General features: G+C 63.5%; 3 protein-coding genes across 3 annotated transcripts; 2 read left to right on the top strand and 1 right to left on the bottom strand.

The window, feature by feature from the left end:
• Window positions 1-2073: 2073 nt before the first annotated feature.
• On the top strand, window positions 2074-23470 carry ADSS1 (adenylosuccinate synthase 1). The gene is made up of 13 exons (XM_066276056.1): window positions 2074-2370; window positions 8607-8709; window positions 13488-13550; window positions 14021-14071; window positions 14631-14697; window positions 15490-15597; window positions 15695-15776; window positions 16912-17038; window positions 17650-17804; window positions 18538-18662; window positions 20482-20579; window positions 22854-23003; window positions 23077-23470. Exons 1-13 carry the CDS (start codon window positions 2179-2181, stop codon window positions 23127-23129), a joined length of 1374 nt encoding a protein of 457 aa, XP_066132153.1. The 5' UTR covers window positions 2074-2178; the 3' UTR covers window positions 23130-23470.
• A 4835-nt stretch (window positions 23471-28305) lies between these two features.
• On the top strand, window positions 28306-33345 carry SIVA1 (SIVA1 apoptosis inducing factor). Its single transcript, XM_066273974.1, has 4 exons — window positions 28306-28644; window positions 30562-30756; window positions 31367-31523; window positions 33152-33345. Exons 1-4 carry the CDS (start codon window positions 28527-28529, stop codon window positions 33207-33209), a joined length of 528 nt encoding a protein of 175 aa, XP_066130071.1. The 5' UTR covers window positions 28306-28526; the 3' UTR covers window positions 33210-33345.
• Window positions 33346-34182: 837 nt separating this feature from the next.
• AKT1 (AKT serine/threonine kinase 1) lies at window positions 34183-58759 on the bottom strand. The gene is made up of 14 exons (XM_066274554.1): window positions 58511-58759; window positions 55397-55512; window positions 42930-43058; window positions 40571-40682; window positions 40213-40360; window positions 39729-39860; window positions 39580-39645; window positions 38664-38732; window positions 38344-38469; window positions 38087-38215; window positions 37791-38005; window positions 36985-37072; window positions 35264-35366; window positions 34183-35119 (listed from the first exon to the last, which is right to left on the bottom strand). The coding sequence occupies exons 2-14, from the start codon at window positions 55440-55442 to the stop codon at window positions 35040-35042; spliced, it is 1443 nt and encodes a 480-aa protein (XP_066130651.1). The 5' UTR covers window positions 55443-55512; window positions 58511-58759; the 3' UTR covers window positions 34183-35039.
• Window positions 58760-60751: the final 1992 nt, after the last annotated feature.

The raw sequence follows: 60751 nt of genomic DNA, 5'->3' as shown, positions 1-60751 counted from the left end.
AAGTTTATGTTTAACTGTTAAAGAAATTACCCAACTGACTTCCCAGGTGGCCGCACCCTTTTCCAGTTCCTGCTGTGCACTGTTTTCAAGTCCCAGGGTGCAGGGGTCTGTGTCCTGGTCCCCGTATATGATGTCCCATGGCAAGGTGTGACACCCCCCCCCACTGGAAACCCTGGTGGCCCAGCCCATGTGCTCCCTGAGGGCATGTCAGAAGTTCCAGAGTTTGGTGACTTGTACTGCCACCGCCCTAGTGACAGGCTCGATGTGCACAGGGCCACTGCAAGGGGGTGGTGTGGGCGCAGGGGGAGAGGGTTCTAATTTGGGCTGGGCCGTGTGACTGGCAGGGCCTCAGCTGTTGGGCCTGGACCGGGTTGTTTATAGAAAGGCCAGACTTGCCCAAGCCTGTTATTTATAGACCTGAGCTTAGAGCACTGGGTGCCACAGCCAGCATTTGGCCCTGCAGAGCCTGTCAAACCCTGGCGGTGTCCCCTTGGTCGGCATCTGGGTCTCCCCCAGAGAGGGCTCCGAGCCAGTGCTCCCCCCGCCCCCAGGAAGAGGGAAGCACCCTCTCAGCTGCTGTGACTCCAGCAAATTCCTCTGCGTGGCTCCTGGTGGGCATTCAGATAGGCACCGAATTCCCTCCCACCCTGAACCCCCCAAGCTCTTGGCACAGCCTTTCCTGCACACCCCTCCTTGTCCTTCTCAGCCTCCCCCACCTGGCCCTCCTGCCCCTGCTCTAGCTGGCTCCAGAGGGCTGCTCACCTGTCCATAACCCTGCTACTGTCACCACGAAGCCGTGGACATGATGCCTACACCTCACACCCTGCTTGTAACTCGCTTTAGGACGTTTACCACCCCCCCACAGCCAACAGTGCTGAAAGAAAGGAGCTACTGGTGTCCCCGTGTGAGAAGAGAGGTTGGGGCACCAGGGGGACAAGTGACCTGCCCAGGGTCAGATCTAAGGCTTCCACCTGGAAGAAAGGAGGGGAGGTAGATAGTGCAGCCCTCTGCTGGGGCTCCATGAGTAACCTTTCTGTGACAAGCCTGGGGTCTACTCCCTGCTTCTTGGGGCGTGTCTGGTCTCCCTGTATCCAAGCTGAAAGCACCGGAAGCCCCCAACCTTGTGGCTCTCTGAGTCCTGGCCAGAAGTTAGTGGGCAGGCTCTAGGTCCCTCAGCATCAAGAGTCCCCCAGAAAGGGAAGAAGGGGCCCTTGGCTCCCAGGCCTGGAGAGAAGGCCTAATAAGGCACTGCTATTCCCAGGAACCCATGGCTGGCCCTGGCTCTCAGCTAGGGAGCTAGCCATGCCCAAGCCAGAGTGTACTTGCGGGGTGTGTGTGGATGAGGTGGTCAGGCAGGGTGCCCAGCTGGGATCTCAGGAGCCCTGCTGACCATCACACAGCCTGTCGCGCACCCAGCCCCTCCACAGGCTGCAGCAGGGAAGAGGTCTGGTGTGGGACCTCCGGGAGACCCTGGCCCTGTGCATCCTCTGTACCGTCAGGTTGCCCTGCAGCACGGGTCGGCCCCTTCTTGCTGGACTCAGGACCCTGAGGACCGAGGGTAACCCGGCTCTCGGATGGAGCCCGCGTGCTTGTACCCACACGAGCAGGCACGGCCTGTCCTGTGCCAAACCCTGCGCACGATTGGGGCGGGAAAGGGGGACACGCTGCCCTCTCCGCGGCCACCAGAGGGCGCGCGCGCCGGCCCAGTGAACCCAGGCTCAAAGCCGGCACGTGCGCACCCCCAGCCCCCGGGGCGTGTGGACCCTCCAAGTGGGGCACAGAGACGAAAGTCCCCTTCTGCAAGCCGCACGCCCGCGTTGGAGGGGATCCCCGCAGTTCCTGGATGTCTGAGATCTGGGACCCGGCGGGGTGGGCTCGCAGCGCCCAGGCCTGCCAGGGGGCTGGGGTCGCGAACGCCCTCGTGACGTCCACGGGGCGTCCGGGCCAGGCCCACGGAAGGGACTCCGGAGCGCACCGTCAGTCCGTGCGCCCTATGGTGCCTGCGGCCCCACTCGGCTCCTGGCAGCGGCGGGGCGGGACCCGGGGCCGGAGGTCAAGAGCGTCATGGGGCCCGCCCCCCGCCCCGGGCCGGCGCCTTTTAATGGCCGGGGCGCGCGGGCCGGCGGGCTCTCGGGCCAGCTCTCCAGTGGCTTCAGCGCAGCGGACGAGCCAAGCAGCATGTCGGCGACCCGAGCCTCCAACGACCGGCCCCCCGGCGCAGGCGGCGTCAAGCGGGGGCGGCTGCAGCAGGAGGTGGCAACGACCGGCTCCCGGGTGACTGTGGTGCTGGGCGCGCAGTGGGGGGACGAGGGCAAAGGCAAGGTGGTGGACCTGCTGGCCACGGACGCCGACATCATCAGCCGCTGCCAGGTGCGCCGGGCCGCCCCCACCCAGCGAGCCCCCACCCCCACCCCTACCCAGACTGACACGCCTCTTGGAGCCCTTCCCTCCCGGGGACACCTTTCCAGCGGTCACCCCCACCCACTCACACATGCACACAACACCCACTCACAGGCGCTCACACTTCTCTCCCTGTACGGGACACCCCTCTCCCTCCCCCAGGGACCCCACCTCCCCCACCCCCAGCCCTGCAGTGCACCAGGAGCAGAGCTATAAATACAAGTCCTGCTGAGTTGGGGACACCCGATCCTCAGCGGGTGGGGTGTGCCATTGGGCGTGCTGCTGGGCCCTCCGGTAAGGGAGGAGGCGGGGACCCCAGCTCCCAGGTGGTTTTGGGGACCACCGGGGCACCTCCATGCCTCACTCCAGATCTGGGAAGGAGCTGGCTGACTCCGCACAGGGGTCATGCACACAGAGGGCGCCTGGACGCCCAGGAGCATAAGTGAGCAAGGCCTTTCTGGGAGGGGTGACCCTGGGGTGTCCGCCAAGAGGAGGCAGAGGTGAGGGCAGGACAGTGGGGAGGACCTGAAGAGAGGCGGAGCAAGGAGAAGGAGAGTCCTGGCCAAACAGGGAGAGGGAGGGGCCCTGGACTTCTGGCCAGGGTGACCAGCTGCTGGTGGTGCCAGGGAGAAGGCCAGATACAGACTTTGTGCCCTGCGGGCAGACTTTGTGCCTCTTCCTGATGCTGGCGCCCCCTGGAGGCCACTGCCCCGTGCTGGGGCCACTGCTAAGCAATACTCCACAGCTGTGGCTGATTGAAATCAGAGCACAAAGGGGTTGGCTTTGGGGTGTTTGCATTGGCGCTGCTGGCGTTTGGAGCACTAACAAGAATGCTGCCAAATATGGGGAAAGGGGTACCCCCTGGGCTTCTTCTCCCTGGTTCGGTGGCCTTTCCTGCCACAGAAACTGGGGCTCAGAGTCCCCCTGAGAAGGAGACAGGCCCAATGCACTTGGCTCAGGGAAACTTCAACAGCTGGACTACCTCTGCCCAAAGCTGACTGTAGACCCCTGGGGGGTGCTTACCAGGACTCAAAAGGTCCCCCACCCTTCTCTCTTGAGAGCCCCAGATTCAGAAGCAGATCTTGGAGCCCCTGCCGGGTGAGAGAGGGGCCCTTGTCCCCCTGCAGCTGGATGCGCTGTGGTCAGTGAGCTGCTCCTCCCCCGCTGACCCCTCCTGAGACACTCCCACCTCCCGCCCCCGGCTCCAGTGACACCCACGGCCCTCCACATAAACTGCCGGCTCCACTCAGCCTCCCCTGCCCATCTGTGGCTCATCTCCCCTCCTCAAAGTAACGTGGCAGTGACCCTCACTACCTCAGCCTGAGGCCACTGGCTCTCCTTCCAGCTGTGGAGCTGGTTCTGTTCTGGATTGGAGCTCTGCCAGCTGGGTCAGCAGGCCGGACGCTGCCCACTCCTGTCACTCCCCAAGAGCCTTGGACAGACCCACCAAAGGCCATGAAGGCTGGGGCTGGAGTCTGCCTGGGCAGCAGCCTGAAAGGGCCAGCAGCCGGCCAGCCCAGTGACCTGGCCTCCTGGCCTGTCACCTGGGCCCGGGCCTCCCCAGGTGGCAGCTGCGTCGCCCGCAGCTGCACTTTCTTTGTTCTCACCTGTTATTCGGGGCCTGTGGGCCAGTCTCGGTCCCTGGATTCCTCCTGCTATTTTCTTTGCCCCCGGGACCCGTTTCTGAGGCAGCCTCCCTTCTCCTCCCTGGCCCGATGTCCTGTGTCCCTGTGACCTCCTTTGTCCCAGGCCTTGCCCCAAGGCCTCATGGGAGGAGGGGAACTCTCAGTTGGGGTTGAGTGAATGCGTGGATGGATGAAACCTGCCGGTGGGCACTGAGTGAAGAGAAGCACCGCCTAGGTGGGGGACTCCTCAGCCTCGCCCAGACAGGGTCACAGTGTCTCCGCCCCGAGCGCTGGCCCTGCGTGGTGTGCGTGATCTTGGTAAAGCCTGCTGCTGCTGCCGCAGCCCAGAGATCTCCTGCTGGGCCATGGCCACGGCCACAGCCACAGCCCACTGGTGGGTTCACACCTCTGAGGAGCTGCTGGGGCCCCGCCCCTCACCCCCACCCTACACTCTCCTCTCTGCTCCCTCTGTCCACTTGTCCTGCACATGGGCCAGGGCAGGGGGCAGGCACAGAGACGGGAGAGCTGGCCCCTGTCCTGACGGAGCTGGTGCTGATGGGGAGAAGGGACTCTCACAGGCCAGGCTGGTGCCTCCCCGGAACCTGGGCTGAGTGGGCCCTGTGTGGCCAAAGTTGCCATCTTGAGCATCGAGAAGACTTAGGTGGTGGGGGTCAGAGAAGGAAGGGTAGGGGGCAGGGGGTGGCTGAGTGGTGGGGAGCCTGGCGGGTCAGAGGATGTGAGTGGAGGCTTCCAAGCAGATAGTGCAGTACATGGTGCAAGGACAGCTCCTAGAGAGCACGGCTGGGGACAAACGTGGGTGACAGGGCTTTCAGGGCATGCTTCCTCCAGGGAGCCCCCTGAGGTTGAACATGGGGATAAGGAGAGGCATGGAGAAGGGCCCCCAGCGGGAACATCAGGGTTTCATGTCAGGGCTGCACGAGCCTTGGGGTGCCAAGGAGGGTGGCAGAGGTCACATAGGGTGGGCAGGCCCTCCAGATGCAGGGTGGGGTGGGGGGAGCCCTGGGGTGTATGTTGCATGGCCCAGGGTTACCACTCACTCTCTGGGGACAGGCTGTGCATGTGACTGGGCCTGGGCCGAACGCCTTCAAGGACAGGGAAGGTCAGGCTGGTCAGATTCCTGAGTGGGCTAGCCTTGCCTTGGTCTTGTTCCCTTGTCTGAGAGTGTGATAGCCCCCCCTTCTTAGTTCCCTGACCCCAGGGAGGCAGCTGGCACCCACAGGGGCCTCTGAGTGATTGGTCAGGCCCAGCAGGGCATCGTGAGGGGTGGCTTCAGCCCCCTGGAGGTGCTGAGACTGCCTGACTCCAGACCACCACAGAGGGAAGCACTTGGAGGGGCGTAGAAGTAGGGTGAGGCAGCCCCCAGGTTGCTGTTGGTCAGACGGTGAGTCAGAGAGGTCTGGGAATGCCCCAGTTGCCCAGGTCCCAGGGACGGTCCTGGCTCACTCTCACAGATGGGGCACTGGCACACAGCCACCTAGGACAGGAAGGCCAAGAACAGCCCACAAGGCAGGAGCCCAGACAAGCCATCTCCCCTCTCTCATGGGGACCCTGGGCAAGATGCCCTCTCCAAGGGGTTTTCTAAACCAGGCTGCAGCCCGAGTGGGCCTTGGCCCGCCTCCCCTGGGGCCTGCCGACAGCAGTCGGTCCAGAGCCTGAGGGTGGCTGGTGGGTGTCCCCACCCCGGCCTCACCATCGGGCCACGTGTGGCCTGGGGGAGGACAGACAAGGGTCGGGGGCACAGTCACCCTGGGCTCTGCATCTCGGCTGGCTCATGTCCCTGGGAGCGGCCTGTGGGCTGATGCCCGGGCCCTGCAGCTGGTAGGGGTTATCTGACGCCCACTGGTCCGTAGCGACCGGTGCCTGTTCCTAGGTGCCCGTGTTTACGCCAAACAAAGGCAGGGTTTGCTCAGAGGCCATCATGCCGGCACGTGTGGGCACTGGGCACTCAGCAGGGAGGTGAGGCGGGGTGTGTGGGCTCATCTGGCGCCCGCCCAGCAGACAAGCAGGCCTCACTGTGGGGGGCGGGGGAGCGTCCAGCACAGGGGGGCAGTGTGGCCTGAGCTCCGCTGCAAACTCCCTTCAGTGGGGACCTCCGTTTCCCCATCTGTCCCTGGAGTCCACAGCCCCCCAAGCTGCCCCCCCTCTGGTGGCGAAGATGGCTGTGGCTGTGCCGAGAGCCTTGGAGGGGACTCCTGCTTGTGTGCGGGGTCCAGGGCAGAGCAGGGACCCCAGGCCTGTCAGCCAGCCACACATGGGCCTGTCCGAATTGCCCGCCGTCCACCCCTCCTGACTGACGGCGCCCGCACCCCAGGGAGGTTCTGATGGTCAAGGCCAAGCTCACCGCCCTGTCCCCCTCCCCCTCCCTGCACCTGCCTCTCCCTAACCCAGCCCGTGTCACCGTGGGAGGCTCACCTGGTTTCCCCTCCTAGCGCAGGCTCTACCCTGAGCCCTGCCTGCCCTCACTCATGGGGCACCGTCCTCAGTTCCAGGTCCCCCGGGGCCCCTCGTTCTCCATTTCCCCTGCACATGCGAGGTTCCCACAGCCAAGCACCTAGAAGTCCCAGGGACGCTCTGGGGCAGGGCAGCGGTGAGGGAGGGCAGGGCCACCAGAGGCACGCCCAGACAGCAGTGACCCCAGGACTCGGAGATGGCCCACCTGGGAGCATGGCCTCCACACCCCGGGTCAGCAGCATGGGGGACAGGCTGGAGGGGCCTCCCACACGTGTTTTTTGTTTTTTTATTTTTTTATTTTTCTGAAGTTGGAAACGGGGAGGCAGAGAGACAGACTCTGGCATGCGTCCAAACGGGATCCACCCGGCCTGCCCACCAGGGGGCGATGCTCTGCCCATCTGGGGCGTTGCTCTGTTGCAACCGGAGCCACTCTAGCGCCAGAGGCAGAGGCCACGGAGCCATCCTCAGTGCCTGGGCCATCTTTGCTCCAATGGAGCCTCGGCTGCAGGAGGGGAAGAGAGAGACAGAAAGGAAGGAGAAGGGGAGGGGTGAAGAAGCAGATGGGCGCCTCTCCTGTGTGCCCTGGCCAGGAATCGAACCTGGGACTCCTGCTCGCCAGGCCGACGCTCTACCACTGAGCCAACCGGCCAGGGCCCCACACGTGTTTTGTGAGCGGAATGCCCGGTGTTCGGGACCCCTGGGGGGATGGGTTTCCAGCAGGGCCCTTGAGGGCAGCCCGCAGCAGTGGGGGGCAGAGTGGGCTGCAGGGGGAGCGGGGTGGTGGGCTAGGGCTCTAAGTTCCACTCCATTTAGCAGTTCAGGGGCTGAGGCCTCCTGCATCTGCCCCTTGCCGGCCCCAGTCGTCCCTCCCTGGCTGTTTCAGGGAGGGACTGGGAGACTGGCCATCTGTCCAGACACAACGTGAGGAGCAGGTGCCCCCCCCCCGCGGGACTGTGGGAGGCAGCCCCATTTTTCAGCGCAGCCTGGGGTGGATACGGAAAGGAAGTGAGGGCCCCACCCTGCCTGGCCCTGTGTGGGGGGTTGGGGTGGGTGCTGAGGCTCCTCCTAGCCTGCAACCCAGGACCCCCTCTGTGGGCAGGATAGTAGGGTGTGGTGTGGAGGGGTCTCCAGAACAAGCCAGTGTCTGTGGGAAGTAGAGGCAGGAAGGTGGGGCCAGGCTGGGCTCCCGGGTCCTGGGGACAGAACGGGCACACCGAGGGGCAGGTTCTCGGGGCTGGGCACCAGCAGGCATGTGTCTCTCCCTGGTGCCCTGCTCACTCACTCCCTGTGGGGACCCGGGAGGGAGGGGCGGTGGGGGTGGGGGGGCCAAGGACCCAGGGTGGGGGGGGCCCAAGGACCCATGCGGCCCTGAGGACCACACAGTGCCCTTGAGTGGTGGGACATTGGGCGGCAGGCCAGGCCTCCCTCCAGTGTGACCTTCCCCGCCAGCCCCAGTTCACGTCAGCAAAAGTTCTCAAAGCAAGCACCCTGTGGCTTGGCATTTCCCAGAACGGGGCTGGCCTCAAAATTGTGTTGTTGTTTTTTTTCATTTTTTATTCTTAACTGGAAGGTGTGGGACCTAAGGGAAGGGTCACTGCAGAGGGGGTGAGGGGCGCTGGCCCGGCTGGCCCATGGTGGCACCTGTCCCCGACCTGTCTGCCACCAGAGCTCGGGCTGTGTGGAGCGTGGTGGTTTGGGCCATGGGGGCCTGAGTTTGTGCCTCTCATTTCTGCATCTGGAGGGCCCCCCGAGGCGTCCTGAGACACCTCGTTGGGGTGTCAGCATGTGCCCCCGAGGTAGCGAGGGTATTGGCAGGAGCCTGGGCCCAGCTCCGTGCCCGAGACCCCGCATCTGTTGGAGGAGCAGAGCACCAAGCCAGCACACTCCAGACAGGCACCAGAGCCGACCCTGGACTAGACTCCCCAGTGCAAGCATGGACGGCACCTCCCACGCCCCCGGAGACAGAACCCCCACCCCCAAGACGCCTCGACGTGGCCCCGGAGCTCCTGGCATTGGAGCTGGCCCAGAGTGCGGCCGGGTGCGGGGCAGGCCCTCCCGGGCGGTCCAAGACCTGGGGCTCCTGGGCACTCAGCCGGTTTCTGTCCCCAGGGGGGCAACAACGCTGGCCACACCGTGGTGGTGGACGGCAAGGAGTACGACTTCCACCTGCTGCCCAGCGGCATCATCAACACCAAGGCTGTGTCCTTCATCGGTGAGTGCCCGCCACCACCCCTCCCGGACGTGGGCAGCCCAGGGCGCCAGGCAGGGCCTCAGTTGTCCCCACACACCCTGCTCAGCCAGGCCAAGGCTCGAGGTCCCAGCCCTGACGCGGGCGCCCTGGCCTGGTGTCCGACCAGGGAGCCTGCCCTCAGCCTGATGGGGCAGGTCGGGGAGTCAGGGGCTCCACTGAGATCCCAAACTCCCCAGGGGTGCTGGGCAAGCCCGTATGCATGTGTGCAGATGAGTATGCTGCACGTGGGTGCAGGTGTGTGTGTGTGTGCGCGTGCCCGTGGTTGAGCATGCCTGCACAGGTGTGTGTGTGTGCCCATGGTTGAGCATGCCTGCACAGGTGTGTGCGTGTGCCCGTGGTTGAGCATGCCTGCACAGGTGTGTGTGTGCCCGTGGTTGAGCATGCCTGCACAGGTGTGTGCGTGTGCCCGTGGTTGAGCATGCCTGCACAGGTGTGTGTGTGTGCCTGTGGTTGAGCATGCCTGCACAGGTGTGTGTGTGTGCCTGTGGTTGAGCATGCCTGCACAGGTGTGCATGTGCCCGTGGTTGAGCATATGCCTGCACAGGTGTGTGTATGTGTGTCTGGGATGGGCCTGGCCTCCTGCTGTGTGGCGGGCCCCACCTAGGCGGGGAGCCTGTGCTCTTCCTGACCTGCACGCGGTCCATGCTGTGGAGGGCCCTCCTCGCTCCCCTCTGCAGGCCCCTGCCCCCCAGCCAGTCCCCCCTGCCCTCCCTCCTGCACGCAGTCCATGCTGTAGGGGCCCTCCTCGCTCCCCTCTGCAGGCCCCTGCCCCCCGGCCAGTCCCCCCTGCCCTCCCCTCTGCACACGGTCCATGCTGTGGAGGGCCCTCCTCGCTCCCCTCTGCAGGCCCCTGCCCTCCCCCCTGCACGTGGTCCATGCTGTGGAGGGCCCTCCTCGCTCCCCTCTGCAGGCCCCTGCCCCCCGGCCAGTCCCCCCTGCCCTCCCTCCTGCACGCGGTCCATGCTGTGGAGGGCCCTCCTCGCTCCCCTCTGCAGGCCCCTGCCCTCCCCCCTGCACGCGGTCCATGCTGTGGAGGGCCCTCCTCGCTCCCCTCTGCAGGCCCCTGCCCCCCAGCCAGCCCCCCCTGCCCTCCCTCCTGCACGTGGTCCATGCTGTGGAGGGCCCTCCTCGCTCCCCTCTGCAGGCCCCTGCCCCCCAACCAGTCCCCCCTGCCCTCCCTCCTGCACGCGGTCCATGCTGTGGAGGGCCCTCCTCGCTCCCCTCTGCAGGCCCCTGCCCCCCCTGCCCTCCCTCCTGCCCTCCCCCCTGCACGTGGTCCATGCTGTGGAGGGCCCTCCTCGCTCCCCTCTGCAGGCCCCTGCCCCCCGGCCAGTCCCCCTGCCCTCCCCTCTGCACACGGTCCATGCTGTGGAGGGCCCTCCTCGCTCCCCTCTGCAGGCCCCTGCCCCCCAGCCAGTCCCCCCTGCCCTCCCCCCTGCACGCAGTCCATGCTGTGAAGGGCCCTCCTCGCTCCCCTCTGCAGGCCCCTGCCCCCCAGCCAGTCCCCCCTGCCCTCCCCTCTGCACGCAGTCCATGCTGTGAAGGGCCCTCCTCGCTCCCCTCTGCAGGCCCCTGCCCCCCGGCCAGTCCCCCCTGCACGCGGTCCATGCTGTGGAGGGCCCTCCTTGCTCCCCTCTGCAGGCCCCTGCCCCCCGGCCAGTCCCCCCTGCCCTCCCCCCTGCATGCAGTCCATGCTGTGGAGGGCCCTCCTCGCTCCCCTCTGCAGACCCCTGCCCCCCGGCCAGTCCCCCCTGCACGCGGTCCATGCTGTGGAGGGCCCTCCTTGCTCCCCTCTGCAGGCCCCTGCCCCCCGGCCAGTCCCCCCTGCCCTCCCCCCTGCATGCAGTCCATGCTGTGGAGGGCCCTCCTCGCTCCCCTCTGCAGACCCCTGCCCCCCGGCCAGTCCCCCCTGCCCTCCCTCCTGCACGCGGTCCATGCTGTGGAGGGCCCTCCTCGCTCCCCTCTGCAGGCCCCTGCCCCCCAGCCAGCCCCCCCTGCCCTCCCTCCTGCACGCAGTCCATGCTGTAGGGGGCCCTCCTCGCTCCCCTCTGCAGGCCCCTGCCCCCCAGCCAGCCCCCCCTGCCCTCCCTCCTGCACGCAGTCCATGCTGTGGAGGGCCCTCCTCGCTCCCCTCTGCAGGCCCCTGCCCCCCAGCCAGCCCCCCCTGCCCTCCCTGAAGCCACTGGTAGCTTCTTGGTGCCCCTGAGGGACAAAGCACCTCCGGGACTGTGTGGACCTCGCCCTCTCTCCCCTGCCCTCTCTTGGCCTCTCTCTCGTCCTCGTCACAAGACCTGTCCCAGCCTCAGCTCTTAGCCTCCCTTGCTCAGGGAACCTTGTCCCGATCCCCAGGCCAGGCCTTCCAGCACTTGTCCTTCTAGTTCTTTTCACGACTGAGACACACTAGTGACTCGTCTGTACCTGCCCCTGCCTGGTCAGGCAGCAGGGGCTACAGTAGCAGGTGTGTGTGCCCAGCGATGGCACGGGGTCCGGCCCACGGGAGGGACACACGAGCTGTGAGGCCGTGTGTGGGCAAGCTGGGCAGGTGGCCAAGCGCCCCCTCCACATGCGTGTAGACGTGTGGACGCCCTGCCGGTCACATGGGGCCCGGCCTGGCCTGGCAGGGTGGCCCCGCTGCAGGAAGCCCTCTCAGCACCGGCCCGTCTGCCGCCCCCTCGCCCTAGCCACTTGGGAGCCAGGAAGCGAGGCCAAGGAGGCACCTCCTGGTGGGGGGAGGGCACTCTGCCCGGTCCCTGAGGAGCTCGGGGCAGGTCAGGGCCGGTGGCTGGAGCCCGGGCCGGACGGTCACCAGGGCACGGCAGCAGGGGCTCAGCTTGTGGGGCAGCGCGGTCGGGCGGTGCCTGAGCCTCACGCTCAGCGAGGGCTGACGGCCCCGGAGCCCACGCAGCTGCCCCTCAGCGGGCAGCACTCCCCGGGCCCCGCCCCGGTCATCTCAGGCTGCGTGGCATTTAGGTGACCTTTTGTGCTCGGTGTGGCTGGCGTGGTCCCTGAGTCACTCCCATCTGTGTGGACGCTCCTTGGCTGAGCCCGTGCCACGGCCAACCGCGGAGGGAACCGACCCAGAGACGGTGGCCCCGGCCCAGCGGCCTGTGGTCCTGGAGGGAAGGGCCAGCGGGCAGCTCTATCTGGACCCCCCAGGAACGGGTGACCTTGGGCTAGTCTGCCGTGTGGCCCGCTCCAGTTTTCTGTGCCTGGGGCAGCAGGGCCCCCAGGAGCCGGCTCACCCTGGGGCTGGCGGGCTGCCTGTCTCTGCTTTCCCATTTTCAGACCATTTAAATAAACTGTAACTGCGTTCTTGAGGGACAGTTTATTTATTTATTTATTTATTTATTTTTATTTAGTGAGAGGAGAGGGGGCAGAGACAGACTCCAGCATGCGCCCAACCGGAATCCTCCCAGCAAGCCCACTAGGGGGCGATGCTCTGCCCATCTGGGGCCCTTGCTCCATTGCAACTGGAGCCTTTTTTTTTTTTTTTTAGCACCTGAGACAGAGGGCATGGAGCCAACTCACTCCCATCGAGCCATGGCTACGGGGAAGAGAGAGAGAGAGAGAGAGAAAGAAAAGCAAGAGGGGGGAGGGGGGAGAAGTGGTGCTTCTCCTGTGTGCCCTGACTGGGAATTGAACCCAGGACATCCACACACCCAGTCAACGCTCTAACACTGAGCCAACTCGCCAGGGCCGAGGGACAATTTATGTGCCATAAAATTTACCCATGGCTGTGTAGCCATCACTGCAATTCAGTTTTAAAACACTGTTGTCACCCCAACAAGTTCCCTCATGCCATTTGCTGGCCACTCTCCCCCCAACCCCACCCCTGGACTTTGCTCTGTCTCTGCAAATACTTCAGGTGACGCTGTTCGGTTTGGGCTCTTCTTTTTTTTTATGACAGAGACCGAGACAGAGAGAGGGACAGATAGCAATAGACAGACAGGAAGGGAGAGAGATGAGAAGCATCAGTTCTTTGTTGTGGCACCTTAGTTGTTCATTGATTGCTTTCTCATGTGTGCCTTGACTGGGGGGCTCCAGCAGAGTGAGTGACCCCTTGCTCAAGCCAGTGACCTTGGGCTCAAGCTGGTGACAAAGCAGATGAGCCCGCGCTCAAGCTGGCGACCTCAGAGTTTCGAACCTGAGTCCTCCACATCCCAGTCCGACGCTCTATCCACTGCACCACCGCCTGGTCAGGCATGGGCTCTTTCTTCTGTTGTGATAAAACACACACAATGTGAATGTACCGTCTTAGCCATTTTAAGTGTACAGTTCAGAGGTGCTAAGTATGACTACTGTGGTGCAACCGTCCCCACTGTCATCTCTAGAACATTCCCAACTTCCTCACCTGAGCCTCTGTCCCTGTTAAACTAACCCCACCACCACCACCCTCGGCTTCTGGCTCCACCCTCCACAGCCTGCGGGTATCTGACTCCTCTGGGGACCTCGTGTGAGTGGTTCACACTGTGCTTGTCCTGTGACTGGGTGACTTCACTGAGCATGACGTCCTCAGGGCCCATCGTGGTGTACCAGGTGTCACCACGTCTGTCCCCTCTGTCACGTGGCACGGTGTGGAAGGACCGCGTCAGGTGGTCCTTTCCTCCGTCGTGGGCATGGGGTTGCATCCACGTCTCAGCCGCTCTGACTGAAGGGGGGGGGGTGCCAATTTCATGCCATCATAAATGTAAGTCCCCAACGGACGTGATACAGTTCAGTTCCGTGTCCATGTGTCACAGGCAACGGGGTGGTTGTCCACTTACCGGGCTTGTTCGAAGAAGCAGAGAAGAATGAGAAGAAAGGTAGGTCCCTGGCGGCCATGTTGGCCGCTGCCTTGCTGTGCGGTTTCTCTGGTGGGCTGACCGCACCCGGGGGAAGGGTGTGGTGCCTGGGCCTCCTCGGGGGCAGCAGGCCGGCGGGCAGTGAGTGAGGCTGCCGGCCAGGGCGTCTGGGCGCGTGGGGCCCGTGAGGGCTGTGTGGAGTGCAGGCTGAGCCCAGCACAGCAGCCCCGAGACCCTGCGAGGGCCATGGAGGAGGCGGAGCTTGGGAACCTGACCCTGGGGGCACCAACAGGTGCCGGGATGCAGGGCCTGGGGAGGATAGATGGGAATGGGGGTCCTCCCCTGGAGGTAAGGGTCTGGGACTCCCCCGCCCCACGGGGGGAGAAGCCACGAGGGGAGGGCCATGCCCTGGAGATGACCTTGGTGGCTCTTGCCAGGTGGGCCCTAGGGGAGCTGCCCACCTGAGGTCTCCCCTGTGCCTGTCACTGTAGGCCTCAGGGACTGGGAGAAGAGGCTCGTCATCTCTGACCGAGCCCACCTCGGTGAGTGTTGCCCCTCCCCGCCCTGTGAACAAGCGGTCCTTCCCCGGCCCTCCTCCCGGGCCGCAGAGCCCATACAGCCTTGCACGGCCTTCCCAGGGCCCACAGCCCCGCGCGGCCTTCCCAGGGCCCACGCGGCCCCGCGCGGCCTTCCCAGGGCCCACGCGGCCCCGCGCGGCCTTCCCAGGGCCCACGGCCCCGCGCGGCCTTCCCAGGGCCCACGCGGCCCCACGCGGCCTTCCCAGAGCACCGGCCCCGCGCGGCCTTCCCAGAGCACCGGCCCCGCGCGGCCTTCCCAGGGCCCTCGCAGCCCCGCGCGGCCTTCCCAGAGCACCAGCCCTTCACGGCCTTCCCAGAGCACCGGCTGGTCGGGATCACGGCCCCCAGGGCAGATGGGGAAACCGCAGCCCAGGGGGACTTGCGTTGGTGGGGAGTGGGAGCTGGATTCCAGCCTGTCCCCTTTCCACGGAGACCCGGGCGCTGGGCGGGCACAGCGCGGGCGTGGCCCGTAACCCTGGGTCTGCTTCTCCCCCCGTTGGGACGCCCTCGCCTGGCCCCGCAGTGTTCGACTTCCACCAGGCGGTTGACGGGCTGCAGGAGGTGCAGCGGCAAGCCCAGGAGGGGAAGAAGTGAGTACCCGCGGCCTCTCGAGGTGGCTTCGACCCCAAGCCGCTGTCCTGGGGGGTGTCCGGTCCAAGGTAATGGGAGAAAAGCCCTGTCGGTTCAGCCCCAGCTTCCCCCGTCCGGAGTCCCGAGTGAGCCTGCCCCTCCCCTCCCTGGGGCCATGCTGTTGTCACTGGCTGCCACCCCCCCACAGGGGTGTGCGCGCTGTCAGTCACCTGTCACCAGGCTCCCCGGCCAGCCTGGACCTCACACACAGGCCACAGCCCCCCAAGGCGTCCAGATCCTGCCCTGCCCGCACCTGGTGCTCATACACGTGTTCTTCAGGGACGTTGGTTAGGAGGGGGGTCTGGTTCTCACATCCCTCCCCACACGTGCACACACACACGCACAGTTGTGCACACATGTGCTGACACTTGTACATGCACTCACACGCACACGCACAAGTACACACTCCCATGGCTCGGTCAGACGCAGGGGGCGGAGCTGAGCCTGCAGCCGAGCAGAGGGGGCAGGGTGGGCACAGCCAGCTCCCAGCCCCTGGAGGGCAGCATCCCCAGTGCTGGACAGGAGGGCACCACGGGGCGCTGGGGCCCAGACCAAGGGACGAGGGGAGGCTCAGTTTGGGGCTCAGGACCACTGCCCACTGCCCAGCCCGGTTCCTGAGAGTTGGCCGCATGAGCAGTCCAGTTGGTTCTCACACCACCAGGACTCCTGGGGTGGACGTAGGTCCGGGGCGCTGGCCGGGACCCCCGAGTGTCTAGGCAGGGCCCCGTGCTCACAGCCGCCCCGTCTCTCAGCATTGGCACCACCAGGAAGGGCATCGGGCCCGCCTACTCGTCCAAGGCGGCCCGCACGGGCCTGCGCATCTGCGACCTGCTGTCCGACTTCGATGAGTTTTCCACCAGGTACCTGACCGCCCACAGCCCTGGGGGGGGCTGGCTAGTGAGAGAGGCTGGGGGACCCAGCAGGGCGGAGGGGACCCAGTCGTTGTCCCCTCTGCAGATTCAAGAACCTCGCCCATCAGCACCAGTCCATGTTCCCCACTTTGGAAGTAGACGTGGAAGGTCAACTCAAAAGGCTCAAGGTAGGCCCTAGCCGGTTGGCTCAGCGGTAGAGCGTTGGCCTGGCGTGCGGGGAACCCGGGTTCGATTCCCGGCCAGGGCACACAGGAGAGGCGCCCATTTGCTTCTCCACCCCCCCCCTCCTTCCTCTCTGTCTTTCTCTTCCCCTCCCGCAGCCAAGGCTCCATTGGAGCAAAGATGGCCCGGGCGCTGGGGATGGCTCCTTGGCCGCTGCCCCAGGCGCTGGAGTGGCTCTGGTCGTGGCAGAGCATCGCCCCCTGGTGGGCAGAGCATCGCCCCTGGTGGGCGTGCCGGGTGGATCCCGGTCGGGCGCATGCGGGAGTCTGTCTGACTGTCTCTCACCGTTTCCAGCTTCAGAAAAATACAAAAAAAAAAAAAAAAAAAAAAAGGCTCAAGGTAGCTGGCCGGGGCTGCACGCAGTTCTGACAGCCCAGCCCACACTCTGAACGTTCCCGGAGTGCGCGCGCACCTGGGGGCATGACTATGGGGTGGCGGCCTTCTTGGGGCCCACGGGCCTCTGGTGTGAGCCCCGGCCTAGGGTGGGGAGTCAGGAGGTCTTTTCAGGGGGGCCGGCGCACACCCACCAGGCCGGGCCCTCACGTCTCCATGGAGAAAGTACCCAGAAGGTGCTGGGAAGAGAGAGGCCGTCCCCATCCCATCTGTGGCAGAGGGTGTAGGTGTCCCTGCTCACTCTCCAACGGGGACGTGGGGTGGAGGACAGGAAGAGGGCAGCACAAAGCCCTTCTGGAAGTTTCCAGGTTGGGACCCCACCCCTCCAGCCCTGGTCTGGTCTGTACATTAGGACAGGCATGGATGGACCCATAGAGATGCCAGTCATGCTGGACTGTGAGGCCCCACCCTAGTGACTTCATTTGTAACCTAGTTACCCCAAGGACAGCCCCGTCCTGTGGGCCTGCAGGTTAGGGCCTCAGCATACGCATGGTGGGGCACACTGCACCCCACAAGGGTCTCTGAGGACAGCACTGAGTGTCGCAGGCAAGCCCGGGACGGGTCAGGCTTGCAGGGCAGGCCCCTGGCGGGCGGGGAATGCCTGGTGGGGCCCGGCTGTCTGTCGGGAGGGGGCGGGAGCTGGGGGCTGCCCGGACCACCCCCTGAAGCCGCGTTCCTCCTGCGCAGGGCTTCGCCGAGCGGATCCGGCCCATGGTCCGGGACGGCGTCTACTTCATGTACGAGGCGCTCCACGGCCCCCCCAAGAAGATCCTCGTGGAGGGTGCGAACGCAGCCCTCCTGGACATTGACTTCGGTATGTCCCGGCAGGCCGCCCCCAACACACCGTCCTCTGAGTCCCTGCCGGGGCCGGGTGGCGGGGGCGGGGGGGGGGACATGTGGCCGAGCCCCCTTCCTCAGGCTTGCTGTCAGCCCTGCCATGAAAGCGATCACGCTGACCTCGTTCTAACCTCAGCCGAGAGGCGAGAGGCTGAGCTGGAGAGAAGAGGACTGAGGGCGAGGGCGAGAGAAACCGGGAGGGGGCGGGTGGTCTGACCGCACTCCCCTTCCCCGACCCGGGGGCACACCAGCACGGAGGCCGCCTGCAGCAGCCCTCTCCCTCCCGGACCCCCCAGACCCTGTGTGGGGGCCACTCCCCCAGGACAGGCCCCTGAAGCTGCTCTCCCTAGAGACCCTGCCGAGGGGCCGTGCGGGGGTGGGGGCTGTCCACCGCCGCCTCTGCCCAGAGGGTCCCTGGGCTGTGGGTGAGCCGCAGGCCTGGCGAGTCCCCGACCGGCTCTGTCTTGCAGGGACCTACCAGGGGCCGTGCGGGGGTGGGGGCTGTCCACCGCCGCCTCTGCCCAGAGGGTCCCTGGGCTGTGGGTGAGCCGCAGGCCTGGCGAGTCCCCGACCGGCTCTGTCTTGCAGGGACCTACCCCTTTGTGACGTCATCCAACTGCACGGTGGGTGGTGTGTGCACGGGGCTGGGCATCCCGCCCCAGAACATAGGCGACGTCTATGGCGTGGTGAAGGCCTACACCACACGCGTGGGCATCGGCGCCTTCCCCACCGAGCAGATCAACGTGAGTCCCCAGCCCCGCGGGACCCCGTGGGGATGCGAAGGGGGACCAGGCGTCCGTGGGGGTGCGCGACAAGATGTGTGTGAGGCCGCAGGCTCCGGAGCCACGCCACCACACGGGCTTGTGCTGAGGCGCACTGGGCACACGCGTGTCCACACAGCCCTGCTCCCCCTGGGGAGTGTTGCAGGCGAGTGGGGTCAGAGACCCCCCCCCCTTGGCTCAGGAAGGAGTCCTCAGGGTTCCAGCAGCCTGCCTTTCTCAGACTGGCCTTGTGTCCTGGTGGCCACGAGGACAGGAGGCTCCTGTCCTGAGCAGGGGCCTGTGAGGCCGGGAGCAGGTAGGGAGTCAGTGTCCAGAAGTATCTGGCAGCTGTAACAGGGCAGGGGGACATGGGCATAGGGACAGGGACCCCAGGAGAAGTCAACTCACACTCCAGGCCCCCAGCTAAGCTACAGGACAGGTCCCTTCTGCCCTCACCTCCTGCATATGAGCGCTGACAGGGAGGAGGTGAGGGAGGCAGCCTGTGCCTCCCCCACAAGTCCTCCTGTGACCCCCACTGGCCAGAGCCTCAGCTGGGGGCGTGTTGGCCAATGAGGGGGGAATTTGCAGGGGTGCAGCTCCCAGCCCTGCCCTGAGCCAGGGGGGCAGGGGGCAGGGGTGTAGCAGAGGGAAGTCTGGGCAGGGATGGGCCAGGCTCCAGTTCATGCACAAGTGGCCCTGCCCTGTCCTCGCATAGGAAATTGGTGACCTGCTGCAGAACCGCGGCCACGAGTGGGGGGTGACCACAGGCAGGAAGAGGCGCTGTGGCTGGTTGGACCTGATGATTCTGAGATATGCTCACATGGTCAACGGATTTACTGCGTAAGCATTTGTGGCCGCGTGGCCATCCCGAAGCCATCCACGAAGCTGAGGTTGTCTTGGATTCCCCTGGGCCCCACCAGAGTGACGAACTGGACAGCCTTCCCCAGTGGGGTGTCATCACCCCACCCGGACCCTTCCGCATGGCAGGGCCACAATGAGTAGTGATGTGTCCAGGCACTCTGTCCAGGGCACTCAGAGCCCATGAGCAATGCTGTGAAGACCAGAGGGCGTCTTGGCACCTGTCAGAGGTTAAGATAGCTTATCTGTCGATGGCAGAGAGGGGAGCGGTAAGCCCAGAGCACAGGGGTGTGCACCCTTGTCCTGACAGACTCAACATGCTGCGATATGGAAACCGGCCTGGACTGGCTGAGCATGGACGTCCAGCTGGCTGGTTTATTAGGGTACAAGACTGGGGCCGTGGGAAGGAGAGACTGTCCCCATTCAGTGTAGGACGGAGCGTCACAGGAGGCCTCGCCCTGAGTTCTGAGACCCGGACGGACAGAGGTCCCGATGCTGGCAGAGCAGGCCTCCCACAGGGGATGTCAGAGTCCGGAAAGACCGAGCACTTTGCAGCCCACGTGCAGCGAGGGAGCTGGAGAGCCGCTGGCCGGGGCACTGACGTGAAATGGTGTTTGTAGGCAGAGACGGACGGGGCCAGGCTGAAAGGGAGATGAGGAAAGGGAGACACTTGTGTGAGGTCTGGGGCTCAGGGCCTGGCGGGAGGGAGAGTCGTGAAGCCAGACAGCAACGTCGGCATCAGGGGTGTGGACACGGGCCGGGTCTGCATGGGCGCCAGGCAGTTGGGGCTGCACGCGGTTCTGACGGCCCAGCCCACACTCTGGGAACACTCCCGGGGTGCACGCGGTTCTGACGGCCCAGCCCACGCTCTGTGAACGCTCCCGGGGTGCACGCGGTTCTGACGGCCCAGCCCACGCTCTGTGAACGCTCCCGGGGTGCACGCGGTTCTGACGGCCCAGCCCACGCTCTGTGAACGCTCCCGGGGTGCACACACTTGGGGGCATGACTATGGGGTGGCGGCCTTCTTGGGGCCCACGGGCCTCTGGTGTGAGCCCCGGCCTGGGGTGGGGAGTCAGGAGGTCTTTTCAGGGGGCCGGCGCACACCCACAATGCTGGGCCCTCACGTCTCCGTGGAGAAAGTACCCAGAAGGTGCTGGGAAGAGAGAGGCCGTCCCCGTCCCCTGCCCCGTGGCAGAGGGTGAAGGTGTCCCTGCTCACTCTCCAACGGGGACGTGGGGTGGAGGACAGGAAGATGGCAGCACAAAGCCCTTCTGGAAGTTTCCAGGCTGGGACCCCACCCCTCCAGCCCTGGTCTGGTCTGTACATTAGGACAGGCATGGATGGACCCGTAGAGATGCCAGTCATGCTGGACTGTGAGGCCCCACCCTAGTGACTTCATTTGTAACCTAGTTACCCCAAGGACAGCCCGTCCTGTGGGCCTGCAGGTTAGGGCCTCAGCATACGCATGCTGGGGCACACTGCACCCGACAATGGTCTCTGAGGACAGCACTGAGTGTCGCAGGCAAGCCCAGGGCAGTGAGCAGAGCAGAGTGCATGAGCCTGGGCACGGGCTCTGTGCTGACCCCAGACACAGCCAGGTGGAAGGCAGGTATGGCGATGCCACCCTGTGACACTGGTGGTGTGCCCCGGCCCCCCTGCCATGTTTCTCGAGTGCCTCAGCTGTGTTTTCTGTTCACGGAAGCAGAGGAGCAGTGGGATGCGGGGGGGAGGGGGGGAGCCAGAGAAAGCCATGAGCGTGTTGCCAACAGCTTCTCCCTTGTGTTGTCTTGGTTTTGGACAGGCTGGCCTTAACGAAACTGGACATCTTGGATGCCCTGGATGAGATCAAAGTTGGTGTCTCGTACAAGCTGAATGGGAAGAGGATCCCCTATTTCCCAGGTACGAGCGGGAGTCGGCTTCCTGAAAGGCAGAAACCATTGGGACGGGACGAACCGAAAACAGGAGGCTAAGTAGTGTGTCCCCAGAGGAAAGTTTATTTCAATAGCCCCTGGGTGCAAGAGGGCCGAGACCAGCAAAGGGTGTCAGCCCCCCACCCCCACCCCCGAGCTGCAGGAAGGAGCCATAGATACCGGGGCTGCTGCAGGCTCTTGCTGACATGGTTTGGAGCACCTGGACATGCTCAGATTAGCATATCGGGGTTGGTGGCCTTGGTCACTGAACTGAGGAGCCGGAGAAGGGGGATTCCGCTGCAGAAACACAAGTTCCCTCTGATGTAGCACAGGCCTAATCGGCATGGTCCTTTCGGGGGCCCTTGGTAAATTTTGAAGACAGCCGGAAGTCAAGAATCTCCCAGGAACAGCTGGGCCCTGGTGTTTCTGAGTCTGTGGCTAGGCTTTCACAAACAATTGTTGCGATCTAAACTCCCCTAGTGGTCAGGTCCCTCCCGGATGTCAGCTTTCCCCAACATTCCTGCAAAGGTCAACTTTTTGCTACATTTCCAAGTAAAGGCCAGGAGGAAGCCGGGAAGGGCAAGGGTAGCAAGCGGATGAAGGACAGCCTCCCAGCGGGAGGATGAGAACCTTGTGTTCTGAGCCCCAGCGGGAAGTTGGGTGAGGGGAGTTTGAGGTTTAAAGGGGCTCTGGATTTCAAGGAGCCCTGCACCTAAACCTAAGACTTCCCAGCGTGGGCAGTGCACTGGCATGGGCTAGACGTGCCCGGTGGGTCCGGGAGATGAGGGGAAGGGTTCACGCGTGGAGCCGCGCTTGTCTGACCACTCGCCGTCCCAGGTTCTCAACGCCCTTGTGGGGGCGGGCCGGCCAGGTCCCGGGTCACTGTTTGGGAAGGACTCAGAGGGACTGACTGTGCTGGTGGCAGGTGGGAGGGAACTGGACATCAACCTCAGGGCCCTGAGGGACCTGCAGCCACCTGGCCATCGAGGCCTACCTCCTGACCGCAGACGTGGACCACTCTGGAAAACCTAAGTCTTGGTGCAGATGGAAAGATGACCGTTTGGCCTGAGAAAACACACTTTGAGTTGGACTGTGTAAGACCTAGCCAGGATCCCTGCATCACAGTCTGTCCTTTTATTTAATTTATTCATTAGTTTTTAGTGAGAGAGAGGCAGAGGCAGAGACAGGAAGGGAAAGAAATGAGAAACATCAACTCTTAAGCTGTGTCACCTTACTTGTTCACTGATTGTTTTCTTATATGTGCTTTGATGGGGGGGGGGTGGAGGGGCTCCAACTGAGCCAGTGACCCCTTGCTCAAGCCAGCGACCTTGGCCTAGAAGTCAGCGACCTTGGGCTTCAAGCCAGAGTCCTCTGAGCTCAAGTCGTCAACGATGGGATCATGTCACTGATCCCCTGTGCAAGCTGGAGACCTCAGGGTTTCAAACCTGGGACCTCAGCCCCCCAGGTCATGCTCTACCGCTGCGCCCACCACTGGGTCAGGACCTCAGTCCCTCCTTTTGAGATGCATAAAGCTCATGCTGTGTTCCTGGGTTTCACAATGACATACGAATGTGGACAATGGGTCACATTCTGACCCCTGCTCCCACCAGCGGCTTCCTCCCCCGGCCTTGGTGGTGGACAAGCTGCCCCTCCCTCCCTGGGCTGTGTGGACCCACCAGCGGCTCCGAGGGGCCCCCGGCCCTACTGATCCTGACCTTTGAGAGGGTGGAACTGTAATGTGGTGTGACCGCAAGGTCAGGGTCCGGGGGACTCCGCAAACTCAGAAGGGGCTGAGGCTCAAGGCCCTTGAGCTGGATGGCTTCTTCCAGCATCTTCCATCCCTGAAGTGCGGTTGGCATCTGCCGGGAGCCCAGGGGTCCCTTCCAAGTGGGGTCTTTGCCCCGGGAGGGGTGGGAAGCATAGCTCCTTCGGGATTTCTCAACACTTGAAAGCTGCAGAGTCCCTTAGGAATCTCCAGGCAGGGTCTTTGGCATCCCTCAGCCGAGTCGCCATGGACGGTCCAGGAGGGCACCTGGGAGTCCGGGCGTCGGGTGGATGTGTCCCCGGTTTGGAAGGGATGCAGCCTGTGTCTGAGAGCCACTCCCGACCCCGAGAAAACCAAACAAACAGGGTGACTTGCCCTGCTCGCCCCTGAGCCCCCAGGGAAGCAGGCCCCGGGCCGGGGGTCCCCACTCTCCAGCGTCTGCTCCCGCAACCACGGAGCAGATGCCTGAGGGACGCCGCCACCCCCATGTGTCCCCAGCTAACCAGGAGATCCTGCAGAAGGTCGAGGTGGAGTACGAGACACTCCCTGGGTGGAAAGCGGACACCACGGGCGCCCGGAAGTGGGAGGACCTGCCCTCTCAGGCCCAGAGCTACGTTCGGTTTGTGGAGAATCACCTCGGAGTGGCAGGTGGGTGCCCTGCGCCCGGCCACCCTCCCCCTCCTCGCGGCACCCGGGCCTGAACGACCCTTTTCCCTTTCAGTGAAATGGGTTGGTGTCGGCAAGTCGAGGGACTCGATCATCCAGCTGTTCTAGACGGCGGCGACGGAGCTGATCCGGCAGGCACAGCACGCCCTGTGCCCCTCGGAGACAAAACCAGTGCCTCAAAAAACAAAAAACAAAAAAAGGAAGAAGAAACTATTTTTCTGGACTTTTCTATTTTTCCTTAAGTGTTCAGCTCAACCCCCTGACTTCTACGATCTTTTGAGACATCCGAAAGCCAGTGTTGGGCACATTTCTACAACCCTGCTATTTGAAGTGAGCTCAGAGCATGGACCTTTGGTGGCATGTTCGTGCCATGTGGTTCTATGTCCGGTTGGAGCAGTTTAGCAATAAACATCCAAGAGCTACTACTGAACAGTAGTGGGTCGAGCATGCTTTGTTCTGACTTTATCGTTTTATTTTTACTTTTAAGCACTAAAGAGTCATCACCATGGCTTTTTTTTTTTTCTTTTTAATTTAGTGAGAGGAGAGGAAGCAGAGAGACAGACTCCCGCATGCACCCCGACCGGGATCTACCCGGCAAGCTCACTAGGGGACGATGCTCTGCCCACCTAGGGCCCTTGCTCTGTTGCAACCGGAGCCATTTTTTACCACCTGAGACGGAGGCCATGGAGCTGTCCTCAGCGCGCTGGGTTAACTCACTCCAATTAAGCCATGGCTGCAGGAGGGAAGGAGAAGAAAAAGAGAGAGAAGGGGGGGAAGGGTGGAGAAGCAGGTGGGCACTTCTCCTGTGTGCCCTGGCTGGGAATCGAACCCGGGACATCCACACGCTGGGCCGACGCTCTACCACTGAGCCAACCAGCCAGGGCCACCACCAAGACTTTGCCATAACAACAGTCTGAGTGACATGCTCACTAAGCTGGGCAGTTTGCTCAGAACCAGCCCCCATAAGAGACGCCACGACAGCAAGTGTGTTTTCCAAAACCAAGCAGTTAAAAGATTTCTCTCTAGAGCCCGAGCCCCCCACCCTCTCCGCGGGGTGGTGGAGCCACCCTGCCCCCGCCCCCGTCTCTGCAGGTCCTCACCTGGCTGTCTCCAGGTCTCAGCAGATGGACCAGGCATGCTCCCTGCTGTGCCACCCCCTCCCAGACTGGTCAGCCTCCTTAGCAGCTCTTCAGGGTTCAGGGTAGATTGAGCAAAACAGCGGCTCTTTCTGTATCACTTCGAAAGGAAAAGAACTCCACGGAGAGGGCCAGAGTCAGCCGGGGCGGGGCCGGGCTCCGGGCTTTTTGGCACCGAGCGTGTCAGCTGGCTTCACTGAAGTCGGTTCGAGTCTCTGGTGTGGAGACATGGATTCCCGGGGACACCACCAGGCTAGCAAACATCTCCAACAGGGTCCAGGGTGGCTGCAGCAGCAGGTGGCTCCGTGGGGCGGAGGTGACAGGCCCACACAGACACAGTCTTGGAGTTTCTGGAGAACTATTTCCTCCCTTCCATGATACAGCGAGCGAGCGAGAGAGAGAGAGAGAGAGAGAGAGAGTTGAAGGGAGAAAGCCCTGAGGCAGGTGAGCTCTGGGGACCCTGGCCACTCATGACCTCTGGGAAACAGCTTCTCCTTCTGAGATGACCCTCTGGTAGCATCTTGCTATAGACTCAGATGGGGCGATTCTGACAACCAACCAGAGTCAGCATTTTTCAAAAGAGAGAGACATCACTTCACTCTGCAGAGAGAGAGAGACCAGCCTGGCCTTGGGAGCCACAGGAAGCTGTTTTCGTCTGGATTCTGCAGTGGCTGCTAACCCCCTCTGCTTAGACACAGGCTGGTGCTGTGCCTCCTCCATGCTGGGACAGAACCTTCCAGAGGAAGCCCCAGGCCATGGCATGGAGCATGTCGCCAGAAAGAAGACTGGAGACTTTGCAGATGGAAAAGAGATTTTATCCAGGCCTGAGGACATGCTCCAGAGCAGAGCTCCAAGAAGCTTTGAAAGGGTCTGACGACAGGCCCAGGAGGGGTGCCCAGGGAGGCAGGAGGACAGAGGGAAGGTCAGGTGTTGTCCTGACCACACCTGCAGTTTCAGTGAGACCCAGGCGCTCCAGGGTGAGCAGTTTTACGTCAGCAGCAGAGAATGTGCAGATAAGGCTGGGTCTCAAGCCCTGGAGTCCTGGCGTCTGGAAAGAGGTCTGAAAGTAATTATTTTGAAACTTTCTATCAAGATGTAGCAAGAACAGGCAGGACGTCTATCCTAATTTATCTTTGTAATTGGGACTGTTAGACAGTGTACATGGCCAGCCCCAGCCCCACGGAAGGTCTTGGTTAGGAATGCCCTGTGTCCCCTCGGTCACTGATCAGCTGGGAGAAGCTTAGACACCCTTTCCTGGCTCATGTGTCTGCACATGTTTTCCAGGTGAAAGGACATGAACTTAGAGAAGAAAACAATTCTTCCCCAGCACCGACTTTCTCACTCATGGGGGACGGGAAGCTGTGTCCTGAGGGGTGGGTTCATACAGACAGCGCCGTTTTTTCAGAATCAGATATCAGATATTCTGAGTCATGATAATAATGTGCTCTCTGTACTTTGCACCAATAACACAGCCCCAAGACAGACAAGCTCAGAGTGGTCTCAGTCCTATACGTGAAGAAAAGACAAATAAGAGATTTGGTAATGTTGTTTAATAAAATGTGCTGTTTTTTTTCCCAGCCCTTTGGGAAGTTGCCAGTTTCCTTAGAATTAAACACTACTCTGCCCACTCCAAGCCATCCCACTCCTGGGCATTGGCCACAAGGAATGAACACAGGCATCCAGAAAGAAAGAAAGCGTGTTCCTTCCTCAGTGCGTGAATAGCCACTTCCATACAGAACGTCCAACTTTCTGAAGCCAGCTATGCCCGTTGGCAAATGCTTTGCATGAGCTCAGGTCCTGGCCAGCCTGGAGGGACCCCCATCCTGGGGAGGGCAGGTCTCCTGACTCTGAGCTTCTCCTTCTGTGATGTTGGTCCCACCAGAGGACAGGGACACTGTTGGCTCAACTCAGCACCACCCCTAAAAGTCTAGCACAGAGGTTGGCACTTGGGGGCTAAATTGTGTCCCCCTAAAATTCATGTTGAAGTCCCAACTCCCAGTTCCTCAGAATGTGACCGTATTTGGAGATTGGGTCTTTAAAGAGGTGACTCAGTTTGCCCCAGTTTTATCGACAGACATAATTGCTACATAACATAATTGACATATTATTTAGACCTTAATTGTTAGTTAAGCTGTGCAGTGTGATGACCAGATGTTGCAAAACATTTACCGGAATAAGGTTCATGAGCACTGTTTTTTTATTGTGACGGCGAGAACATTTAAGATCTCCTCTCATAGCAACTTTCAAGTACACAAGTACTGTGTTAACTGTCGTCACCGTGCTGTACCTTAGCTCCATCGTGTCACCAACGGAGGAGTTCTTGCCACCTCCCCTTTACGTAGACATCAGGAGAGGAGGCAAAACAGATTCAAAAGAAGAGGGTTACTGGAAACAAGGTGAAGGGAAAGGAGGAAGGGGGCGGTTGATGCAGATGCAGAGCACACAATAACACAGAGTGTGGCTCCCCAGCTGCTGCTGGGTCTGGCTTACCCAGGGCTGGGTTCTCCACGCAGGCGCAGAGCGGAGCTCTTTTCTTTACGGGTTCACAGGATGGAGATCTTTGGGAGTACCTGAAGAAAACTTTAAAGTTATCTAGGAGAAACTTTTTAAAAATAACTGAAATATATTCCTATCCATTTCAGAGAGGCTCAGACTATCTCAGACTGGATCTCATTCATCTTATAATTGGAAGTTTGTGCCCTTTGACCAACATCTTCTCTTCCCCACCCCCCACCCACCCTTACCCCCGGCTCCAGTCCCTGGTGACCACCTTCTACTCTCTGCTTCTGTGAGTTTGGTGATTTCAGATGCCATCTGGAAGTGAGATCATATGATATTTGTCTTTCTCTGTCTTAATTCACTTAGCATGATACCCTCTAGGTCCATTCATATGATTGCAAAGGGCAGGATATCCTTTTTAATGGCTGTGCAGTATTCCACTGTACATTTGCACCACCTCCTCTTCTTTATCCATTCCTCTGTGTATGGACACCTAGGTCTTGGCTACAGTGAATATGCCTCGGTGAGCACGTGGAGGGGCAAATGTCTCCTGGGGAAAGTGATTTCATTTCTTACCTATGCCTAGAAGTAAGATCACTGGGTCATATGGTCATTCTAGTTCAATTTTTTGAAGAACTCCGTGGTTTTTTTAAAAGCCATATGGGGTGGGTCCTAAGCCTAGTCGACTGGTGACCATATAAGACTAGGGATTAGGAGACAGACTCACAGAGGAACAACCATGTGAGGACACTAGGAGAAGGTGGTCGTCCACATGCCAGGGAGAGACGCCCTTGAAGGAACCAGCCCTGCAACACTTCAGCTGGGACCTCCAGCTCCAGGGCTGGGGACAGTGTCCTGTGAGAGCCCCGCAGGTCAGGCGGTGGCACTACCGCCAAGCGAGCAAATACACCAGTCCAGTGGGCACTGGACAAATCGTCTTAAAGTTAGGCTGGAACATAGAGCTGACAACATTCACTTTTTAAATTAAATTTATTGAGATAACACGGGTTAATAAGATTATATAAGTTTCAAATACAGTATTATAACATCATTATAGTACATTATCTCTATAATACATCGCGCACCTGGGGTTTAGACCCTAGCGGAAGTGACGTCATGTGCGACGTAAGTCAGACCAAGACGTCAGCTGTCGTCACCGGAAGTGCATTACAGAGGAGCGGGGGTAAAAACCTGGAGGGAGGCCGCGGTGCGGCCGAGCCTGACGGAGCGGCTCTGGGGAGGCACTTCCAGGCAAGGGAGGAATCGAGCACGGCGACCAGCCGATGGCCCCGCAGCTCCGTCACAACAGCCGCGACGGCGTCGCGGTGCCGGACGTGACGTCAGACTTGCTCCGGGATTGGGTCTTAAGCATAAGTGTGCATGTGTGTGCGTACGTCATTATTCACTTCCGCGAGGAAGGGAATTCCGACAAAGTGAAAGTTAGGAGAAAAGGAATCGTTCTCCATTCTTAACTCCGGTGACTTAAACGAGGGTATACATCCAATTTCGACAGTTGTTTACCAGCCAAAAGGAAAAAGCTGAGACCCCGCCCCTGCGCCCCCGTCGTCTCCGGCCTATCCCGCGCCGCGCCTCTCGCGAGTCCCGCCCCCACTGCTGCCTTCGGCCTATCGCGCAGCGCGCCTCGTACAGGGCGCGCTCCCGGCGCGCGGGTAGCGCCTTCCACCGGTCGATCCCACGCCGCGTGCGCACGGCCCCGCCCTCTCCTAGCCCGGGTGAGCCCCCTCGGGCCCCGGCCTTTTCCCGCGCCGCGCGCAAGGCCCCGCCCCCCGCCCTGCGAGGGGGTTGGGGCGCGCCTGTGGCGTCACGAGCGCGGCGAGGCGCGGACGCAGAGCTCCTTGGGCCCGCGGCGATGCCCAAGCGGGGCTGCCCCTTTGGGGACGCGGCCCCGCTGCAGCTGAAGGTCCGCGTGGGCTGGAAGGAACTGGGCCGCGGCGTGTGCGCCGAGCGTTACTCGCGGGAGATCTTCGGTGAGTGCGGAGTAGGGCTTCCCCCCTGCGACGCGGGGTTTTGGACAGGAGGTCCCCATAGGTCGTGCCCCCCGGGAGCTGGGAGACCCGGACCAGCCGGGAGGCCGGGGGTGGGGAGCCGTGAGTGGGACAGGAACGCGCCCGCGTCCACCTGCGGTGGCCACAACCCGTAAAAAGGGTCCTGCCTCCCCGAGCGAGCGGCCTCGGTAGGGTGCCGCCTCCGGGCTTGCATTCTGCGGGGATGCCGAACTCTCGGAATGGCTAGTCCTGGTCTGGCTGGCACTGAGAGCCTCTCGGGCCCAGGGAGAGGTCGAGAAGTGGGGCGTCGCGGGTGGGCTAAGCCGGCAGAAGTGCCCGTTCTCACTGGGCGGTATTTGAGGAGCGCGCCCTCCCTGCTGGGCACTGCGGCTGCGCGGGAGACTCCGCCTTCCAGGAGCTCCTGGTCCAGGGGTGGCACCGGCTGGAGAAGGGATGCCCAGAGATGATCCCGGCACGCACAGGTCGCTGCGGGACCAGCTGCAGGGTGTCGGAGGTCTCGGGGAGGAACGGAGCCTCAGCCGCATTCTGCAGGCAGAGAGGAAAGGGACGGAGATCCCAGCAGATGGAACAGCTTGTGCCAAGGCCAGGGCGCAGGAGTTGCAGTGAAATTAGTAGGATTCCGTGTGGCTGGAAGGTGCAATTGGGTACCTCACTGTTATTGACCCGTCGGTTTGGGCTGGTTGGTGCTCTGGGGCAGCAACAACGTGGAGCTTACCTTACCAAGAGATTAGGGACACAAGTTTGTACCCACTGAACTGATAAGCCACCCTGGATGTTTGTAACTGAGTGGGCTGCTGTGTGTTGGGGACTTGGGGAAGAGCCCGCATAGGGAGATCCTGGTTCTCTTTTCCTGGGGCTCCTGTCCACCCAGCAACCACCCCCTGCAGCTGCTCTGCCTTTTGTTTCCTTGTACCAGGGGCTGTAAGCACAGCTGCTGCTTTCTGAGGTCATGCTAGGGACGTAAATGAGTGAAGCAGCTCTGGGGACTAGGGCTGAACTACAAGTGTGTGCCTGCCGTAGGGACATTCAAAGCTGTGCCCACGACAAGAACTAGAAATAGGAACCGAAGCACTCTTGTTCTTGACCCTCTCCCTCGGCCACCATCTGGAGCGTGTGCAGGGAGGGCCCCGTGCCTTGCAGGTCTGTGAGGGAGGGTGCTGGGCTCCCTGGGCACTACATAAGATGGATAGGTCACCCAGTGTGAATCTGTGTCTCATGTGTAATGAGTTCCAAGCTTGAGATCTTGAAGAGAAGCGTTATCCTCACAGCGTTACCCCTAACCCCATTCCCAACCCATTGTGAGTGCGAGGGTCACAGGAGGGCTTCTAAGCTGGAGGAGGAGCTGGGTGTGGCCAGACTGTCATCAGCTGCTGAAGGATAACTGTTCTGGTCAGTTTCACCCAGAGCGCCAGCTTCTAGCCTTACCAGGAGAGCCAGCAGATGGGCAGTGAGTGAAGAGGGTGCGCACCAGCCTGGGCTTGGAGGCCCAGCTCTGAGCCTCTGCCTGTGAATTTGTCTTCTGTAGCACAGAGCTCCTCTGTGCTGGACGGAGCCAGCTTGTGGGGTGCTGGGGAGCAGGGAAGCAGTGGGGAGGTGAGACCACGCCTTGAGAGAGCCGGGAGGGAAATGAGCAGAGTGCCCGATGGAGCCCAGATGGGGCTGCAGGGTCCCAAACCTTCCTGTGAGAGGTGGCAGCTGAGCCCGGGGAGGGAAGGCTGGGCGGCAGAGTGGACCTAGTTCGCTAGGGACAAGTCGCTGGGGGCTGGGAACGGGAGGACAGAGCTTAGAGGGGGCCTCGCCACACCTGGCTTGAAGGATGAAATGGCTGTGAGGGTTTGCACACGTCGCAGTGCGAACAGGACTGCTTTGTCTCCCCAGAGAGGACCAGACAGCTCCTTTTCCGTGGGGCCCAGGCCTACATGGACCGTGTGTGGGAGGACGGCTGTGCCGTGGTTGAACTGCCAGAATCCCCAAAGCCGGGCCCCATGGAAGCCCCTCGGGCCATGCGTGGGCAGATGCTGATCGGACTGGATGGCCGGTTGATCAGGAGGGGAGCCCAGGCCTGCGAAGCTGGTGAGTGGGGCTGACGGGGGGTTCTTCCCAGAGGCACACTAGGGACAGACGTGGTGCCGTGCCACCACCTGAGACTGTCTGCCCAGCAGGAGGCCCCTGGTGTGGAGGCTCTGCCACACCAACATTTGAGTCTAGGAGTTAACAGCCGCTCCTAACTGTCGAGTAGAAAAGAACAGAGGTCATGTCTGGGTGGGAACAGCCCAGTCATATGTCAGGTGTGCATCTCAGACTGTTACCTGTGTTGCTGGTTGTGGTCCCCAGCCCCCTTTTTCCCCCCGGGTCTGGGCAGGCCCTGGGAGCTTCTGTTCATCTGTGACACGGGCAAGACACAGGGGGACTAAAGCCGAGAGACTCCCAATCCGAGCAGGGGACCGCTGCCCTGCCGGCACTGACTCCCACAGTGCAGGGGTTTGGTAGCAGGAGTTACAAAGCCACCGGTCTCTCCCTCGGGAAGCAGGGCTGAGTGCCGTGCCTCCTGACAGGTGCTCGTGAGGTCCCGCAAGGGCAGGTACCGGAGGAGGGTTGCCTGTCCACGGGGGAGGCAGTGGCTGCACAGCCTCCAGCACCACAGGCCCCCACCGGGCTGACAGGCGCTGTTTCTTCCTCACAGACACGTCTGGGGCAGCGTCCAGAGCCTGCTCCTCGTGCGTGCGAGCTGTGGACGGGACAGCCGTGTGCGGCCAGTGTGAGCGCGCCCTGTGCGGGCGGTGCGTGCGCACCTGCAGTGGCTGTGGGGCCGTGTCCTGCGCCCTGTGCGCCCTTGTGGAGTAAGTACTGGACCCGTGGGGTGGGGGTGTTGGAAGACTGTCGGTGGTCGCGGAGACCAGAGTCACAGATGGCCAGCTCTGTCCCTGGTGTGGCCTGCTGTCTGCAGCCCTGGTGTTCAGTCCTTTAAGCCCTGACCGAAGGACTGCATGCCGCTTTGCCCTGTGGAGTACCCTCTGACGGGTGGCAGCAGGTGTGCTGTGCTGGTCCCCCATCTGGGTGGGAGTGTTGGGGGAGGGTTTGCTTGGCCTGTTACCTGCGTGCGTAAGCCCCACCGTAGCAGCTGTGCCCTGTAAGATGATGATGTGTCCCCCAAACAGACTTGAAGCTGGCTTTGACCCAACAATCTTCTAGTCGTTCTCGGGAAGTTAGAGAGCTGGCCGAGGGGAAGGGCAGCCAGGGTGGTGAGGGTGCCCTGGGGGAGGCTCCCGGGGGTGGGACCCGGGACCAGAACGCTCATGCCGCCCTGTTGTGGGTTATATGTCGAGTGAGTTATGCATATGACTTAATTTCACCAGCTCAGCTCTGTTTATGTGTGAACTGAAGGGCAGGGCCTCCTCACTTGAGGACTGGCACAGCAGAGGGGTGGCCCCTGATGCTGGAAACTTCCTCCTGCCGGCAGTGTCCTCGAGCAGCTCCCTGCCCATTTCCTGCCAGCTTCTGTTGCTTCTCCCTTTTACCCACAGAATTTACACTGCCACGGCCAAGCGGGCCGCCGGCCTCACGGTGCACACGCCCATTTCTCATGGCCACAGCCAAGGGTGGACTCTCTGTCCTGTTTTATAGACCAGCGACTTGCTCCAGGTCACAAGGCCAAACTGCTGCCCCCAGGCTTGGAAGCCAGACCGCGGGTCTCTGTGCCCACAGCCTTCTGTCCCCTCCCAGCTGCTTCAGGCACGACCCCGCCTTCCTGGTGTGACGGCGTCCTGTCCCCACCTGGTGTCCTCAGGCCCCCATCTCAGCTGCGGGGGGCTGGTTCACGGCGCACTGGCGGGCGACTTCTCTGGGAACCAGCTAGCTCACTCCTCTGCCTCCTTGGTGACATTGCACTCGAGGCCTTCCCTGGTTTCCTGTCGTGCGCTGTCATTTCTCTGCCTTTAGGACCTCTCCTGATGACCATCCTTTGCAACTCCCTGAATTTCCCCGTCTTTATCTTATCTGATGTGAACCGTGTGGTCCAGTAAACTCTAACTGGACACTGGAGGTTTCTGTGCAGCCGCCATCCAGTGTGACACCTGGCACGCGTCAGGTGGCCTTTATTCTCCCGCTCTGGGGCTGACGTCAGGTGGCACGCCGGCAGGTGGATCCTGGGGCTGTGGGAGGGTCTGCTCTGGGCCCCCAGCTCCCTGGGGTTGCTGGCACGCTTTGCTGGCGCCCCGCATCCTTATACCATCTCCTTCTGTGTGTGTGTCTCTCGTCACATGTTCTTTGTCTCAGGACAGCAGTCGTATGGGATTAGGGCCACCCTCCTGCAGGGGTCCTCCTCCAAATTCATGTCATCTGCAGCCCACAGCCCCATCTCCCAGTAAAGCCGCCGGCCTGGGGGTTAGCACCTCAACATGTAAACTGGGGGGGGGGGACCCAGCTCAGCCCCTGACCGCAGTTCTTCTGTCTCCCTGCAATGTCACAGCTGCAGTGACGTCCACGAGAAGGTGCTGTGTACTGGCTGTGCTGTGTTCGAAGCGTGAGGGCCAGAGAGGGCGGCAGCCTCGCCCAGACGACCTCTGACCTCTGTGGTGTCGATGCCAGGGACCATGGGGGGCTCTCCGGTTGATACTTTGTACTCCTGATGACAGAGTCAATAAATCCTGTATATTTGGCTGACAGGACTCAGGGTGCAGTCCTGGGGCGTGCAGCGGGCTTGCTGCCAGAGGAGTCGGGACCTCTGTGCCACGCAGGCAGCTCACACAGTGCCCGCTGAGCTGCATGGACGTCTCAGCGACTGGAACTGATGCCACTGTGAACGTTGCGGGTGCCGGCGTCTCAGTCACTGCTTTCAGTTCTTCAGGGGGTGTGCCCAGAAGTGGGGTCGCTGGGGCGGAGGGTCGTCCTGTGTTAACACCTGAGGGGCCTCTGCCGTTCTCCACAAGGTGCCCAGTTCCGTCTTACGCAGTTATTATCTGAAACCTGGGTGTGACCTCCAGGACATTGTGTGTGACATTTGCTATTAACGGTTGCTGTACTTGCATCATTGCTGTGATGAAACTCACGGCCTGTCAAAAAGTGAGGTGAAAAGAGACCAGCCAGAGGACTGGGACTGTCCCCCACCCCAGGGACACTGTGGAGTCAGGAGCCAGGTCCTTGCTCTGGGTCCTGTCAAATGCAGACCCGTGTCACTTGCTGGGTGGCTGGCTCTTATCCTCACCACCAGGTGGCGCCGCAGCCCATCCTGCTGAACTGTTCTGCAGGAAGCGGGCGGGGGATGGATGGGTCACCCCCAGATCTGCATGACGTTGGTGCACTCTGGGTCCTGCGGGGTCCTTTCTGCTAGTCAGGTGGCCCATGGGCATGGGGCAGGGTGAAGCCAGTGAAGACAGGGGCAGCCAGGGCCACCCCCTCCTGCAAGTCCTGTGGGAGCTAGGGTGGGACATCTTCCCTGAGAAGCTGCCCTGGGGCCCCAGGGCCAGAAGGATGGGGTGCCCCCAAGCAAAACAAGCCACAAAGTTGAAAAGCCATTTTTATTGAGGAATTCGGAGGGAAAGTCTCATAATAGTAAAAATACTAAAGTTGAATGTAAAAAAACGCCATGGTGCAGCGCCGTGTCTGGCTGAGGCGAGGACACAGTGACGGTCCCTCCAGGGCGCGGGCAGGGCAGCGGGACAGTGAAGCTTCTATCGGGACTGGTGCTACCGGGGAAGCCATTGGGGTGAGACATCCCGAAGGGAAGGAGGGGGGCGGGAGAGAGGGGCTTTCTTCTCTAAGATTAGACACCCCCCCCAAATGCACAGGGACAGCAAAATACACAGCAACGGGCTTTAACCTGCTCCTGTCTTGAGAGGGGAGCCCCAGCCCAGGCCCATCTCAGGGGCCACTGTCCTCGGACTGTCGTGCTGGGGCTGCCGAGTGCCCCCGCCCGAGGGAGAGGGGGCTGGGCCGGGCCAGCATGCCACAGCTGGGTTGCTTCTGGTGCCTCTGGGCTGGGCGGGGACAGGGGACAGCCAAGGATAGCTGGCAGGAGGGACTGAGGAGCGGCAGGCAGGGCCCACCCGGACCCCCAATTGCACGTGGCTGCAGAAGTCCTCAGCGTTTCCTACGTGACTCTCACCGTCTGAAGGCCGAGGCCACGTCTGGAGAACTGGAGGAAATAAATTAAGGAAACCGTAGGCCAGCCTTCCTCCGGAGCCAGTAGCCCCGCCCGCGGCGAGTCACCATCCATCTCGCAGGAGCGGCGGCTCCAGGCGCATCCAGACAGAAGAGCATTCAGTCCACGCTTCCGTGCGGGCTTCTCCCCTCCACAGAGCTGGGCTGGGCGTGTGGCTGCCCACGCGGCGTCCGCCAGCACCCCCGACTGGCCCTCCTCAGGCCGTGCCGCTGGCCGAGTAGGAGAACTGTGGGAAGTGGGGCCTCCGCTCGCTGTCCACGCACTCCATGTTGTCATCTGTGGGCAGGCAGGAGGCACAGCTCAGACCTGGGGCAGAGTCCAGCGGCCCTCCTGCCTTCACCACCACCCTCCAGAGGGGACCTTTCCAATTTAAGCTGAGTCCCACGGGCCTCCCTGGGAGGGCAGCTGTGGGCCCCTCACCTTGGTCAGGCGGCGTAATGGTGATCATCTGGGCTGTGAACTCCTCGTCAAAATACCTGGTGTCAGTCTCCGACGTGACCTGGGGCTTGAAGGGTGGACTGAGCTGGGGGGGAGGTAGTGGGCAGGTTAGAGGCCGGTTCTGCACCACCCAGCCCACCCACCCTGACCACTGCCCCAGGGGACGGAGCCCAGTGCACTGACTCCGGTGGTACAAGCCACCCACCCAGAGAGCTCCAGGAAAGAGGCTCCACCAATGCAGGCTGAGCCCTGCTCACAGTGGCCCCTACAGGTGACAGGTGGTAGTGCGTGCCAGCGCTGCCGAACCTCTTCCCCAAGACCCCTACCCACTAAGGGGAGAAGTTCACTTTTCTTTTTCCTAGCTTTCTCATTTCCCTTTCTGTTTTTCTTACACACCAGGAAGGTGGTGTGCAGGGTGGGCTTCCCCACCAGGGGCCACCCACACCGCCCCCTGACCAACCCACCCGGCCTGGCTGCTGGGGGTTTCCACTGGGATCCTTCATAAGGGCGGCACAGTCACATCCCCATGGCCCCTCAGCCCACCTGAGCTGCTGAGTGGCATTCCCACGCATTGGGCCCACGGGGCAGCCAGGCCTGCAGGGGACCCACCGCAGCCCTAGGAGGCCAGTGCTCATGCCCAGCCATGCCAGCCCCAACCAGGGGCCCTAGGGCACAAGGGAGTCCGCTCTGTCCAGGTCTCACCCTGATATGTCCCCCAGACCACACACAGCTCCTGGGGCCTCCCTGCAACTTCCCACCCAGCCTCATGCACGGCTCAGTGACCACAGTGTGGCCTGGCTGAGTCTGGCTGCAGAAAGGACTCACCGTGACCCAGGACATAAGGGTAACTGTAAAGGGATGTGTACTCCCCAATGTCCCCCAGCCCCTGGCCTGCTGTGGCCGCCCCTCGTGAACTGGGAGTCTTTGGTCAAAGCTGGGCAGGAGTCAAGCCTTCGGAGGGCAGGGCCATGAGGCAGGAGGCCTGGGGGCAAGAAGCTGGGTGGGGGTGGGTGCCCTGTGTTGCAGTGAGAACAGTGTCTCCCAGCCAGCCATTGGTGGCTTGGTGTGGGCCTGCAGGGGAGGGATGGGCTGGAGACAGAGCTGAGTGTGCTCGGTGACAGGGTGTCCAGCACACCTGCCCTCCTGAGCCTGTCGGGCCACCACACCAGCCTGGACCAGGGCCTGGGGCTCCTAGAGTCCCCGAGAGGGTGAAGGGCAGAGGGATGTGAGCGGAAAGCAGCGGACTTGCTCCTGAGAGGCCCTCCTCACGAGCTAGACAGGCAGGTGCTGTCCCATTTCCGCAGCCCAGAGGGCAGGCTGGGCCCTCCCTGCAGCATGAAGGACTGAGGTCAGACAAGGGGAGGAACTGGGACAACAGGGTAGTGCCCCCAGTCAACCACCAGCCTGCAGGACCAGGGAAGGGAACCCTGATGGCCAGACCTGACAGGGCGTCACTTGCAGGAGTCTGCAGGTACACACAGCTCCTCCCGGGAGAGAACAGGGACCCCGCCAGTTCACGGGCAGCCAGAGCAACAGGAGGAAACCGGGTGCAGCCTCTGAGGCCTGGGAAAGTGTGACCCAGTGTGTGTGAGTGTGTGCAGGTGAGCAGGTGGATGTGAAGACGTCTGTGTGGACAGGTGGATGAGGATGTGGCTGTGAGTGGGCAGGAGCACACAGGTGTGAGAGGGAGAGTGGGTGTGCACCTTCTTCTCGTACACATCCTGCCACACGATGCTCGCAAAGAAGCGGTGCTGCATGATCTCCTTGGCGTCCTCAGAGCCGCCTCCAAGCCTGCAGGGGACGGAGGCCACAGTGACGGCGCCCCACCTGCGGCCAGGGCTCAGGCCACCCCCAGGTCCCTCTGCTGGGGGAGGCTGGGCTGCCAGACAGCGCGGGACAGTGTGGGCCAGGGGCAGTGTGGGTCAGGGGCAGTGTGGGGCCGGGGGCAGTGTGGGGCCGGGGACAGCGTGGGCCAGGGGCAGCGGGGGCCGGGGGCAGCGGGGGCCGGGGGCAGCGGGGGCCGGGGACAGCGGGGGCCGGGGACAGCGGGGGCCGGGGGCAGTGTGGGGCCAGGGGCAGTGTGGGCCAGGGGCAGTGTGGGGCCAGGGACAGCGTGGGCCAGGGGCAGCGGGGGCCGGGGGCAGTGTGGGCCGGGGACAGTGTGGGCCGGGGGCAGTGTGGGCCGGGGACAGTGTGGGGCCAGGGACAGTGTGGGCCAGGGGCAGTGTGGGGCCAGGGGCAGTGTGGGCCAGGGGCAGTGTGGGCCAGGGACAGTGTGGGCCAGGGGCAGTGTGGGCCAGGGACAGTGTGGGCCAGGGGCAGTGTGGGGCCAGGGGCAGTGTGGGGCCGCTCAGCCCTCCAGCTGCACCCCAGCAGGTACAAAGCACTGGGCGGGAGGGCATTGCTGGTAGGGTGGGGTCTTCCAGAGCAGGTTTGAGGGGCCACAAGGTCGGGTTCCAGGGACCCGTCTGGCCCGCAGGTGCCCTGGAAAGCAGTGGGGGTGGCTCACCTCTGCTTGGGGTCTTTCTTGAGCAGCCCGGACAGCAGGGCCTTGGCCTCGGGGCTGAGCGTGCGCGGGAAACGGATCTCCTCCATGAGGATGAGCTCAAAAAGCTTCTCGTGGTCCTGGTTGTAGAAGGGCAGCCGGCCGCACATCATCTCGTACATGACCACGCCCAGCCCCCACCAGTCCACCGCACGGCCGTAATCATTGTCCTCCAGCACCTGAGGGGACACGAGGCACGGTCACAGGTCACCGGGACTCAGGCTGGGGGGAGGGTGTGCATATGCAGGCAGCAGGCGCACCTCTGGGGCCAGGTACTCGGGGGTCCCGCAGAAGGTCTTCATGGTGGCCCCATCCTTGATGCCCTCCTTGCACAGCCCGAAGTCGGTGATCTTGATGTGCCCGTCCTTGTCCAGCATCAGATTCTCCAGCTGTGGGGTCAAACCTCTGGTCAGCATCCCCGGCCCACAGCCCCAGGCCCCACTCCACCCCTGCGGCCCCGCCCACAGCCCCAGGCCCCACCCCCACCACCGGTGGTCCCGCCCACAGCCCCACCCACCTTGAGATCGCGGTAGACCACGTTCTTCTCCGAGTGCAGGTAGTCCAGAGCAGACACAATCTCGGCGCCGTAGAAGCGGGCCCGGTCCTCGGGGAACACCCGTTCCCGGGACAGGTGGAAGAAGAGCTGCGGAGCGGGGTAGCCTGAGCCTTGGTCACCGAAGCCCGTTCACAGAGCAGGGGGCGCGGACAGGCCTGAACCCCAGCCCTGGGGGAGGGCTGGGAGCCTCGCGGTGGTACACGCAGGGGTGGTACACCGTCGCTGCACTGGGAGGGACCCCAAGGCTCAGAGAAGGTCACCCCCCCACTAGGAAGCCCTACCTCGCCACCGTTGGCATACTCCATGACAAAGCAGAGGCGGTCGTGGGTCTGGAAGGAGTACTTCAGGGCCTGTAAGGGACACAGGCTGGAACCATGGCCCCCTGATCCAGGCAGGGGTGCCACCTGACACAACGCTGCTCCACAGGCCAGGCTCGGAAGATGAGCAGCGTGGGGACCCGGTCAGGGCTCAGGGAGCTGGCATATCAGAGCTGACACATTCTGCGAATCTGCAGGCTCCCCAGCAGGGCCAACCTTAGCCCCTGACAAGGGGAACACGTGTCTCCCAGGCACAGCGGCCCACCGGCTTCCCATCTCAGACCACACGCAGTCTTGCTTTTAAACGATGGGCCCAGTGTCCGACTCCTGCCCACAGTGCTGGCCCTGGACCTAGTCAGGTGGCTGGAGCTGAGCCCTTCCCAGAAAGTGCAAACAAGAGACAAACTCTGTGCGCTAAGCAGAGGGAACAGGGCCTGGGGGCCCTGGACTGGGAGCTGGGTCAGCTGAGTGTGGCCCAGCAAGACCCTGGAGGCCGGGCCCCACTGCCCAGGGCCTGAGTCCCGACCCACCCATGCTGTCCAGGAGCTGGCCTAGCCTGGCACACCAGCTTCCTGCCCATTCCTCGTTCCCGAAGACTCAGATTTCCCACACGTCCTCCTAGGCTGAGTGTCCCTGGGGGCAGCGAGCACAGCCCCCGGGCCTGTGCCGGGCACCTCCACCCCGACCCCTCGGAGGTCTGCCCACTGCCGCCCGAGTGCTGCAGCCCAGGAAGTTCCCCATCTCCCGGGGGCACAGGAAGTCCTTCCTCAGACTCAGGCTGGTGAGCACCTGCCTGACCCGCCCCTGGCTCCCGTGAGCATGCTGGTCACAGGAGGGCCAGGTTCCGCCCGGGGGCCGGGGGACCCCAGGGACCACTCACCGTCAGGAAGGGGTGCCGAGAGTTCTGCAGGACGCGGTTCTCCGTGAGCGTGTGTGCCACCTCGTCCTGGAAGAGAGGCCGGTGAGCGCCCGCCCCCCGCCCCACACCCCCCGCCCCACACCCCTGCCCCCCCCCCGGCTGGTGCCAACCTTGGCCACGATGACCTCCTTCTTGAGGATCTTCATGGCGTAGTAGCGGCCTGTGGCCTTCTCCTTCACCAGGATCACCTTGCCAAAGGTGCCTTTGCCCAGCAGCTTCAGGTATTCAAACTCATTCATGGTCTGAGGGGGTAGCAGGTGGGGTCACGGGTTCCGGGGTCACCACCATGGCCATCCTCGGGGCTGGCACAGGGTGGGGTCCAGGGCTCGTGGGGGAACATGGGGCTCTGAACCTCAGCTCAGAGCATGGGGTTCAGGGGGGTGGTTGGAGCAACAGTGCCCAGGGCTCTGGAACCCCAGCGTCCCTGCCTCATTCTGACACAGGGTTGCTGGTGGTCGGACTGTGCCGTCTCCAGGGAGCAGCCCAGGAACGGAGCTGGGTGGGAGGCGGTCCCAGAGCACCAAGGCCCTCTGGGGCCAGCCCGCTGGGAACCTGTGGCCACGAGGCCCCTGAAGAGGTGGGGGGCGGGCTCACCACACGGTGCTTGGGCTTGGCCAGGGACACCTCCATCTCCTCAGCCCCCGAGTTGTCACTGGGCGAGCCCGACCGGAAGTCCATCATCTCCTCCTCCTGCCTCTTGAGCCCATCGGCCACTGTCTGGATGGCGGTTGTCCACTCCTCCCTGCAGGGCAGTCAGCTGAGGCCCCCAGCCCTGCCCAGGCCTGGAGCCTTACCCAGCTCAGCAGCCCCAGAGAGAGCCCCGAAGAGGCTGCCAGCCCCAGAAGGACTGCATGCCCTCCCCACCAAGGCCTGGGAGCCCTGGGAAGCGAGGCAGCCAGGAGCACTGAGGGCACCGGCACCCGCCTGCCCACTCCGCGCACCCCCCACCCACCGTTCTTCGGGCGTCTCCACGTGGAAGGTGCGCTCGATGACCGTGGTCCACTGCAAGCATCGGATGATGAAGGTGTTGGGCCGCGGCCGCTCCGTCTTCATCAGCTGGCATTCTGGGGGTGTGGCCGCAGGTGAACAGCCTGGGCACATGCCCCAGACCCCACCACCCGGTCCTGGGAAGCCCTGTCCCATCCCTGCTCCATGCCTCAGTCCCCTCCCTTCAGAGTGGGGCTGGGACCCCGTTCCCACTCAGACACCGGTGATGCGGACTGCCCCTGCCTGGTGTCGGCCGGGCAAGCCCACCCCACAACAGGCCTTCCCAGAGTCCCTGCAGTCTCTGAGCCCCTGCCGCACACGAGGCCGCAGGGGAGAAGCATAGGGGGGCCCACTGGGTGGGGCCTTGCGGGAAAGCAGCTTGCCCACTGCCAGCCACACTGCCCCCTCCTCACAGGGCCAATCCCAGGTGGAGGCTGCCTGGCCTGGAGTCAGCTGGAAGACATGAACGCCGACTGATGCTACCTCCACCACCCAGGCCGACCTTGAGCACAGACACACCTCGATCACAGGCACACCTGGAGCATGTACAAGCATGGGCACACCCAGAGCATGGGCACACGCATGCTCAGAGCATGTACACCCAGAATACATGCACACCTGGAGCACATGCACGCCCGGAGCACGCACACCCAGAGCATGGGCACACCGGAGCACATACACACCCGGAACGTGTACACCCAGAACATATGCACACCCAGAGCACAGGCACACCCAGAGCACATGCACACCCGGAGCACGCACACATCTGGAGCATGAACACCTTGAGCGTAGGCACACCTGAGGCACAGGCACACATGGAGCAGGGCACACGCGGAGCACAGGCACACCCGGAACACACGCACACCTGGAGCACACGCACACCTGGAGCACAGGCACACCCAGTGCCAAGGAACTGAGGGGATGTCAGGGCCGAGAGAAGCTTGAATGAGCGGGGCGTGCTGTGGGCTCCCAGGCTGGATTCTGGCCCAGCCTGAGGCAGGAGGGGCGTGGGGCCCGTGCAGGGACATCCCGGCGTCTGGACCTGGCAATAGGAGGGGCCCCGCCAAGCTCAGCCAAGCACAAGGGAGAGTCTGCCAGGCCCAGGGCCAGGAGGGAACTTGGAGCTGTGTATAGAGTGGCCTGTGCCATCACGGGCCTTCTCAGTCTCTGTTGCAGAGCACCATGTGCTCTTGGGGCTCAGGCACCCAGATGCCATCCCAGGGCTCGGCTATTCGTCCCTGACCACTGAACCTATCCCCGAGAGAAGCCCATGCTCATGGAGACCCCAGCACCACCCCCTCCCGGGCCAGCACAGCTCTGACCCTTGGCGGGAGCCCCAGCCCCTCCCCACTGCACAGGCAGTCCCCCTGCCTGGGGCCTCTGGGCCTCCCCATCCTAGTGTACTTGGCCTGGGAGCACTCCCAAGGGGTCTCGTCCCCCAGCAATGCAGCCCTGGCCCAGGTCCAGCTTCCTTCAGAGCCTGGAAGCTCCCAGCCCAGCCACAGCCTCCCACATAGTCACGAGGATGCCAGGATGGAGGCGTCGGCCTCCTGGGTCTCCCCTCATGTGAGCTAGTTTACCCAGCTTTGCAAGCTTTCCCAGACCAGGCATGTCCCCCTCTCCCCCACCCCAGTTGACAGGAAAAAGTAAACAGCTCCACAGGGGGGCCAGGGCCTCTGACAACTTTCAAGGACACAGCCACAGGCTCTGCCTGGCATGACAAAGGTTCCAGGAAACTGGGTGTCCCTCATGCACACTCACCCTGCCCCTGACCAGGTCCTGGTTTCCACCAGCTGCCCCAGGCTGGACTCTGCCCCCACTCAGCCAGGCCTCCCGCCCTCTAGAGCAAGAACACCATGGACCACTCCACGGACGGGTCCCTGAGGTGACTCAGAGCCAGCACTGCCCAGCCTGGACTGGTCCAGCACCCGGTTCCCACACAGGGTGGCCGGCTGACCCCAGAGGCCCAGGGGGACATCCATGTAGGGGCTGCTGCCCAGGCAGGGCTGGCCCAGCACCTGGTTCCCACACAGGGTGGCCGGCTGACCCCAGAGGCCCAGGGGAACATCCATGTAGGGGCTGCTGCCCAGGCAGGGCTGGCCCAGCACCCGGTTCCCACACAGGGTGGCCGGCTGACCCCAGAGGCCAAGGGGGACATCCATGTAGGGGCTGCTGCCCAGGCAGGGCTGGCCCAGCACCCGGTTCCCACACAGGGTGGCCGGCTGACCCCAGAGGCCCAGGGGGACATCCATGTAGGGGCTGCTGCCCAGGCAGGGCTGGCCCAGCACCCGGTTCCCACACAGGGTGGCCACAGGCTCACTTACGTGCCACGGAGAAGTTGTTGAGAGGGGACTCGCGCTGCTCCAGGTCCTGCGGCCGCTCCTTGTAGCCGATGAAGGTGCCGTCATTCTTGAGCAGGAAGTAGCGGGGCCGCCAGGTCTTGATGTACTCCCCTAAGGACACAGAGGCGAGCGGGGCTATCGCTGCTGGACCCTGCTTCCCTCCCCCAGGAGACCCCAGCCCCGCAGCACACAGGCAGCTGGTTGTACCAGGCCAGACACACCCAGGATGCCCAAATATGCGAGCACTGACCCCAGTTCCCGCAGGAGCGGGAGGGAAGACCCCACCCTCGCCTGTGTTGGAAAGGGGCCAGGTGGGCACCTGGACCAGGGGGGAAGGGCACAACTGACAGGAAGCTGGCCCAATCCAGAGGGCCTTCCTGAAGGAGGTGGTACCAAGTCAGTAGTATTTCCCAGCAGGCACCAGCAACAGCTCCAGCCCTAGTTCTAGCCACCTACTGGGGGCTTCAGGGCCAAGAACTCTCCCCACCTGGCCATGTGTTGGCTAAAACAGTGACTGCAGTGACAATGGCAAGCGGGCAGCTCGCCACAGCTGACCCCCAGCCAAAAGGACGGCACCAAACTCAGACCCGGCTTGCGCGGCAGACACAGGCCCACCGACAGCTCACCCCCTGGCTGGGCACTCGGGACAGCCCCCAACACCCATTGAACCACACTCACCATCCCGGGGCCCAGAGCACTGCCGTGGGCACCGCAGGGAAGGCAGACCCGGTGACAGCCATTGGTCCTCGAGCCCACACCTGCGGCCCTGGACCCCACAGCCCACCTGCCAGTCCCCCAGGTACAGGGCCAAGTTCCCCCCAAGTTTTGCGACATCAGCCGTGAACAGGCGTTCCCAGAGCACCGACCAGATGTCCTCTGTGATATTCGAGCGACTGTCATTTTTCATACTGACACCCAGAAAAAACGTTTCATTTACATTTTGCCAAGCAAGGAGTTTGAACAACAGCGCAGAACTTACTAATGAGGCAGCTACTTCCTCAGAGCAGTCAGAACCAGCGGGCAGGCGGGGAGGGGGCTGAGGTCCCTGAGCTCTGGGCCACGCTAAGCCCGGGACTGGAGCAAAGACCCCACCCAGACGACCCACCGCCTGGTCCAGTCCTCCCCACCCCCACCTTCCAACCAAGGTGCCCCTGGGAATGGCCTCCCAGGGCACTCACTCACTCTCCATGACCGGGGAGAAGCTGGAGAGATGAGGGCTCCAGCCACCCCCAACGCCCTTCCCCAGAGCCGACCCGATCCCTAGGCCGTGTCTCTGACTCCAGGAGTGGGGGCGTTCGCCACCAGGCCCAGATCCCAGGCAGCTCACCTGCCCCACCCCAACAGCACTGCGCAAGGTCTCCACCCAGGCCTGCCCTCTGAGCCCCTGGGGACAGACGGCCACGGTCCAGCCCCACAAGGCACCGCCAGCCGCCTAGTCCCCCTTCCCCACGGTGCCACGGGTGGGCTGGAGCAGAGCGAGCCCCTGGGGACAGACGGCCACGGTCCAGCCCCACGAGGCACCGCCAGCCGCCTAGTCCCCCTTCCCCACGGTGCCACGGGTGGGCTGGAGCAGAGCGAGCCCCTGGGGACAGACGGCCATGGTCCAGCCCCACGAGGCATCGCCAGCCGCCTAGTCCCCCTTCCCCACGGTGCCACGGGTGGGCTGGAGCAGAGCAAGCCCCGGGTGTGTGCGCCTGCCCCCGTGCGGAGCGGCCGCCTGCCGCGCACTCCCACCCGCCTGCGCGCAGTCTGGAGCAGCGGGCCCCTGATGGAGTGCCTGCCATCCCGCCAGCTGCCGCTCGCCGGGACACTCGCTGCGCAGGGAGAGTGACGAGCGCACCCCCCCCAGCAGCCCGCAAATCCATCTCCACGTGCCAACTGTGCCGGCCCCCACAGTGCCCAGCACGGCCCCCAGTGCCACACGGGCACGTGCAGCTGGCATTCGCTGTCACCCGCGCTCGGTGAGACCCACACCCGGACGGGCCTCAGTGTCCCCACTCTACTGGTCGGGCAGCCAGGACCCCCTCAGCCGCATGACCCTGCCCCTACCCTCCACCTGCTTGTACCCCACAAGCCACCCCCGGGGCTGGGCAGGTTCTGGAATCCAGAGCTGGGGAGTGGGGAGAGGGGCTTTCACAGAAAGAGGCTAAAGAGAGGACAGGGACCCTACCCGGTTCAGCTGTGCGAAGGTGTCCAGGGAGATGGGCCAGGAGCCTGCTGGGCCCTTCAGCAGCCCCCGGGCCCACTGCCCACGCTGACCCACCCACACCCCACCCAGCCAAGCCAAGGAGCCAGGTGACACCCAGGGGAACAGGGCCTGGCTTGGCCCCCGACCCTCACTGTCTAGCACAGAGCCCTGCAGGAGCTGTGGGGACCCTGGGGGTGCTGAGAGGTCAGGGGCAGAGCTCTGAGACACCGACCCTTCCTTCGGTGTCTCCGATGCCCCGCCCCAGAGGTGCAGGGAGGGGGTCACTCAGGGCCTGTGTCTGAATGAGTTCAGCCCAGATGGGACCCCAGGTGGGCAGCGGGCCCCGCCCACTCCCAGGCCTAGAGGACACAGAATGGGGCAGTGGAGGAGGTGGCCGCCCCCTGGGCCAGCACCTGCCTGGGGCCCTGTGGACGGGGGGAGGGGCCCGCAGTGCTGCCAGTAGAAGGCGTGGAGCCCACACTCTGGGCACAGACAGGGGCAGGGAACAAACCGGGGTCTGCCCTCGGGATGCCGCTGCCTAAACAGGGTCCCCGCAGCTTCCCCAAGGCCACACACCTGCCCACAACCAGGGTGACCTCCGGGTACTCTGGTGGGCAGCGGGAACTGGCCGATGCATAGGCCCAAGGTCTGCCTCCTGCATCGCTGCCCCCCACACCCAACACTCAGCCCAGGACACAGGAAGGGCCCCCAATCCCACCCGTGCAAACACTGCAGACCACACAGGGAGCCCGCACAGGGAGGGCCTCAGCGCAGCCCTGCGACCAGCCCCCATCACTGCTGCCAACAAGCACACTGCAGCCATGGCTGACCGGGGATGGCGCTCTGGTGCCCACCCCAGCCCGAGGACTGCCAGCCAGGCAGCGGCCAGGCAGGATGGGCAGGAACTCAGTCCCTCCTCGGGCTTCTCTCAGAAGCCCAGTCCTGGGCTGGGGTGGGCCGGGGAGGGACAGCACAGCTGACCTCATGCTGCCCAGCCACCAGGGAGGGGACTGTGCCCCTTGTACCTCAACCCCCAAAGCAGCCCACCCACAGCAAGGACTCCAGGTCCCAGGAGGCAGTTGCCCTGGTCGGGTTGGGGGCGTGCAGATTTGCCAGGTTCCTGTGTTCAACCAGGGCTGCTCCACCTCCTCAGGGTCCCCGTGTGCCCTCCACCAGAGGTCCCCTCCACTACCCTGGTCATCTCAATCCCAAGGGACCTCAGGACTCCTGAGGGAGGGGACCCATCGTCAGCAGCCTCGTCCCGCCACAGCCCGCATCACCCCAGTGGGCCACATGGCCAGGGCTTGGGAGCAGGACAGCCACGCATGCGTCCTGGGCTCCGCCGGAGTCAGCCCCCAAGTCCGCAGACTGGGCTGGGACCGTGAGCTCCGGGGAGCCTGGGGACAGCACGCCACACACGGCCTCCCCTGGCCCATGGCCCACGGCACCTGGGCCTCCTCGGCCACGCAGCCGCCACGCCCTGGGCTCTGCGACTTCTCTGCAAGTCCCCAGCTCTCGGGGAAACTGCTGGATAAACACTTTGCCGCAGCGGCGGTGGTGGCGGCAGGCGCTGGCAGGGTGCCAGGCGGCACCGAGCTGTTTCTCCACAGCGAAGCAAGCCCCAGCAGGCCCGGGGAGCGCCGCCAGCTGACAGCGGGGCCGCTCGGCCCCCGCCGACGACACAGCCATCGCCGCCAGCTGCCGGGCGCCCATTTACCTCCCCCAGCACAGCGAGCACACGGCCCAGCTGACAGCAGCCCATCGATCGCCGCCCGCTGGTCAGGGGTCACCTCCAGGGGCCCCTCTGCCCGTGCCAGGCGGGGCCCCCCGTGTGTCCCCCACAACAGGACGCGCGAGACCACAGACTGCCCACCACAGTCCCAGAGCCGGGGCCGGGGCGAGAGGGGCCACACCCACCCCGTGTGTCGGGTGAACCCTCGGGACTGAGCCTTCTAGGACACCACTCAGGGTCCACATGGGGACAGGGCACGTACGCCAGGCCAGTGTGGACGGAGGAGGAGAGGGCAGGGGCACGTGCCAGGATGCTGAGCTCTCCCTGCAGACACGCCTCTTGGAAAGGGCAGCAGGGGTGCCCGTGGGCTCCTCCCGGGGCTCTGGTGGCCCCAGGACGGTGACATGGGCAAGTCCCCATGGGTGCTGGGCACGCCCAGACCCCCCCCCTCAGAGCTGGAAACACGTCCCCTGCATCTCAATTCCTGACACCCCCAGGAAAAAGCAGCCCCTGCGTGGAGGGGGCCAGGCCAGGAGGGACCTCCGTCCTCTGGAGTCAGGGCCTGCACCTCACAGCAGCCCGCTTAGTTCTTCCTGCCCTGACTCAGAGCCGCGATGCAGCGGGACATTCTCTCCCTTGACCCCTTCCCTTCTGTGACATGGTGGTGGGCTGGGTCCCCTCACCTTCCAAGCCTGTCATCTCATGTCCCTGACCACACCCACCCTGGCCTCGCCCCTCATGCCCCCAAACTCAAGCTGGCCATGAAACCCAGCCCTTCACCAAGGCTCCCTCACGTGGGTCTGTGCCCTGGGACCCCACCAAAGGCATCCTTCAGTGCTCCAAGACCCCCCCACTACCACCACCACCGCCACCGCCACCACCGATGGGGCCACCAGCCGAGGCCCCCGGGCCGGCGGGACCCCCGGGAAGAAGATGAGGCGCTGCAGTCCCAGCCCACCGGGCTTCCTCCCCGAAGCCCCACATCCATTCCCCATTCTGAGCTGCAGCCCTGTGACGTCTGACATTCAAGAGCTGCCCCTGGTGGTGCAGCGGATGGGGCAGCACCGACCTGGGAAACCCCATGGTCACCGGCTTGAGGGCAGGCTCCCTGACATGATCCCACTCGCCGGCGAGAGCAGGGACTGGAGCCCCCCCCCCCCAGCTAAAGCACATAGGTGAAGCAATCAATGCACAACTAAAGTGCCACAACTACGAGTTGATGCTTCTCGTCTCTCTCTCTCTTCCTGTCTCTGACTCTTGCTAAAAGAATAAATAAAAGCACTGCCCTTGAAGGCAGAAGGAGAGGCTGTGAAGGGCTGGGGGGGGGCGCACTCCTGGGAGCTGACCCACCCCTAGCCTGCAACCCCACTGCCCTCTGCCAACCTGCCCAGGACCGGGTCTGGACTGAGGGGCCTTCTGGTGGGGCTGCAAGGCCGGGCCGGGGTGGGCACAGTGTGTGGGCAGGAGCCATGGCCCCGGGAACGAGCACAGAGACAGCCAGCGGCTTCCGTTACAGGCCGGCACTCAGGGAGAGCGCTGGGCCCACACCGGGCCGGTGTGCCTGGGCAGAGGGGACAGCGGCGGGGCCAGGCGGGCATTCAGGGAGAGCGCTAGCCCACAGCGGGCCGGGGGTGCCTGGGCAGAGGGGACAGCGGCAGGGCCAGGCGGCGGGCACTCAGGGAGAGCGCTGGGCCCACAGCAGGCCGGTGTGCCTGGGCAGAGGGGACAGCAGCGGGGCCAGGCCGGCACTCAGGGAGAGTGCTGGGCCCACAGCGGGCCGGGGGTGCCTGGGCAGAGGGGACAGCAGCGGGGCCAGGCCAGGCCGGCACTCAGGGAGAGTGCTGGGCCCACAGCGGGCCGGGTGTGCCTGGGCAGAGGGGACAGCAGTGGGGCCAGGCCGGCACTCAGGGAGAGTGCTGGGCCCACAGCAGGCCGGGGGTGCCTGGGCAGAGGGGACGGCAGCAGGGCCAGGCCGGCAATCAGGGAGAGTGCTGGGCCCACACCGGGCCGGGTGTGCCTGGGCAGAGGGGACAGCAGTGGGGCCAGGCCGGCACTCAGGGAGAGTGCTGGGCCCACACCGGGCCGGGGTGCCTGGGCAGAGGGGACAGCAGCGGCCCCAGGCCAGCGCCTGCCCTTGCCCTCACAGCCCTTCTAGGAACTGGGCGGATGCCACCCTGCAGGGCCGCAGAGTGCCGGGGGTGGGCAGCCCGGGCATGGGGCCGGGACCACGCACTCCCTTCCCGCCCCTTCTCGGCCCGGGCCTCAGTTTCCCTTCTGCACAACACACACTCTACTGCCCAAGGTGAGTGGGATGTCAGCAGGGGCTGTGCCACCCAGGACTCTGAGCCCTCCCCTTCCACGACCTCCCCCCGCATCGAGCCTACAGGGCAGCTGTGCCCAGAGGGCTCCCCCGGGCCACCTCCAGGTACTGGTCCAGGGACCAGGGCTGGGGCGGGCAGCATCTCCTTGCCTTCCCCTTCCCCAGGGAGAGGCTGAAGCTTCTTCTTTTGTTGTTTGTTTTGAAGGGATAACTCAACACACTCACAAAACAGGAAACGCAGCCCGACGCAGACCGCCAGCCGGCCCAGGGGCCCGCCTGCAGGGACAGGTGCCCACTCTCCCAGGCGCTGTCCTTCGAGCAGAGGCCCGGCACCTGCTCCCGCGGTGGCCCTGGCCGCCCTGCAAGGGCCGACCTCTGGGGGCAGTTCTGGATGTGGGGCATTTTACGGGCTGCCCCCGAGAACCGAGGGGGCTGCCGAGACCGCAACCTCAGCCACAGAGGCGGGGCCAGGACGAGACCCGAGGCTGTCCCTTACCTGACAGCCAGGGCGACAGCAGCCTGCCCCCTCAGCGCCCTGCTGGGCCCTCACACAGGCAGGGCACAGGCGGCACCCGCGTGGCACCGACATTAGCCCCTGGGGGCCTTCACAGCAGCTTGTGCTCAGAAGTGGGTTCAACAGCCTCCACAGGCCTCCTTCCCTGGTGTGTCTCTGCCGGAGAGGGTCCAGGCTGCACAGTCCATGCCCACCCCCCAGACTCCTCAGGGACCCCTGGACCAGGGTGGAGCGGGGCTCACGTCAGCGATGTGGAACCGCTGTCTCCCCATCTCAGGGCCACACAAGGTGAGAAGCAGGTCCAGCCGCCAGTGAGGGAGGCGGGTGGGAGGGGCCCCAGGACGCCGGGGACCAGCTCAGCAGGGTGGCAAGGGGTCTCCGCTCTGGCCTAGAGCTGGGGGAGGGCCTGTGCCAGGAACGGCTTCAGGGCAGGGGGCACAGCACAGCCTGAGACCCCCTGAGCTCCATGGGCTCAGATCCTCCCTGCCCGGAGCAGCTCCTGGGGGTGAAGGTAAACTGAGGCACGGACACACACAGTGCAGATGCCCAGCAGACCACAGGTGGCCACTTCCAGGCAGGGCCCAGGGGCAGGGGGACTCCACTCCCACAAGTGGCTCATCCAGACCCCGTCCCTGAACCCTGGCCTGTCAGATCAGGGCCCAGTGAGGACAGGCGGCCCCACTCCTAGGCCAGGTCCCTCCAGGCCAGCAGCCAGCCTGCGTGAGCCCAGGTGCCTGAGGCCCACACCCCGCCGCCTGCCCAGGCCTGTTCTCCAAGGCCTTCGGCCCCTTCCTTCACCCCGTGTCCCTGCGTCTAGCTGCCCTCCATCCTGGCTCGCCTGGTCCGGTCAGCCTGTCTCAACCACGGGCTCTGAGAGTGGGACCCTGGCATAATAGAAAGTGGGCAGACGGGCAGATGGGCAGACTTCAGGGCACGCCCCAAAACCGCGCAAAGTCAGGCCATAGCCTCAGCCCCAAGCACTGTCTGAGGACAAAACCGAAGGTTAGGCCCTGGCCGGTTGGCTCAGTGGTAGAACATCGGCCCAGCGTGTGGAAGTCTTGGGTTCAATACCCACCTGGGCACACAGAAGAAGCGCCCATCTGCTTCTCCCCCCTCCCCCTCTCCTTCCTCTCTGTCTCTCTCTTCCCCTCCCGCAGCTGAGGCTCCATTGGAGCAAAGTTGGCCCGGGTGCTGAGGACGGCTCCATGGCCTCCACCTCAGGAGCTAACGCCCCAGATGGGCAGAGCATCACCCCCTGGTGGGCATGCTGGGTGGATCCTGGTCGGGTGCATGCGGGAGTCTGTCTGCCTCCCCACATCTCACTTCGGAAAAATACAAAAATACAAAAAAACAAAAATAAAAACTAAAAAAATCCCAGAAACAAACTAAAAACAACAACAAAGGCCAGAGGTCAAGTTCAGCCAGACCTACACCCTGGATGGAGTAGGGTTGGTTTTTTAAACTGTCAACCTCCAAAAATCAGGAAAGTGTAAACAAAATAGACCAAATCTTTGAAAATGCGAATTTTTCAGCAACCCCATCAGCCCATCAGCACTCGGTACCGATGGCTGGAGCTGAGCTGCACTGCCCGCCACTCAGGGTGTCCACCGTCATGCAGGGCGTCCCCACCACTCAGGATGTCCACCGTCATGCAGGCTGTCCCCGCCACTCAGGATGTCCACCGTCATGCAGGGCGTCCCCGCCACTCAGGATGTCCACCGTCATGCAGGGCGTCCCCGCCACTCAGGATGTCCACCGTCATGCAGGGTGTCCCCGCCACTCAGGATGTCCACCGTCATGCAGGGCGTCCCCGCCACTCAGGATGTCCACCGTCATGCAGGGTGTCCCCGCCACTCAGGATGTCCACCGTCATGCAGGGCGTCCCCGCCACTCAGGATGTCCACCGTCATGCAGGCTGTCCCCGCCACTCAGGATGTCCACCGTCATGCAGGGTGTCCCCGCCACTCAGGATGTCCACCGTCATGCAGGCTGTCCCCACCACTCAGGATGTCCACCATCATGCAGGCTGTCCCCACCACTCAGGATGTCCACCGTCATGCAGGCTGTCCCCACCACTCTGGGCATCCAGCTCTTGCACAAGTAGTCTGCCCATACTGGGGACAACCTTTCGGGGCTCGGGATGTTCACGCCCACAAGGGACATCGGGGCTCAGGATGTCCACGCCCACAAGGGACATCTGCCCACCTGCCCCACAACAACCTCAAGGCTTGCTGAGCCTTTAGCAGCTTGGGCTAACTTTTCCTGGGGTCCAGCTCCCTGCTGGACACACGGGGGACAGTGAGGCCCAGAGGGCTTGCCTGGGTCTCACAGGTCAGTGCAGGCTTAGAACTTGACCTGTGCCCCCCACTGATGCTCTGGCCTAAAGCACATGGTGTTAGGACCCCCAGAACATGACCCCCAGGTCACTCCCCAGAGATGGGTGCCCAGTGCCCCAAAAGGTGGGAGAGGCCAAGACCCGGGGGCCTGCCCTGTATGGGACCAGCCACCCCACCTCTCCACACTGCCCACAGGGTTCCTGGAGGCAGTCACTTGTTATGTGCCAGGACCCAGGCTGGACGCAGAAAGGACAGGTGCAGTCCCTCGTCCACAGCAGCATCTTAACCTACAGGGCCACGGAGGAGGAGGGGCACGGGGCAGGGCTCCGGGGTCTGCAGGGCTGGGGGCTACGCCCTGAAAGACAGTCACAGTTCCCTCACCTCTGCTCATGCTCCGGATCTGACTCTGGGCAGGCCTGGGCACCAGGGGCAGGGGATGAAGACTCACACCAGGGTTGCTCTTGGGGACCTCTGCCCACCCCCAGGTCAGAACGAGGACCCCTCCCAGCCCACAGGCCCCTCCACTCCACCCCACAGCTACCCCCCAGGAGGCCTCGTCTTCCTCCTCCAGCCGCTTCCCGAGAGGCACTGGGCCGGGCAGCGGGGTCAGCCAGGAGCTGGAGGAGGAAGACGTGACACAGGGTAGCTCTGGACGGCTTCTCAGAGGGGGTGGCAGGGAAGCGGGCCCTTCTGGAAAGGCTGGGTGAGACAAGGACACGTGGCGAGGGCCGCCCTAGGCTCAGACAGCCAGCCTGCCCGGCCGCCCGGCCGCCCCGGCCTGTCTGCGGAGTGGGGCTCACACCTGCGGGGGACCTGCCTCCTGCCTCTGTCCAAGGCCAGCACACAGCCCCCAAAGAAAACCTGCATTCCTCTCCTGCCTAACGGCACCCTGTACCGCCAACCCCACATTGGGGATCATCCTGCTTCCCCCAACAACTCACCAAAAACCACCCACTCCCCACCCTGTGACCTCTGCCCTCTCACCGGGTCACCCCAAAGTCCAGCACACGGAAGAGCCCAAATGTTTGTGGGGAACAAACCAGCCAAAGGGTGGGTGAGAGGACAGCAGAGAACATGACAGTGGCAGAGTCTGGGGGGCAGGCAGCTGGCTGGGGACAGCAGAAAGATCCTGTGACCCCCGGGGTCCCAGAGAACCCCAGGAATGGGGAGCAGGGAGCAATGAGGGGTGCCCACAAGGACAGGCCATCCTCAGTGAGCGGGGCAGGCAGGATAGGTGGGACGTGGGGCCCAGGTGGAGTGGGACAACCACCTGCACCAGCCTGGTCCCCTCCCGCGCCCTCCGCCCACTACCCTACACACTGGCCGAGATGGCACACAGCTGGGCTGCAGGAGGAAGAGTACCCACGGCGGGGCCACAGCGCCCTCTCCTGACCTGGAGGCCATGGGGCCTGGGTGCACCCTGAGGTAGGTCCCCACAAACCACATTCTCTACTCCCGGCCTTCCCTGCCACCGCTCCCATTACACAGATGGGAACACCAAGGCCCAGCGAGCCCAATGGACCTGCCGCTGGAGAAAGACACATGACCAGGTGTCCGAATCAGGACGTCCCTCAGGCCTGACGCCCTCCCCCCACCCGCCTCAGAAGGCACTCATGACATCTAGCCACCTAAAGTCAGGCAGGTGTCACAAGGGCCCGCCTGACGGAGGCTGGCTGGCTGGGGGACGGCCCAGGGATGGGTGTAGGGGCCCTGGAAGCCCTGGGGCCCAGGCATAGCCTGGACCAGTTCCTAATCTAACATTCAGTCAACAAATGTCTGCCAAGGCTAGGAGGTGCTGAGTCTGGGTGTTTCCGTGCCGCCAGGCACAGGAGGGAAGACCAGGGCCAGCGTGTCCAGTGGGGTCCCGAACCCTGAGAGGGCTGTGAGGTGGGGCAGACAGAGCAGGACCTGGGGCGGGGGGCAGCCCAGGAAGCAGGACCCCCAGGAAACAAGGAGAGGGCACGCCTTAGGGAGGGGACTGAAAAGGCAGGTAGGTGCTGCAGGCCTTGGAGGAAGCCGGGAGACGAGCTCCCCACGGACTGCAGGCCCCTGCAGCCTCCTCCCTTCCGTCTCAAGGGCCAGCGTACTGTCCTCCCTACAGCTGCCCAAGCGAGCTCTAAAACCACACAGCTGACCACATCCTTGAACCACCCCCCCTTTGAGCTCTGCAGCCCCAAAGTCATTTACATCATTCTCCTGCCTCCCACCCCCAGCTGCTGCAGCCTCCCTGTACTCCTGGGGAGCTCCTACGCATCCCACAAAACCCAGCCCCATGACACCCGTTGTAGCCACACGTCCCTGTTTTCTCCGTCAGGGCCCACCCCCAGCTGCTGCAGCCTCCCTGTACTCCTGGGGAGCTCCTACGCATCCCACAAAACCCAGCCCCATGACACCCGCTGCTGTCACACGTCCCTGTCTTCTCCGTCAGGGTCTGAGGTTCCCCGTCCCACAGCCTGCGGGATCCTGGGGTGGGGAGAGGGACACCCTCACACAACCTGCCGGAGGGCAAGCGTGAGGGGGAGCCCCCAGGTGGGGTCACCAGCACTCTGGGAGGGAACAGGTCTGAAAGCTGAGGAGATGAGGGGGCCTGGCTGGCCAACCTCCATCCTGGGGCAGGAGAGCGTGACTCGCCCAGGGCATCTAGATGGAAGGCCTGCCCCTTACTGCCCGTCCCCGGGCGCCAGGGGGCGGTGTGGCAGGGGGCCGTGGGCAGGGCTGGATGGTGAGGGGCCCGAGGTCTCAGCTCTCATCGCCACAGCTCCTGCCCGAGTGCCTCCCTCGGCGCAGGGCCACGTGAGTGAGCACAGGGGAGGCTGGCGGACACCAGGATGCAGCCCGAACACAGCCCGGGTCCCAGCCCCTGGGTGGGTGAGTCCTCCCACAGCCCAGGCACAAGGCAGGCACTGGGCCAGACCACGCTGCCCTGCCCTGCCCTGCCCTCAAGAGCCCTCAGGCAGTGCCCTGGGCCACCAGTGAGCCAGGCCTTGGACGGGCCCCAGCGTCCTCACTGCCTTCCAGGAACGTGGGGAGGGAAGTGGCCATGGAGGTCCCCACCAACAGGGCCTCGCCATACGGCCACTCCATTGCCAGCCCCGTGCCAGACCTCAGGCCTCAGGCCTGGAGCCTCCACATCCCCTCACCCGGGGGGGTCCTGGAAGGCTGTGCCTTGATACCACGGGAGAGAGGGTGCCCAGGACGCTCACGGGGGCTGGCCCAGGAGCTGTGGGGAGGCCCCTCCCCTCCTCTCCAGCAGGCTTGGGCTCCAAGCCACCCTGGCTGCCAAAGCACCCACCACCTGAGGGGAAGGCTGCAGGCCCGCCTCGGACCCTCAGCCCAGGCCCCGCCCCGCGGACACTGACCTCGTTTGTGCAACCAGCCCTCCTTCACGATGGCCACGTCGTTCATGGTGCCGCTGGTTGCTCACAGTCCTCCTCTCTCGGTAGGGGCTCCCCAAGCCCAGCAGTGCCCACAGCCTCTGGGGGCAGCAAAGAGAAGTGTGAGGCTGTGTCGGCTAGCGGCCACTCCTCTGACCCAGCGGTGAGCCCAGGAGACCCGCCACACCAGGGGTCTTGGCCTGGGTCCCCTGCAGCCCACCCGAAAACAGCCCTCAGAATCACGGCCACCCCTCAGCTTCTGCCCCTCACTCTCTTCCTGCCCAGACACCTGATGGAAAGTTCGTGTTACTGCACTGCCTCCTGGGCCCGGCCTCTCTGCCCATCTGGATCTTAGGCCCTCAGAGCTCCCTGTGCCCCTCGCCTACCCATACTGACTTTCCCCTGGCCTTTGTGCCCATCACTCCCATTTCCAAAAGGCCCTCCCAGCATATCCCAGCCTCCCTAACCTGCTGAACCAGCAAATGCCACCTCTTCCAGGCAGCCCCTGACTGCTTCAGCCCAAGGCACACGACCTCCCCGCCCCCCTGTTGAAGATGCCTTTTTTCCCTATCCATAGTGTTCCCCACCTACTGGTTGGGGTCCCCGGGGCAGGGCACAGGTTCCTTCCTTCCTGACCCACACTGGAAAAGGGGAGGGACGCAAACACGAAGAAGGCAGGGCCAGGCCCTGGCCGGTTGGCTCAGTGGTAGAGCGTCGGCCTGGCATGTAGAAGTCCCAGGTTCAATTCCTGGCCAGGGCACACAGGAGAAGCGCCCATTTGCTTCTCCACCCCTACACCTCTCCCTCCTCTCTGTCTCTCTCTTCCCCTCCCGCAGCGAGGCTCCATTGGAGCAAAGATGGCCCGGGCGCTGGGGATGGCTCCTTGGCCTCTGCCCCAGGCGCTAGAGTGGCTCTGGCTCTAGTCGCAACAGAGCGACCCCCCGGAGGGGCAGAGCATTGCCCCCTGGTGGGCAGAGTGTCGCCCCCTGGTGGGTGTGCCGGGTGGATCCCGGTCGGGCGCATGCAGGAGTCTGTCTGACTGTCTCTCCCCGTTTCCAGCTTCAGAAAAAGAAAAAGAAAAAAAGAAAAAAAAAAGAAGGCAGGGCCAGAATGTGGCGGCTGGCGCAGCGCGAGACCTCCAGGGTAATGTGACCTCCCGCCCAGAAACCCCAGGCCCCTCCTAAACCACAGTACCCCCGCCAGCCTGAATCTCCTTCATTCATTTGGCCAATGCAGACCAGGCACCTCTGGTTTTGCCAGGCTCAGCGCTGGGCGCTGGGGACAAAGAGAGGCTCAGACGGGTCCGGTCTGTAAGGAGCACCCAGTCCAGGGTGGTTACAGACCCATAATTACAGCATTCAGGAGGCAACAAATGGGGTGGGGGGGCACTACACAAACACAGGACGGACACACGCCCCACAGTGGCCCAGCAGTAGCCCTCTCTTGAGCAGACACTTAGCCATTCATCTTGTATGGCCCTCCCCATGGCTCCCCTGCTGGATAAACTCCTAGGCATCCCTCAAAACCCAGGTCCCACATCACCCATTCTAGGCATCCCAGTCCTGTTTACCCTTCCAGACAGGCACTCTAGAGGGCAAACCTGGACAGACTGCTCTCTGGGACCCCCCGGCCGGGTGGAGACTCCTGAGAGCCCCTGGAATAGATCCCAATATGGGTCTTCCTTAAGCCACCTAAGCCCACTTCACTGGCCTCCTGAGGCAGGAGCTGGGCACCCAGAAAAAGGTGCTTTGCACTGATTATCTGAGGCTAAGTATAGAACAGCGGTTAGATCCCACTAGCTGCCTTGTATCTGATGGCAGGACAGGGGAGACAGGCTTTGTCCAGAAAGTGCCAATGCGCTCAGCAGACCCATGGGTCTTAACGGGAAGATACCGCCCGAGATGGGGCTTTGAGCCCCAGCATGTTGGGCACAGGGGCTCTCTGGTGACACTTGCGTGGGCGTGGCCCGGAGGCAGAGGGTCCGACTCAAAGACCTCTGATTGTCCCCCTACCCCCCACCAGGGCCTAAGCAGGGCCTGCTGCTGACAGAGTCAGACAGCTGTCCAGAACCCATGTGTAAAAATATATCTGAGAACACACACAGGATGGTATGCATCTGCACAGACACGTACACAGCAACCCAGCACCCGGCCTGCCTCTCCCTCTCTCTGCACAGGACTGGCAGGACCAAGGGGACCTGTTTCCTGCCGCCTCTGGGCTGAGTGCCTTTACCATAACCATATGACAGCTATTATTATTAAAATCACAACTTTTTCAAAAATAATCTGTGCTCTGCCCCCCAAAACACTGGTTTGTAAACTGTATGTTCAGTTGCTGGAGCAGGGAACCAAGCCCTCACCCAAACACCCACCCTTCAATTGGAGCAGAGACTCAGGGCAGTCAGGGGCGGCCTGGAGCCAGGCAGGGCCCCAGGAGAGAAGGCAGGAGTCCTAGGCCCTAGAGCACAGGTCCATGCCCCCACTCCATCCAAAACCCCTTCATCTGGGAACCAAGACTCAGCCACCCCTCCAGGCTCCAACCTCCAGCTGGGTGGGCAGCACCTCCAGAGCCCACCCAGGTCAGGGAGCAGTTTCAGGCCCGGAGGGTTTAGTGAATCCTCCTTTGTGGACTGGCCTGGGCGCCGCGGATAACTTTTTATCTGTGGGAAGATGAGGTCTCCTTCCAAGGGCCCACCCATAAACTTGAACGAAGGCTGGGGCCAGCTTCTTTTCCTAAGGCCCCTGAGCGCCTCCGGTGCACCGGGCAGCGCTGGCCAGGCGCCCAGAGAGCGCCCTAGGAGCCCCCACCGCAGGGGCGGTCCCGACCCCGGCCCGTCCCGGCCGCGCCCCTCCGCCCCGGCCCGGACCTCGCGGGCCGGCGGGCCGCTTCTCCAAGGTCAAGAGGGAGGCCAGGGCCGGCCCGCACCCCCGGCCCGCCCGGCCCGCGCCCTCCCCACCCAGGCCGCGCTCGGCCACTTCCTGCTCCCGCGCCTCCATTCCGGCTGCGCGGCCCGCGCCCCGGCCCCGCCGGCCGGGAACAAAGCGGCGGCGCGGGGAGGAAATCCGGGCCCCGGCGGCAGCGGCGGCGGGCGGGACTCACCGGGCGCCGCGTCCGGGCGAGCGCGGGCCTAGCCGGGCCGCGGCCTCCGGCGCCCGCCGCTCCGCATCCCCGCGGGCCGGGCCGGGGACGGGCTGGGCGGCGCGGGCCGGCGGCGGGCGCTGTCGGGCGGGCCTCGCGCCGGGCCCGGGACTCGTGCGCGGCCGCGGCTCGCGTCCTCCGGTGCCTGCTGCGCGCGCGCTGGGCCGGCTGCCGCCGCTCCGTCCCGCCGCCGCCGGCCCGCCCCGTCCCCGCCCCGCGCGCCCCGCCCGGCCGCCCGCCCACATCCGCCTCCGCCGCCCGGCGCCCCAACCCGGACCGCGAGGGCGGGGGCCGGGGCCGGGGCCGGGATGGGCCGCCAGCCCAGCTCGCGCCGCCCGGCCAGGCCCCGGCCACGCCCTCCCTGGCCTCAGTTTCCCGTGTTTGTCCGATGAGCTGCCCTTCTCGGCCCCCACGCTGCCGCGACCAGAGCGAATCGGCTTCTGCCTCCAAGGGGTGCGGGTGGGGGCGCGGGGGGCTGCAGGTTAGTTTGACATCAGAAGATGCCCCGAGTGGGTAGCCCCCCACCACCACCCCGCTGAAGGCCAGGGAGGGAGCGGCCACGACTGTCCGGAAAGACACAAGCGGAGGACCCTGCCCCGCTGTGCAGAAGGCTGCGGAGGTCACACTGGGGTGGGCCTGGAAGGCTGGCTGCATTGCGGACACGAGCGAGAAGGCCATGGAGTCACCAGTCTGTGCTGAATGACAGGCTTTGGATGGACAGGGGATCCCAGCCTTCAGTGTGGGGGGCTTCCAGGAACTTCCCCTCCCCCAGGAGGAAGATACTGACACGTGGCCTCTACAAAAGTGGACGCGGACTTCTCCTGGTGACGGGAGGGAGAAGAGGGCACTCAGACCGTGGCTGACATCCTCTTGGACTGGGGTGCCGTCCCTGGGCAGGGCAGAGACACCCAAGGCAGGAGCTGGGTTGGGGGCAGGCTCAAAAGGAAGAGCTATGACAGCTGAAGGGGCCCAGGACCCTCCCTGTCCCAATGGGTTCCGGGCACCTACAGTCCACTGGACAGCAGCTAAGGGACCAGAGGCAGAGGGACCCTAACCCCATCCTCGAAAAGATTCCCAGGACCCTGCAAACAGCACTCCACCTCTGACCCCTCCCTAGCCCTCCCCTAGAGCCTCAAGTTTCTCCTACAACTGCCCCTCCCCCTAGCCCTGAGGCCTCTGAGTTGATAGTAGCCCTTAAGTAAAAAAAAAAAAAAAAAAGACCACAGTAAGTTATCTTCCTAGAGATGGTATGTATTGTGGGGGAGGACATTTTTGTTCTTCAAGGGTCAGAGTTCGGCCTGGGGTGTATAGACACTTCATCTGAGTCAGAGGCAGGTGCAGCCCAGCGGAACCCACCCCCCACTGACAATGTCCATAGCTGGACGAGGGCGGGGGTGTGCTCAGTCCCGGGCTTTCTTCCCTGCTTGCGGGGGACACTCACTCCTGGAGCGGGGACTCCAGTTTCTGGCCTCTCCCCTTGGCCCCTCTGGCCGTACCCTACCTACCCCAGCACAGCTGTCCTGGAGTTGACTGTGTACCCCCAGGTAGCTCCCTGCCTCCAGGGGCCAGATGAGAGGCCCAGCCAGATGCCTGACCTAAGTAAAGGTCACACCCCCAAATGTCGGAAGGCTGTCCACCACTCACCCCACAGACCTTCCACGTGCTCCCCTGAGGCCCCACCCATCATGAGCCCCACAGTGCTTTGAAGAAGGTGTGTGTGTTGGGGGGGGTAGGGGGTGGCAAAAGTGCCCACAGCATCCTCCCTGGAGAGCGCCCTCTTGTGGAAGATGTGGGGACTCCCCAAGCAGCTCAGTTCTCTGGCCTGCTATTTGCTGAACAGTATCTTGGCCAGGAGGCTGCATCCAGGTGAGCCGAAACCTCCTGGCTCCCTCACCACTGGTCTGTCTCCAGGAGGCCTCCCTGCCTGCTCCTCACAGAGCATTGGTGCCCAGGGAGTATTGGGGACCTGCCGTGAGCCCCACACCCCACTCTGGTCAGTGCTCAATCCTGTCTGCACCTCTGTGTGAGCCTGCTTTGTGTTGGGGGTACCCCTGCGGGCAGGGCCAGCCCCCTCCTCCACAGGACTCCCAGAGAGCCCTCTCCCCAAGGACACCTCCTCCTGCCTCCCACACAGAATGGTCAGGAGAGGGCCAAGCCTGTCGCTAGCCCTGGAGCTGCTGGAAGCCCCTTGGCCAGATGTTT

Source organism: Saccopteryx bilineata, chromosome 4, assembly GCF_036850765.1.
Source record: "Saccopteryx bilineata isolate mSacBil1 chromosome 4, mSacBil1_pri_phased_curated, whole genome shotgun sequence".
Taxonomy (NCBI): domain Eukaryota; kingdom Metazoa; phylum Chordata; class Mammalia; order Chiroptera; family Emballonuridae; genus Saccopteryx; species Saccopteryx bilineata.
The sequence above is the reverse complement of the archived record's forward strand: the minus strand, read 5'-3'. Positions and strand labels throughout refer to the sequence as shown.

Coding starts and splice junctions, on each gene's coding strand:
- ADSS1 (XM_066276056.1), top strand. CDS start 2,179: ATGTCGGCGACCCGAGCCTCCAACGACCGGCCCCCCGGCGCAGGCGGC. Junction 8,710..13,487: donor CAAGGCTGTGTCCTTCATCG/GTGAGTGCCCGC, acceptor CATGTGTCACAG/GCAACGGGGTGGTTGTCCAC. Junction 14,072..14,630: donor CTCTGACCGAGCCCACCTCG/GTGAGTGTTGCC, acceptor CTGGCCCCGCAG/TGTTCGACTTCCACCAGGCG.
- SIVA1 (XM_066273974.1), top strand. CDS start 28,527: ATGCCCAAGCGGGGCTGCCCCTTTGGGGACGCGGCCCCGCTGCAGCTG. Junction 28,645..30,561: donor TTACTCGCGGGAGATCTTCG/GTGAGTGCGGAG, acceptor TTGTCTCCCCAG/AGAGGACCAGACAGCTCCTT. Junction 30,757..31,366: donor AGCCCAGGCCTGCGAAGCTG/GTGAGTGGGGCT, acceptor TCTTCCTCACAG/ACACGTCTGGGGCAGCGTCC.
- AKT1 (XM_066274554.1), bottom strand. CDS start 55,442: ATGAACGACGTGGCCATCGTGAAGGAGGGCTGGTTGCACAAACGAG. Junction 40,361..40,570: donor GTGGAGACGCCCGAAGAACG/GTGGGTGGGGGG, acceptor ACTGCCCTGCAG/GGAGGAGTGGACAACCGCCA. Junction 37,073..37,790: donor AAGAAAGACCCCAAGCAGAG/GTGAGCCACCCC, acceptor CGTCCCCTGCAG/GCTTGGAGGCGGCTCTGAGG.